Source organism: Juglans regia, chromosome 2, assembly GCF_001411555.2.
Source record: "Juglans regia cultivar Chandler chromosome 2, Walnut 2.0, whole genome shotgun sequence".
Lineage (NCBI taxonomy): Eukaryota > Viridiplantae > Streptophyta > Magnoliopsida > Fagales > Juglandaceae > Juglans > Juglans regia.
In genome coordinates this window covers 9,175,434-9,247,035 of record NC_049902.1, presented here as the reverse complement: position 1 = coordinate 9,247,035, position 71,602 = coordinate 9,175,434, and the positions used below count along the sequence as shown (strand labels likewise).

Sequence of the window (71,602 nt, the reverse complement as noted above, 5' to 3'; positions counted from 1 at the left end):
AAACTTTATGAAAGAACAATCTGAGTAGGTTTGATGGCTTTATTAAGATGAAAAATGTGAACTCAATTTATTATATAAGGAGGTCTTTAGTTTATTTTCTTGTTTTTATTATTTAAATTAGTATTGTGACGTGACAAGAGAAATATAGAACTCAAAAGAAAGAGTGTGATTTGGCTTCTTGGTCACTCCACTCTGGGGTCTCACACTCACTCCATCAGCCCCGAGCCAGCCATAACATCTCTTGCCTAATCATTCCACTACCCGTCGCCCCGTGACTCCACCACCCCTCCCAAGTGATTTCAGAATTCCTCATTCTCCATATCTCCCCCTTGGCATCTAACCCTTTGATTGCTCAGACTTGTATTTAGGTATAACATTTTCCTTGGGCTAGGTCCTATTATATCTAACAACATGCCCATTTGCCACCAAGGTTTAGATCGGTCTACTTTCTCTAAGCCTATTCAACTAAGTTCCCACTTATCCTAGCTAGGGATATGGATGAGAAGGAATTGAGAAACTCTATTTAATCAACCACCTACACAAGTGATTGTGCTAAGGCCCCAAACCACAACAGTGTAGTCCCCTACTTGAACTATATGCAAACTATAATTTTAGGTGATCACCAACTTGGCTGATCAAGGAATATGGTCTAAACCAATTGTCATTAACTATTCCTAATTACGTTGTGCTATCTAAGTTGTCCGGCCCGTATTAATTGCACCCAATTTTCATTAATTGCGAGCCTTGCTTGTCATGTGCCTCATCATTTCCTGGTTTCTGGGTCACTCCACTACTCTAGGGTCCTACGTACACTTATTCCCTCGCCTAGTTTGTTTTCCCCCACAACATCTAACCCTTTTATTGCTCGAACTTGCATCTACGGTCTAACCTTTGCCTTTGGTCAGGTCCTATATCCAACTATATTTTTTCATTTGCCACCAAACTCTAGATCACTCTACTTCCTCCTATCCAACTAAGTTTTCACTTATCTTAAGTAAGGATCTAGATAAGAGAAAACTGAGAAAATTTAGTAAGTTTTCACTTATCTTAACCAAGGATCTGGATATATAAGAAGAAACTAAGAAAATTTAGTTCAATCACCACACGAATGATTGTGTTAAGGCCTCAAACCACAACAATGTAGTCCCCCCAATTGAACTACATGCAACCTGTTGTTAAGGTGATCCCAACTTGATTGGGTCAAGCAACATGGCCGAAACTAATTTACTTAGTACATCTTTATATTGTTTTATTCTACGCATATCATGCACTATATCTTCAATAGTGTGGTTTTGTCACTTTTGTTGGGTACCTGACCTCCTTGTTTCTTGACTTATGTTATTGCATCATTTATTAAAAAATAAATAAACAAATAAAAATGTTAAAAAAAACTATCTAATGTTAGTTGACCCTCTCAGTCAATCACTCTCTCTCTAAAAATAGTAACTGCATCATTTTCTATGGAGTTTGGAACACATGATTGGTATCTCTTTCACTTTGAATTGTATGGTTTTGGATATTCTATAATCATATATGAGGTATTTTCTTCTTCTTTCTTTTTTATAATCTAATTTTTTTTTTTTAGGAATTGAATTATATATATATATATATATATAAATATGAAGCTTCAAGGAGGAGAATTTGTAGAGGGCTTTCTCTTTGTATTGCCTCTGTCAATTGTGTACAGTGCTTATCATCAAGACTATCCAATAATTATCAGTATTGAGTGTTGATGCACATGCATCAGTGGATTTGGAACTTGGTTTATTAGTATGTACAACTCTATTAAGAATGTTGATGTCGTGTTTCGTATACTCTTGGGTCAGGTTCTAACAACTCAAGTCTTCACAATGGGCCCTACAAAGAGAATAATGTATGTAGCTTTGAGAGGGCAGCTTAGGGGCCAGAGAGCCTCCGATGTCAAAGTCAGTAAGTGTTCTTGGAGTGTAGTAAATAAGTAGGAAAATCTAGGGATCAGAGAGAGTTTCCTCATACCTAGGATCAGTTATTTATACTATCAGTTTGAAAAGTAGATCATCCCTGTCACTATGAGGTTCAGAGTCCTCGTACTGTCATTTTGTCATTAATGTGGCATGGCTCTACGACGACATCATTAATATGACGTGCCATCTATGCGGCAGAGCCATTAAATGTGGCACAGTTTTCCAACCTTCTCATCTCGGTCTGCCTTTCCCGTAGTCCATTCGTGCTTTCCTTGTCAGTAGATCGACGATCCTCCACATGTCACAGCTATTGTGTGGGCAGGCACTCGATGACTGTACATTATCCAAGGGACCTCAAATCAATGAGCCCTGACGAGTCTCATCATCTACTGCACCATCCCTCCCGTAGGCTATGCACAAGGAATTCTCCAAGTGGGGCGGATTTGTGACCTTTCATCTTGGCTGGGCTTGGCTGGGCTTCCTGAGCCTTGGGGGGAAAAATTCTCTAACAATTACCCCGTTAATTCTCATCGGAAGAGTACGGTGAGAATTTTATCATGACTTACCTTACCCTCTTCCCAAGGTCGGGTATTGTATTTAGGTTTTCTGTAGTCCGAGAAGCTCCTGTGGGCCAGCTACTTCTAACAGCGTCTCCTCGTAATGAACTCATTTTTTCATCACATCTTTTCAAACTCATTAATGAAGAGGTGTCAGGCAACTCTTCGCGTTGATGTCGCTACATGAACCGCATTTCTGGAAACCGAAGTGGCATGTACCCTGGTTGTGACGACTTACAGAAGTTCGACCTTCACCTTCCTTTATAAAACGTGGGAGTGGGCCCTACCTTGCTCTCATTGCTTTACGATTGTCCTACCATTCTTGTTCTTTCAATTCTTCTTCTTTCCAACCAGTCTCTCTATTACTTCGCATTATGGCAATGATGGCTTCTGGAAAATCCGTTCAACCCAGCGCATCTGCCGACATTGGGCCAGTGTTTTTGGGAAGTGGGTGGCACTCATCCACTGATAAGTCCACATTGGCCTCCTTAGCTTTCACCTATCAAGTGCCAGAATCAGTCGCCTTTGAAAGTTCCGAGTCCTGACGAGGGTGTTGTTGACTTAGAGGGACATTCCGACAAGGTAGCCCTATACCCTTCTATGTTTTTGTGCGGCTTGAGATTGCCATTTCCTTGCCCCATCCGCAACCTTCTGGACCACCTAGGCTTGGCCCTTTCTCACTTGCATCCGAACGCCTGGCGGTTATTGATCTGTTGCAGCATTATTTGGCGACGAGCTTTGCTGGAATCCTACCCGAATGATGTGGACCTTACTGGCCACAAGTTTCTTCTTTCCAACAAAGTGCTTTGCCTCAAAGGGAATGTGTGCAGCTTCAAGGCATCTCATGCCTTAGTTACCTTGGAACAGCGGTATCGCAAGGTAAAAGACTAGTCCCCCAAGTTTTTCTTTGTCTCAGGCTGTGGTTGGGAGTTTCTGGTGGGTCAGGTGAACCGCCGAGAGTATCCCATACGGAAAAACTGGGGAACGGTTACGGAGGATAAGGCCATGTGTCTGATAGCCACCCTTTACGAATCAATGCGCCTGGTGATCATGCGAGAATGGGTGCAGCAACACCTTGATAGTGCTCATTCTGAGGCCCTTCTTTCCGAGGAAAGTCTGGAAGGTTCTCTGCCTCCCCTGGGGCACCTTTCCTCTAGTGACAGGCCGCTGGTTGTGCAACCACAAATTGCTTCGCTTCGAACGTGCTCCACGGACCTTCCTACTTTGGATAAAAGGAAGAAACTTCGTCGGGAAGGAGTTCCAGCCGAGGGCCGACCTCTTCCCAGGGGTCGGGACCCTTTGATGCAGGAAATGGCTACTTTAGAAGCTAGCCATTCGATTACGGAGGCGGCCCCTGCACTAGTCGTAACGGGCGAGCAAGCAGGCAGTTCCCCCGTGGTGCCCCTTTCTGCAATGATTGGCGAGCTGCCTAGAGTTGAGGTTGAGATGGGCAGCCTTCTCGAAAGTATTTTTAGGTCTTCTCCTCCTGGTGGGGCAACAGTCTTCTTCTCGGATCTCTCCCCTTTCTTCATCTAGTTCAGCCACCTGGGGTCACTCTCTTAAGGCAGCTGACGAGAGGGGAAAGCTTCCTCCAGCCACCCTCCGGATGTGGAAGGCATAGGAGGTCAACCTCCTCCAATTGTTGTGGTTCTTGGGAGCCCCACGTGCTCCATTGCAGATTCTTCAGTTCAAGCTGATGATGGCTCGGGGATCCAGGTCGTCGATCCTTTTGCTCAAGTCAAACCTCTCACAGCTGGCGATTCTCCTCTGAATGCTACAACCGGCCCCTTCCTAAGGCGCGTGAGTGAGGACCCGACTACTCCTTCTAAGGTTCCTAGGGAGTTCTCTGAATTTCTCAATCTTGCGAAGACCTTCCCTTCCTTGTCTCAGCTGGCCATGGAAGGGAGCCAAGAGGAAACCTTTCACTGAGTGGTCGAATGCCTATCGTCCTTCTTCCGTGTGGTTTGCTTGCTCCTTTCTTGTCTTCTTCTATTTCATCGTCCTTCCTCCCTTCTTAGCATTGATTTCATGTCATCAGGGCGCTTCTCAACTTGAGACCTTCATCGTGGGTGATCAGGAGGCAGCTGCTCAGAAGGGTTTGGACCGCGCTTGCAGCGACAAGGAAGAGAAGGAATAGCTTAAGTCCAAACTTGAGAAGATGAGGCTCGACTTGTCAAGCGAGCGCAAGAGGTTGAAAAAGTCAAAGCACCGTCTTCAAAAGCACAAGCAGAGGTGGGAGGAAGAAAAGATCCAACTGGAGCAAGTCAATCAAGGTCTCCAGGCCGACCTCTCCCGAGAGCTGATGGAAAAGAGGCAGTTGCAGGAAGAAATTGACCGGTTGGGGCAACTACAGATGAGTCTCTAGGATGTCAACCTCTCCTTACACAAGCAGCTAAGGTGGTGCCAGACACTTTGTGATAAAGCGTGGGGACAAGGGATCAACGAGGGCTGCAAATTGATGTGGTTATTTCTTCTTCAGAGTCCGAAGTTGTATTCACGGTCTTTCACCAAGTATCTTCAGCAACTTGCGCCAAGTTATATCCCCACTAGCGATGCATCCTTTAAATCCAACCGCGACCCAGGGACAAAGGAGATGCCAACCGCTTTTGTACCCTTGCTAGCGTTAGTGGATTCGGCCAACTTTGTTCCAGCTGTCGTCGAGTTGGGCGACCCTGCTTCTGCGGCTATTGAGACCAGTGCTCCTGGCGCTAAAACATAGGCGTTTCATGTGCCTGGTTGTATCACACCCCCCCCCCCTTCTTTTTAAAAAAAAATGTATTCGCACTTTTCTTTTCAGCGGCTTGTACATAGAAACATATTGGATAATGCACATATCTTTGCTCGTCACGCCTTTGCCTCTTTTTCCCTTTCTTCCTTGTTGTTGTGTGGCCATCATGGGTAAAGGGGTCCACAGTGCCCAGGCCTATCCCGCTAGCCGATCACACTGGGCTCGTTTACCATCTACAGATAGTAATTCCTGGAATGCGGCTATTGTTGCGGTCGTCATTCTGGTGGTTATGCTTGTCGAACCTTTGTTTTTCCTCCTCCTACGTCGCTGGCGTCTTTTGTTTCATTAGTGAAGATTCCGCTAATGGAGGTTTAGTCGTTCACGTGGCCAAAGGCCAGTCCGCATTTTCCCTCGAACGGGACAAGGCAACCTTCTAAGCCTACCTTCCTTTTTCGCTTCACAGAGGGGGGCAAGTTGTTGATGGAATTCCCACTAAGTGAAGTTGATTTTACTAATTGAAACCAATTGATTTTCACCCCACAGAAGATAATTGCGTTAGTGAAATAAAATTCATACAAGTTTTTAGGGAAACAAACCAGAGTGTTTAGCGGCTGACACAAGTTGTTAGGTTGACTTCCGGGACAGTCCGCCTTTTGGCTATTTGGTGTCCCCAAGCCGGATAGCTAGGAGCATTGGCATTGGCTTCATCAAAAGCCTAGCCAAATGTAAAATATAATGAATTTCATCAAAAGAGAGCTGCATTGGATTAGCCAAAGAGATAAGTCTGAAACTTTGAACTACAGTAAATGGATATGTTTCTTCAAATTTGAAGGGTTATTGGTCACTCATCAAATTTATTTTGTATTCACTTTTAATCTCCAATGGTCTTTTTTATTCATATTTAATCTCCAACCCTCTTGTAATAATAATGTAAGAATCAAATTAAATTATTAATTAACATATGATTAGTGTAATTGTAAAATATAAAAAAAATATATTATTATTAAAAAAATAATATTATATTATTATTTTGATGAATTTAATAGCTAATCCAATGTGATGTTATGGATAATGAAGTTTTAGATATATGGAAAACATGTACTTTTCATCAAAATTTGAAGATGAATTTGATGAGCTCAATGCTAGTGCTCTTAGATAATAGGAGTAAAACCCTTTATAGTATGCTTACCCCACCAATTCTTTCTGGACGAGTCTAGGAGGAATTCTTCTTATGCCCTTTCCGGCCGATCGCACACCGGGTGACAGTTCCTATTTACATACGTGGTGATACTGTGCCAGATACATTTCCACATTAAATGGTATCCCTTTGATTTTTGTGTTACGGTTCCGTTCTTTACTAGTTTTATATCCACTTGTTATATCAATAGATACGCACTATAGCAGTTCCAATAATCGAGAGATTCTGGTTCTTTGGCGAAGGGACATGTGGCGTCCGGTGGTGACTTGTGGAGTCATGACGTTTGAGCAGGTCAAGTGCCCCCCCACCTATATAAGGACCTTTTTCCCAATTAGAATCTTCACCCTACCTACGTCTGTCTTTCTTTTCTTCCGAAGTTCTTTGGTTCATCTTTCTACCCCCCGTTGCTCTGATGTATTCTTCACATCCTAGTGGGCGGCATATCCTCTGGTGGCACTCAAGCCACTGACCGTTGTGGCGGTCCTTGTGTTTGAAGGTGGAGCCACCTATCTTTTGTTAGTGGGGTCCCGGATCTTTCGTTCTCGTTCTTGCCCTTTTGCTTATTGTGCTTCATCGTTCTCTCCCTTTTGCTTACGAAGTTCCACTTCAAAGGCTTCTCTGCAACCGAACTCGTTGCCTAGTTGTTCGCAGTGAAGAAGTACTTTTGTTGCAGTGGTTAATGGCTTGGTCGCCGTGGTGGCCACCTCTCTCTTCGATTTTGCTTCTCTTGATACCAAGATCTCTTCGATTCGGTCGAAATCCTTTGCTCCGTAAACCATTCCAATATGTTCCCATTCTTGGCGCTGCCTTCGCCACTATTTACAATACGAGCGGCTGCAATTTACCATCAGGTTTCTTTGCGCCCGAGAGCATCTTTCCACTAGAACACTTCTCCTCCTTGGAGCCCATAAGATGGCATGCGGCCATACGATGTAAGTTGTCTTTTGTGTTCCGCTTACTTTCTCAGGAATTATCAACACGTCGTAATGGCAATGGTCTTCGACCCATTTGGCACCCATAAGGTTGACTCCATCGGACTTGGTTGCCATGGTGCAGTTTTATGATAATGTGGTCGTCGCTCATGGCCGCTAAGTCGGTCTCGTTAAGGTTCACGGTCTTGGATCCTTCTAAGGACTTTTCTTCCATACATGTATGCATGGAGTAGATGGTACTGCAGGCGGTTTAGTGGAATGTATCAACTTCCCAGCGTGGATTATTCTTTGTAGTTTAGTGGTTTCACGCGGCTTTACGACTCAACTTTTTCCTTATAATTCGACGTCATGATGTAATTTGCCTTTTGTATTGTGGCACATTTAATAAAATGATTTTGTGCATTCGATTGTGTATTTTCTGCATAATGTTTCTAGCTTTCCCTGCAGTATCATTTTTGTGTTTTATTTACTGTACTGTTTCTGTATTTTTCTTGTCGCGCTGTTTTCGCATTTTCCTTGTTATATTTCTTCTCGCACTTCCAGCCACTTTTTTCCTTTTTTTTTTTTTTTGTAATCCTGCTTAAGTAATAAAGTAAGTTTTGTATCCGGTTGTACCTTCTCTATATTTTCCTTGCTTACTAAAGCTTTGTGCAGCTTCTTTTCTTGGCACTTTAATTCTTTTTTGTAGAGCTTTATTTCATTGGGTAGTCGTAAGACTTAGGCCCGCACTCCATTGGGAAGGGATCAGACTACCTCAAGCTAGTCTGCCCCTTTTTTATCCCCCATTGAGGTAATTTCTTAGGGCTGCTAGTGGGGTAGTCTGCTCTTTCACCGTGATAGGAGTCGGGGTAAGTTTTTCTAGTCACCTCGTTGGCGGAGCCCGCTCTCCTTTGCGGGAGGGACAAGGTCCCCCTTAAACCGGTCTTTCCTTTCTTGGCCCCACAGGGAGGTAAGTTGTTCGAGTAGTCTGTTACTAGACCTGTTCCCGCTCATTGGTATCACAGGGAATTTGAGCCAGGCTGGCGTTAGACTAGACTCACTCTTCATTCGTAGTGGAGGTCGAGGTAAGTTTTCAGGCCGCCATGAGGGCACAGCCCGCTCTCTTCTGTGAGAGGGATAAGGCCACCTTTGGGTTGACCTTTCCCTATAATATCTCGCAGGGAGGTAAGTTTTTCGGGCAGTTTTTACTGTACCCACTCCTGCCTATTGAAACTTACGTAAAAGGTAAAATTTCTGATGCCAGGTAGCTGAGGACTAACCTACACTCCGTTGCAAGAGGAATAAGGCAACCTTAAGGCCTACATTTCCCTATACACCCCTGCGGAGAGGTAACTTCGCATTGCAGTTGGCTGACCGCTCTTCGCCATTATAGGAGTTGGGGTAATTTATTCGGAAGGGTTGTGTGCCGATCTTATTCTCCTCTGCGAGAGGGATAAGGCCACCATTGGACTAACCTTTCCCTATAGTATTCCGCGGGGAGGTAAGTTTTCAAGCAGTTTGTTACTGGACCAGCTCCCGCTCGTTGATATTACATGAAAGATAGGTGTTGGGTTAGGCTAGTGCTGATCCCACTCTTCCTTGCGACGGAGGTCAGGGTAATGTATTCGGGAGGCTCATATGTCGGTCCCACTCTCTTCTGCGGGAGGGATAAGGCCACTTTTGAGCTGACATTTCCCTATAGTATCCCACTAGGAGGTAAGTTTTTGGGCAGTTTGTTACTGAACTCGCACCCGCCTGTTGAAGTCCTCAAGGAAGGTAAGTTTTATATTCTGGCCACCATCAACTGACCCACTCTCCATCGTGGGAGGAATAAGGCAACACTTTGGCTTGTCTTTCCCAATGGTGCCCCGCAAGAAAGTAAGTTGTTGATGACCTTGTCGCCGTGTGTGTTGTTGGCCGTGTTTCCCCCATCTTTTTTTTTTTGGTGTTGTGCTTGTAATGCAAAGGCGCGAAGTAGATGTTTTGTGTTGCCCTGAAAAGTTATCTTATTAAGTAAAAAGGAATGTACAAGTTCAGTGCAGAGACGTTACAAAATTTAAAGGGCCTGGATTCTAGTTCTAGGGAAGTGGTAGCTCGTCCTCTTCGCCACAGCCTCGCGCCATCCCTTCCCTCCTAAAAACTAAGCAAGGCGGATTGCAAGTAGGGGCCTGCCATTGTCTTTCGAGCAGTGCCCGGCCTATTTTGTCCCCTCAGCGCAGCCCGAAGCAAGCTCTTCATCTTTTTGCCTCAGCTCCTGCACATAGCGTTCTCTTGCTGACACTTGCTCCCCCCAGATTTCTCTTACTCCCCGGGGAGTTGGGAACTTCATTTTGAGTTGGTAGGTTGACGTGATGGCCCTTAAGCAGTTGAGGGTGGGCCTTCCTATGATGGCATTGTATGCTGACGGAGTTTTTACCACCAGGAAGTCGACCATAGTAGGGGTCGTGTAGGGACTGCTTCCCACCAGGACCGACAATGTGATGGTCCCTACTAGCCAAATGATATTTCCGGAGAAGCCTTTCAATGGTATGGGGGCGAGTAGCAGCCGGGAGGCTTCAATACTCATCTTGACGAAAGCTTCCCAAAACAGTACGTCCGTGGAGCTCCCGTTGTCGATGAGGATTCTGCTGGTGGTGAAGTTGGTGATGTGCATGGTGACCACCAGGGCATCATTGTGGGGGTACAGGAACCCTTCTTCATCGACCTCCGTGAATGAGATCACCAAAGTGGGGTCACCCGTTCGTTGCTTAGTGGGGTGATACTCGACTCCAAACACCTCATAGTATCGGGCCCCCTGACATGCACCTTTCGTCCCGACGAGGTGATGCCCCCACTCACGAACCCTCCCGATTATGATTCGAATCTCCCCTGGAGGGGGCTACTGCCTTGGTGGCAATCGAGGCGGATATGGTGGTGCCCCTATCTCCAACCTTCGAGGGTTGTTTTATTGTCGGTGCCGGTCATCCCGATCTCGGGTCCTTTCCCTCGATCTTCTGCTCGAGTCCTGTGCTCTTCTCTTGACCGAGGAATGGTGGCATCTTTGTTGCTCCAAATACTCCTTCCTTCCTACTAGGGAACGGCAGTTCTTGATGTTGTGCGAGGTGGACCGATGGTATGTGCAGTATCGGCACATTGCTCCCCGATCATCCTCCCCTTGAATGGTGAATGTGGGCTGGTTGTATCACGACTCAGGCCCTTCCATCGAGACTTCCTCCCGTCGTTTCTCCTGGGAGTCTCTTTCCCCTTTCTCATTGGGTTCGACCTTAAGTAGGGTTTTCCCCTTCCTTTCCGCGTGCTCTATCTCCTTTCTTCATGAGTCGGTTAACGCTCGGAGAATGTCTTCCGCTTTAATGAAGTTGTCAGCCTGGTTCATGAATTCTCACAGTGTCACGAGAATTCGCCTAGCCGGTTCTACCATAAATTGGGAGCGCAGCCTGACGCCTCCTAAGAGTGCTGCCAAGGTGATCTTTTCGTCTTGATCATTGGTGGTCATCACTCCTTATTGAATCGGGCCAAGTAGGATTTCAGGCTCTCGTCCTCCATTTGTTTGATAGTGAGGAGGTATGCGGTCGAGCACTACCTCCTCCGACTGGACATGAATTGGGTTAGCAACAACTGGCTAACTCGATGAAGCTGTCTGCCGACTTAGGTGCTAGTGAACCAAACCACGCACTCGCTGGCCCCTTCAGGGTCAGCGGGAATGCCCTACGAGCAATTTCCCCCGAGAAGCCATGCAGCGTCATGTGAGCCCTGAAGGTTTCCATGTGCTCGAGAGGGTCCCTTCTCCCATCATACGTCTCGATGTTGGGGATTCTGAACTTTGGTGGCAAAGGGAATGTCATTACCTCTTCAATATAGGGTAGACCTATGTTAGTGAGCAGTTGGTCCACCATTGATGACGTACCCACCTTCCTTGATATCTCCTCGTATTTCCCTTTGAGGTTGCGAAGCTCGTCCTACATGTATTTTTGCTCATCTTCTTTCTTGTGCCCCACTTGCGTATTTCGGGACCCCATTTGCTCAGTGTCACTGTTCTCCCGCCTTCTTGATCATTTTGGGGTTTCTTGAGTTCCACATTCTCCTTGCGAAGTGTTTCCACCTAGCCGGTTAGTTTTGTCACCCACTCTTCCATCTCTTTTTGCCTTGCTCCCATGGCATCCCCCACGTTTCTTCTGAGTTATTCGGAACTGGTTGTCGCAAGCATGAGAATGGCATACAAGATCTATTACGATCCCACAGACGGCGCTATTGTTGATGTCATGTTTCGCACACCCTTGGGCCAGGTTCCAACAACTCAGGTCTTCATAATGAGCCCTGCAAAGAGAAGAATCTATGCAGCTTTCAGAGGGTAGCCTAAGGGCTGAGGAGCCTCCGATGCCAAAATCAGTAAGTGTTCTTGGAGTGTAGTAAATAAGTAAGAAACTCTAGGGATCAGATAGAGTTTCCTCATACTTTGGATCATCTATTTATACTATCAATTCGAAGAGCAAATCATGCCTGTCACTATGAGGTCCGGAGTCCTCATACTGTTCATTTTGTCAGAATTTTTAAATGCGGCATGGTTCTATGACGGTCTCATTAATGTGGCGTGGCTCTGTGACAATGTCATTAATGTGGCGTGCTGTCCGGGTGGCAGAGTCATTAAATGCGGCGTGGTTCTCCAACCTTCTCCTCCCGGTCTGCCTTTCCCCTAGTCCGTTCGTGCTTTCCTTGTCAGTAGATTAACGATCCTCCGCATGTCACGCCTGTTGTGTGGGAGGGCACTCGATGACTGGACATTATCCAAGGGACCTTAGATCAATGAGCCCCAACGAGTCTCATCCTCTGCTGCACCATTCACCCCACAAGCTATGCACAAGGAATTCTCTTAGTGGGCCGGATTTGTGACCTTTTGTCCTGGATCTGGCTTGACTGGGCTTCCTGGGCTTTTGGGGTGGCCTTAAGGGGGGTGGGCATGGCCCCTCCAAAAAAATTTACAATCCTCATATTGTTCTTTAAAATTTTTGAAAATTTCAATATACCTAAAAATGTCTTTCTTCAATTTTTTCCTGTAGTTCCAAAATTTTGTAAAATTTTTATATATTATTTATTTTCAAGGATGTGGCCTCACCAAAATTAAATTAAAATTAAGATTAGGAGAAATAATAAACATTTTAATATGGATCTCCAAGTTTTTTTTGTTATACAATATTAGATTTCTTAATATGGAATCTAAAGTTAAAATACAAGAAAAATCATTTAAGATTGATGATTTACATGAAAAATAGTTGAGAGGTTTTATCCTGATCTAGACTTCATTGAGTAAAAAAACAATGTTTAAGGTCTCAATTATAGCATTATATGCTTAATGTAACATGAAAATATTTAGATTTTGCATGAAACTTGATAAACTAACTTACATAGTAGAATGAAATATGACCTTTTAAAATATCACTTGATAGTTTTATGAACAAAATAAATTCTAAATATTTCATTATAAAAATAATAATGGATTAATATTATTCCATAAAACATTATCGTCAGAAATTTGAAACAAATATTAAGTTGTGTTTTTTAGAATTTTATTTCTATGTCTATGTAACAAATTATTGAGATCTAATTTTATATATAGTTATATTTTTATGATTTTTTTAGTTTTTATTTTATTTTATATAAATGTGTAACACAATAAAAACGTTGGCACCCCCTTATAAAAGTTCCTGATTCTGCCACTGCTTACAAAGAAAGTTTTTTTTTTACTAATAATATTGTTGTTTTTGTTTTTGTTTTTGCATCAACATAAGTGGGTTAATTGTGCAATCATGTAAACAATTACAACCCTATTACATGAAATTGAACCTCGAAATTATGTTTCTAGAGTGGTTTGAATCCAATAGAATAGTTTTGCCTAATAAACTTCTTCGAGAAACAAAAATGCCAGCTTGTTGCACAGGCTGGGAATTCTGAACATCGTTTAATTTTGGCAACTTTGTAGTAATCAGCAAGATGTTGAGAATTAAGATTTTGAGTGTGCATCGTCGATTGAGTGTTATGTATATAAATTTTATATTATACTTTGATAAAATTCAAGCTAGAGCTAGGGCAAATGACTCTCAGATGAATCAAGACAACTATATATGTGTAGGACGCATTGAGAAAATATATTTACAACCGTGAATTGTGCAACCGTCGCGTAATCGCTTTGATAAAAGTGAATACAACATGGGTCCCACATGAAAAAAAAATTAATTTTTTAATAGTAGATCCTACTCTTTTTTAAAGTAATTACGTGACGTTTACGCACTTTATATTTGTATGTAAAATTATTCAGGACGCATTAATGCTCGCATGCTAGCTAGCTAGCTGATGCAAAGAGCAATATAAACAATGAATTAATATGATATTGAAGCTTTGTATGTGTTTCCATTATTGTTGGTTGAGCCATAAAGACCAAATGAAGGGAGTGGAGGAAAAAGTAATCTGAAACAAAAGGCCGACTGCTGCAAGGCAAGGCGTACGTGGGGGACCATGCATGCATGCACGTTTTCGATATGAGCCCTAAGGGTGGCCATAAAAATGGTTCTGGTAGGAGTCGATGGTGACATGCATTGACTTGCCGATATACCATACCAGTACTCTTCACGCCATGCATAAAGAAAAAAATAAATTAATTTTTTTGAAGTACATACTTAATTCCATAAAGAAAATAAAAAAATTAATTTAATAATTTTGCTCATGACCACGTTTAACTTCATAGTTTCGATCGCCCCCTAGATCAGGTTGTACGTACGTTTATAAGTGGAGAAACAGGCGGAGAAAATGATGAAAAAGATAGCGCCCAATGTCGAGTGAAATAGAAAGCAAGGGGATAGAAAGGGATATATGGAAGTCCAAAAAGCAAGACATTCAATGACGTCATGAAGCAAGACGGATGAGAGTTGAGATTTTAGAGTAATGTATCGTGCATTTATAGTGTGCGCAAGTATTATATAATTATTTTAAAAAATAATAAGATTTATTATTAAAAGTTTAATTTTTTTTTATGTAGATTTCGTATTTATTTTTTTTTTTAAATAATTGTACGACGCTTACACACTCACGACTACAACTATCATTTTTCGAGATTTTAAAAGGCCTTGACGCAACTCTTTGGAAAATTAAGGTTGAGTTTGGGGAGCGAAGTATTTTTAAATATTCTATAAATAATAGTAAAAAAATAATGAAAAAATATTAAATAGTAATAAAAAGTATGTGAAAAATAATAATAAATAATAGTGAAGTATTCTGAGAATACCTGAGGTCAAACCCGTTTAGATAGTCAGATGAGATGAGATACTTTTAGATAAATTGAATAAAATATTGTTAAAATATTATTTTTTAATATTATTATTGTTTTAAAATTTAAAAATTTGAATTGTTTATTATATTTTATGTGAGAGTTTGCGAAAATTGTAATGATTATATAAGATAAAATAATTTTATTTTGTGTAACCAAACCAGAGAAACTAGTATTTTAGAACCCAAAAGAGAAAATCATTTCAACCAAGCGTGTATTAAGATTTATCAATTTGTGCCATGATATATAGCATGAGAGGAGGGTTCCTGTTTAAGGGGAGGTTACAAAATAGGATAGGAGATGTTAAAAAAGTGTATAAGTTCCTAGCTTAATTACATATAATTACAATTTGAGATCTAACATTATTTAGGTTTCAAAAAATAACAATTATCTTCATATTATTTTTCATAGTAACTCATAAAAGTAAATCATAGTCATTGAACTAATAATATTTTCATTTTAAACTATTATTAAAAGGATTAATAATACTTTTTACCCATTAGAATTTTTTTGGATAAAAACGTCTTTTTATTTTCTAAGATCGATATTGCAACTCTAAATTTGAAAAGAATAATAATATTATATTTAAATTAAAAACATAATAATATTATGTTTAAAAACAATCTTTTATTATTATAAGGCATTGCTTAAAAAAACAATTGTCTTCATATTATTTCTCATAATAATGAATCATACTGAATAACAATTTTTAAATTAATATTATTTTTATTTGTAAAAAAAATATATTTTTTTAAATTTCAAATTAATCGTTTATTCTTACATTTTATGATTCCAATAACAATTATATCCATATAGTTTTCTAAAACAATTAAAAACAATATTATTTTATTTTTTCATTTATAAGAAAATTATTATTATTATTTTCTACATGTTTAAATGGTCTAATTATAACGAGTGGAGTAATGCATGTCATATTATGATTTAAATATAATGAGTTCTAAACTTTTTATTTGTTATGTGTTCAATAATTTTACATTTTCTGTTTCTTTCATTTTTTTTTAAGTATAATTATAATTATTTGTAAAATTTATTGCAAATATTTATAAATTATGACTACCTTTATTTTTATCATACTTATTGTTCTAAATGATGTGTATCTAAAAATTTATATTTACCATATTAAAAATTCAGTACCACTTTCAATATGGAACTCCTGCCTTTTTTTTTGAAGTAAACATGTATAATTTCATTTTATCTAGTATCAAGAAATACAAAGTTTATCTTGTAGTACAAGTGTAAAGATCTCAGATGGACCATTCTCAATCCATATTGCCTCCTCCTTAATTTCCATTGCTATTTTTGCTAGCTAGTGCACCACTTTATTGTTTTCCCTGTAAGTATGTTGTAGCTTCCAATATGTTCTACTACTAAAGATTCTTCAATCCTCTATTGGTTGACCATACCACACCCAGACCTCTTTTTTACTATTTACAGCTTTTATCACTACCAAAGCATCACCTTCAAAAACTATATTTTTCATGTTCAGTTCTATGCATAATTCCACAGCTCTCCATAGTGCATGAAATTCAGCAAGTATCAGATGATTGACATTCATTTTACTCATGCATAAGGCTACTAAAACCTCACTCTCTCCATCCCTTAGGACAATACCAGCACCCATCTTCAAGTTGCTGGAGTCAAAAGAAGTGTCCCAGTTTACTTTTACCATTTCCTCTCCTGGCCTCTTCCACTTTTCTACACTTCGGCTAGTCCCTATAGCACTGTGATTGCTAATCAGGTCCTTCTGTGCCCTTTGAAACTCTTCCAAAATTTTCAAAGTTGCTCTTATAGTTCTATTTGGACTAGAAAACTTATCTTCAAGGACAAACTTATTTCTTCTCAACCAGATATTTCTCATGATAGCAGCCACTTTCTCTAGTTCCTCTTGATTTAACTTATGCACTAACAGTTTCCAGAGATGAAAAAAGTCCATCTCGTTGCTTGGCCATTTTTTGATAGGACTAACAAGTTTTGCCCACACATTTGTAGAAGCTGCACAACTCCAAAGTGAATGAGTTACTAACTCCACTTTACAAATAGGACATAGGGGTGTTTCAACAATTTTCCTCTTTAACAAATTCTCCTTTGTAGGTAAACAATTGTTTGTTGCTTTTCACAAAAAGTTTTTTACTACAGCAGGTACATTTAACTTCCAGATTTCCTTCCATATGATGCATTCACTGTTTGTGCTAGAGGGTTCACCTTTTACCTTTCTCTTTAAACTCATCTTCAGATGATATGCACTCTTCACTGAGAAATTGCATGATTTTGTATAACCTCATATCTGCTTATCACTAAGTCCCAATCTACTAAGAGTGATGATTTTTACTATGTCTACTTCGTTTTCTCCCAGCACTGCCTTTAACATATCTTCCCTCCACTCACCCTTATCAGCATCAATGACATCCTCCACCCTTGAGCTTCTATTGAGAGTGTTAACTGGAGCTTGTATTTTTCGACAGGAAGAAGAGGACAACACTCATTTGTTCTCCCAAAACTTTATACTTCTACCATTTCCAATTCTCCACATTAGTCCCTCTCTCAACAAATTCAAAGAGCCCCACAAACTTCTCCACATCATAGATGAACAATAACCCAGTTTTGCATTCAACAAGTCCTGATTCTTGAAATACTTTTCCTTTAACAAGACTGTAGATAAAGAATTGGCGTTAGTCAAAAACCTTAAGCATTGCTTTGCAAGCATATCTTTATTAAAGCTATCTATATCTCTAAATCTCATTTCTCCAGCTTCTTTTGAGTTCCTATCTTCTCCCAACTCTTCCATTGGATTTTCTTTTCAAAGGAGCAGATGAAGAAGTAGAAATTGGATCTAGCTTTCAGCAATATTTCCTTCCCAGACTGAGATAAAAACTGGTTTTTCCAATTACTCAATCGCTGCCAAACCCTCTCTTTTATCTTTCTAAAAGTGTTATACTTGGATCTTCCAACCATGGATGGCAGACCCAAGTATTTTTCACAAGAACCACTCAATCTAGCCCCAGCTATTTCCAATTTCTACTTCTTCATCTGCTCCTTTGAATTACCACTGAAAAATATTATAGACTTCTATTTGTTAAGACATTAACTGGAGGCACTTTCATAAAGTTCCAAGGCCTCTTTGACATGTGTCCAATCCTCCAAGGTGGCTCTACCAAAAAGAATGCAATCATCTGTAAACATTAGATGGTTAATCCTTGTCCCACCTCTAGCCACATTTACACCTATGATTTCCCCTTTACTTTCTGCCAAATTAAGAAGGTTGCTCAAACCTTCTGCACATAATAGGAATAAGTAAGGGGACAGAGAGTCACTCTACCTTAAACCCCTTGAAAGAAAAAATTTCTCACCTGGCCTACCATTCACCATAACTGAATAAGATACAGTAGATACACAGTTCATAATAAGACTAATCTTTTTTTTTTTTAATTTTATTTTATTTTTATCAAAATCCATCTTTCTCATCACTGCTTCCAAGTAACTCCACTCCACAAGCTTTTGACATGTCAAGTTTTAAGGCCATATTCCCTATCTTCTTTTTTTGCCTATTTTTCATCGAGTGTAGCAACTCAAAAGCCACCAATATATTGTTAGTAATCAGTCTCCTCGGAATAAAGGCACTCTGCTGCTAAGAAATTATATCTGGAAGAATTCTCTTTAATTTATTTGCTAGGACTTTAGCTATTATCTTATAGATCACGTTGCACAAGCTAATTGGCCTACATTCATTCACAAATTCAAGGGACTTAACTTTGGGTATTAAAGCAGCGTAGGCTCCTGCCTAGTTGTTATAAAAAGCACCAAACACAAGATTGAAGAAGAAAAAGAAGAGGAGAGGAAGAAGAAGAAGACTTGTCAAAGATGGGTGAGCTAAGCCAATTTTGTTTCCTCATTATTCCAGCGTGGGCCTGTCTTCTAAGACTTCGTTTGTTTTTATAGATGATATGAAATGAGTTGAGATTAAAGTTAAAAGTTGAATAAAATATTATTAGAATATATTTTTTTAATATTATTTTTATTTAAGAATTTAAAAATATTGAATTGTTTATATTATTTTGTATGAAAATTTAAAAAAAATTTATAATAATAAGATAAGATAAGATAATATAAATCTCAATACCAACATAAATTATATTAATTTACATAACAAAAGAGTTGGTTATTTTATTGTGCATGAACAGTACTCTACTGTTTTAGACTGCTCATCTTGCATGCTATTCCTATTATTGGTTGTTGGTTACTTTTATTCATCATGCTTCATATTTTGCACAAGTTTTAAAAGAATTTTCTTTTAGTCCATTTCTCCTCGATTAATTATTCGAAATGAAAGGTATAAATAATTTGACATAAACTGTGAAATTATTTAAGAACTCAACAAAATCGTTATAATTGATAGGCATAAGGTCTAATTCAATTGTTTTCTTCTTTAACATATAATTAAAAAATAAAAAATCCTTTCATATTTCACACTAAGTCCGTTTGGCAAAATAATTATTCTCAAATATTCTTAAATATTTTTAGATATTTCCTTCTCAAACATAAAATATTTTTTAATTTCAATTTTCAACTTTTTCTTTTGATCATTATAATTTTTTTAAATTCTCAAACAAAATATAGAAAATAATACTACTTTTTTCAAATTTCAAAATAAAGATAATATTAAAAATTGTATTCAAATAATTTTTTAATTTTATAATATTTTTATTCAACTTTTTCCCTCCCAATTCTCAAAATTTAATAAAATATCTTAATTCAAATCATTTCACTATAATTTATAGATATACCGAGATATTCTAAGTAGAGAAAATATACTTACAACCGTGAATTGTATAACCGTCGCGTAATCGTTTTGAAAAAAATGAATAAAACATGAGACTCATATGAAAAAAATTAATTTTTTAATAGTAGACCCTACTCTTTTTCAAAACCATTACGCAGCGGTTACGCACTTCACGGTTGTATATAGAATTACTCTTCTAAGTATCCATGTATCTAAAAAATAGTGCTTTTCATAAATTCATATTTTAAACTCTTTTTCTTTGATTATTTATTTAACTAATAAATTTAATAAATTATTTAAAATAAAATAGTGATACATATACTTAACTTTTACTTATAATTTTATTTATCAGACTTATTTTATTAATTTTTTAAAATTTTAATTTCAATATTTTAGCATATCAATAAAAATTTTGGGAAGTAGTTTTTTAGAAATTTTTTTAAACTACATTTAGCAATTTTCTTAAAAATATATTCAGAGAAGGAAGACGACAAAACTAGATTACAGTAGAGTAGCAATGCTATGATTCTATGATGTGGGTAGGGACTGCGGAGACTTTCATACTTGCTCAAGAAGTTAAACTACTGTTCATGTTAGTTCACCGTCTCGCTCACTCAATCACCATCTCCCTCTAAAAATAGTAACCACATCATCTTCCATGGACTTTGGGACGCACTGATGTGAGTGATATATCTCTCTTTCACTTTGAGTCCTGTCTGCTTCAGCCCCACATTACAATACCGCTATATCTACAGTACATTGGTAAAGTAAACCCCTCTCTCTCTCCCCTCCCCCCCCCGGTCATATCATTTATTATCTGACGGGTGTTCTTGCTTTTTGTATTTGTTCTTTGTTTCTCTGATTAAGTCCTTCATTTGAGAATTTTTACCTGTTTCTTGATTGGATTCACGTGGTTTCAGACATTTTTGTACTGTTCAGTTACGTGGGTTTGGAATTTTTTATAAAGGGTTCTTTTTTTCAATCCAATTGGCTTATCAGGAATTGAGATTCCCATGATATGAAGCTTCAAGGAGGAGAATTTGTGAGGTCTTTCTCTTTGTATATATGGGTTGGCTCTGTCGGTTTTGAACAGTTCTTTTCCGATTATCCAATGGTTACCAGTATCTAGTACTTACGCATTAGTGGATTTGGAGGTTAAAATTCAACTTGGTTTCTGGGCTGAAATGTACTAAGAAAATTATTTACTTTTTTTGGTTGTTGTAACTTGTTGTGCATGAACTGTAGTGGGTTTGTGTGATCTCTTAAACTGTGACCCAGTTGCTTGATATGGAGCCATGGAATTATGTTGGTGAAGGGAAGGGGCTTGAGCCCGATGGAATAGTTTTGCCTAGTAATTCGCCCTCGAGAAACAAGAAAACTTGGTTGGGTTTGGAATTCAGAACGCCATGTAGTTATGGCAACCAGTTAGTCTCTGGTCAACAAGAAGCTGTTGAGAATCAAGGTTTTGAGGAATTGGGTTTTCGAGAGATAATTGATAAACAGTTAGCCTACGATTCGTTTGGCGAAGTTCTGAGCCGTCACGTTGGGGGTGGAAGAGTTGTTAATCCAATCACGGCCATGTCAAATGCAATTGCAGAAGATGACTCCACTTCTAAGCTCTCAAGCTCTGTGGTGGATTCAAACAGTCGGGATTCGTCCTTCTTTGATTTGAAGCTTGGACGGCTTCCTGATCACAGAGATGCCTGTAATTCTAAATTTTCAAAAGGAATTCCGATCTTATCTTCTTCAGAGTCATCTGTACCTCCAGCGAAAAGAACACGGACATCATCAGGGTTACATTCGCGGACTGCTTTCTGCCAAGTTTATGGTTGTAACAAGGATCTCAGCTCTTTTAAAGACTACAACAAGAAGCATAAAGTTTGTGAGGTCCACTCCAAGACTTCCAAAGTCATAGTGAATGGCATGGAACAGAGGTTTTGCCAACAGTGCAGCAGGTCAGTTATGTTTTATTAAGCCTTCACTTCAAATCCCCAACATGTAGGTACGCCCAAAGAAATTTTTTTTTTCTTTAATTTTCATGTCCTTTCGGCAGTCAGAAGGAGCCATTGAAGAACTTAAAGTTTGTTCAACTGTATGTTGTTCCTTGCTTCTGAGTACAGGATTCCTTAAAATTGGATTCCCTCGCATTGCCTTTCACCATCTTGTATTTCGTGTCATCTATTATCATCTAGTATTTCTTCTTTATTTTGCATGAGAAGATATTAATTTGTCTATCGTATGCTCTCTGGTCCCAATAGCCATTGTTTTAAGTTACTGTGTCCTAAACTTGAGATTTTATGGAATAGATCTGTCTCTTTTTCTCATGTTGATCACTTGTAATTTTTAACGCAGGACATGATTTTGGAGAAGTTAAACCAACATTTTTGAACATTTTAATTCTGTAAGCCATTACCTTGACTCATTTCTCGTGTAGTAATTCTTTTGCTGCTATGATATGCACACCATCCAGGTTTCATTTGTTGGCTGAATTTGATGATTGTAAGCGTAGCTGCCGTAAACGCCTTGCAGGCCATAATGAGAGACGCAGAAAGCCTCAAGTGGGTAGTCAATTCCGCCGGGATGGGAGATTGCTTCAATCATATGATGGTATTAAACTCTTCCTCCACCTCCTCCCCCACCCCACAAATAAATTCTCTATACTTTGGTGCTTAATTGGTCCCAAACCATAAGTTATTAACATGGATTTACCACTCCTTTAGTCTTCTTCAGGGATGTTTTTTGTTGTCCACCATATGACTGAATTTCCTGTGCTTAATTAGAAAACTTGAGAGTACTCTTTGGTTTCTAATTTAAGGTCTTTGACTGCTTCCATTGTATATAATTACTGTAGTGGAGTGCAGGATTTCATGATCTTTTGTTCTGTAATTCCTGATATGTTTTTGTACATAGGTTGAATCTATATGCACGATTGTTTGTTCAAACATTGTTGTTTGTTTCTGATTTTACTAGTCTCTTTAGATTAGTAATATAACTTGACAAAATTTGTTAGTGTCTGTAGATTATTAATATCAGTTATTTGAATTATGTTGTACTCACAAAGGGAAAACTTAATGTGGAAGAGTAAGCTCCTAAACCTGCCAAAAACTTGAATGGAATCGAAGCTTCTTGGCAGCTCCTTCTCTTAACCTCAAAATTGATTGACAGGTTGTTGTTTCACTTAGCGGTGTAATTCTGACCCTGTTGGGTTGGAATACAGCCCTTCCAACATCCGGCCCAATAGATTTCGGAGTTGAAAATTTTCAGTCTGATTCTACCTGAAACCCACCAAATTCCAAGCAGGAACGACTTCTAAAGTTTGGTGTGAAAGATCAGAAATTGCCATCAATGACAACCTTTTGTCTTCCAAACATCACAAATAGGACTAAAATTTAATTGGCACAAAACTTTCAAGATAGTTCCACACAAATCACAAACAGGCTGTGTTAAAAAACTTCCAATCTGCAAGGGTTTGAGATCAGTGCATCACACCACTCCCTAGCTGCTAGATCTAACCGCCAGACTCCCTGCAGCATTGAGATGTCTCTCCCTTCTCTCTCCATGTCGTTCATAGATCACTCACACTTAAAAACTGTTGACTCTACTGCCTTCACACTTGCCATGCGGATGGAAATGCCAAGTTCAACTATGGTGGTAGTGATGCCTTAGATTTTGTGGATGGTGTGAAAAAGTAGATGTTAGATCCTTTATTGGGTCTATATTAGGTAGAATTGGGTTAAATAAACAACTATAGGGAGCCCTAATATTGATTGGTCTTTTTGGGGAATTGCACATATGTGGTTAGTGCATTCTCTAGCGTGACAAATGCTTTGAAGTCACCTAGCTGCATCATGTTGACAAGGACATGAACTGTTAAGATAAGGGTCGTCATACCCTGATTTGTGTAAATTGTGAAGACCTTGCATGGTAAGTGTTATTCACATCTTAGGTGTATACCAGGTGGAACTAGGTGAGACAAGCAATTACAAGGGAATCCTAACAATAAATTATCATTTTAAGATATTGTGCATATAGACTACCATGTCATCAAATCGTAATATATTTATCTACAATTTCATTGATTGTCTCTTCAAATGACTTGAACATCCTCAAATGGCATCTGGGTGTTGCTAACTCAATTAATGATGTATCAAATTTACCTAATATCATCTGCATTGGAATCTAAAGATATGTGCCCTTATGCATCATCTGTACTTAGCCATTATCTGTCTAATGTGCCCTGTGCACCACACGGACCAAATGTTCCTGTGCTAGGTGTGCTAGGCATGTGCAACTAATCAGAAAAACTCACTACACATGCCATAAGCAGGTGTGTACTCCCATGCACGACTAGCCATGCTCGCCCCCAACAGTTTGACAAACCTCGTGCTAGGCTTGTATCCAATTTGACCCATTTCCTACTCAGCCCCACCATTCCAGTTGACCATGTCGTCTCAACCTATTTCACACAATCCGACCTTTACAAACAATCCAACCTGACATGCGTGCTTGGATTGACTCGAACCAATCAGATTTTAAAATAAATGCATATCCTTTTGACACAAACATATGTAGAATTACACCACCACAGTCTGACGTCCAAATTCGGAAGATGTTAAGAGGACTAAACTCTCTTTACTTCACCATTGCTTCACATGGCACACCTACTGTCTTACAGGTCATTTCTTATATAACTGGTCTTATAATACACAACATATAAAATCATAAAGATTTATCCTTTGAATTTTATAGGACGTGGATATAGGCCTCTTCACTATTTACATGCCTTTTATTTTAGATCTTTTCAAATTCCATTTAAACTTACTTTTTATTTTATATCTTGTCGATTCTCTTAAAGCTCAGCTATTCATTATGCTTATTATATGTTAAGACTCCAAGTAACTGCATTAAATGGTCATCAGGCACTTTAATACAATAATTGGGGTATTGCCTATGTAAAAAGAAAGCTCCAATAATTGGAGCATCTGTACTGTTCCAAACAATTTCCAGACCCCTGTAAGCTCTAGAATCTAGAGAACGCCTTCTGTTCTTAAATTTTTCTGGCTGTTGATTTTGGTTCCTTTCAATTGCTCATGAGAATGTCTTGTTTCTTACTGTAAATTTATTTCTTGTGAAGACTGATTCTTGAGGCGTAGTAACTTTGGGTGTCCAGGTATTCTGAGAATACCTTACTACTATTCATTATTTTATTATTACTTTTCACTTACTTTTTACTACTATTCACTACTATTCAATATTCTATCATTACTTTTTCACTACTATTCACAGAATATCTCAGAATACCTCAGCACCCAAAGTTACAGTTTGACTCTTGTATTCTTAGAATTATGTTTATAGTGTTTAACTCTCTGAAGGCCTTGTAGGTGGCAACAGATTTCAGGGAAGTTCTATATCAACGACTTCCTTTATTTGCCCAGAGATTCTCCCTAGTGACCTCTTGCATCCTGAGAAATATGGGACCAGTGACCAGTGCAGGCATCTAAAAGCTAAAGATAGGACTGACTATGGGCCTCTGTCAACAAATGAGCATCTGCATTCAAAATTCCCCCTCCCTTGGGCTATTGAAAAGCAGTCCCCCACTTTTCATGAAAATACTGCAACCGGAAATATTTTTTCAGCAAATATAAGTCAATATACACATGATATAGGAGGCCCAACTTCTAGTTCACATTCTCTTCTCCAGAACACATCATTCGGAAGTGAAGAATTCAATTTTTCTGATGCAGCATCAACCGCTCAAGGATTATCGAGAATTTTAGACTCCGGTTGTGCTCTCTCTCTTCTGTCATCTCATTCACAGAACTCTTCAAGCCATTTGAATGGGATTCCCATGGCTTGTCCACTGATCATGCCAAGTTGCAATCCCCATGACAGCATGGGTCAAGTTTCTCAGAGATTCATAGGAATAAGTTCACAGCCTTCCTCAGGTGGAGTGTTGAATAAGTTCCCTTCGTCTGAAATTAATTCTGCAGAAGAGAATTGCCTTTGTCCAATAACGCCATCTGATGGTAGTGGTGCTGTCAACTTTGGAATAGCAGATGGGAATTTTCAAGGGTCTGTTATTTTGAATTCCAACGATCGCCATTCCTGTGAAAATAGCCCTACCATTGACTTGCTTCAGCTGTCATCACAGCTCCAGCGAGTAGAGCATCAGAGGCAGTCCATGCAAATGAAACAGCAGGAAAATGATGCTTTCTTCTGCCTCCGAATCACATAAACTCCTCAGCAAACAAGGTATATAAATATCTTCCTTGGAAATTTAATTTCGGTGCTTCTATATGACCTAGCAACTTAAGGGTTTCCTTAGAAATATACTTTAAAAGATTTTCATTGTTCACTCAAAATTGTATATCCTTACATTGATAGAAGGGGCTTCTTGACCTACCACATTAAACCTTAATACATCTAACTAATGAAAGTCGTAACACTTTTTTTTTTTTTTTGTGAGAATGAAAGTCGTAACACTGATTTAAGCTTAACCGTGATAAACATAAAAATAAGCAAATAATCCAAACTGTAAAAAGAATGATTATATTGGTTCAAGAAGATGGCTTTACTTTCAGGTATGTTAAGATATAAAATAAATAATAAAATCTATCTCTTCTCATCAGTTTAAACTTTTGGGACAAGTGGTAATTTTTAGGGGTGAAAAAAAAAACCGGTGAACCAGATCGAACCGGACCGAACTAGTTGGTTTGGTATCGGTTTCATTTTTCTCAAAACCTGTTGAAAGCAGTCCAGTTCCGGTTTTCTTTTTTCTAAAATTGGACCAGACCGGTTCATATATATATATTAATTTTTTATATGATTTTTAATATTATATATAATTATATGTAGAGTAATTTTATATTATATGTTAAATTGCTAATTAATATAACATTAAATTTTAAAATCATACTATTCATGTGTAATAGTAATCTAATAACATAAAATTAATTTAACATAAAATTTTAATCTTAAACATGAACATTTGATTATTTGTTATTAATATAAACTATATATATATATTAAGGATAAATACATTTTATAGCATAATAAATTATAATATATATTCTTTTTAATAAATATATTTTTATACATTTGATCATATACACTTATATAAAAAGTGTATGTAACAATCATATTATCGCTAATATATATATAACCAAGCATATTATCACTAACATATATAATCAAATATATAATTAAGTTAGACACTAACATATTATCACCAGCATATTATCACTAACAGTACTATATCACTATATGATAATATTATATATATATATATATATATATACTAATACTAATACTATTAGTAATCCACTATATATAAATAACTATATAAATTACTATAGTACTAATACTTATACTATATCACTATAGTATAGTTATACTAATTATATAATCCACTAATACTATACTAAAATCGAAAAAATCGGACCGGAACCAGTAAAACCGGAAGTACCGGTTTAGAAGTGTAACCGGTGCGGTATCGGTTTTTCAAATCTCAAAACTAGTGTATACCAGTTCGGTTATAAAATGTCCAAAACCGGATCGAACCGGGCCGGTTACACTCCTAGTGATTTTACATAGTATCAGAGTAGAGATCCTTAGTTTGAACTCTGACTCTACACTTTATTCTATTTAATTAAATATTCAACGTGTTGGACCACCCATTGAGGGAGACTAATCTAGCCCACGCGTGAGGGAGAGGGTTAAGATATAAAATAAATAATAAAATCTATCTCTTCCTATCAGTTTAAGCTTTTAGGATTAGCGGTGATTTCACAAGGTGTATCCATGCTGCCGATGAAATTATACCACATAGGAAGGAAGCCACTATGTCACTTCCAAACTGTATTTGTTAAACTATATCGTGTTGCTTTTAGATTTATGAGAATCACAAAGTATCCCATAGTTTTGTTGTGCTTTTCTTTCAGATAATACCAACTTGTGATATAACCCCATCAGAATGATGATTATGTATAATACCAAGCGAAGGGTTTTAGTATTCAATTGAAAAAACAGATCTCACTGTAACGCAATGGGAACTGCACTAGTCAGAAATTTCACCAGTCTACAACAAGGGAAGTGAAGGTTTAAAGACTAAACTCGTTTGCCTCTGGACAATACATTCTATTGGCAACAGACTAGTGAAAAGATAAGCGTTGAGGCGACGATAGCTCGTCGCAGAGTCGTTGTTCTGTTTGTAAACATCATTATTAATGTTGCTAATTTATAAGTCATGACTATGAGACAATTTCTTTCTGCATTCACATAATCTCTCAGCCATTGAAGGTAGTTTGCATCCTTCATCGATATCGTGCTTGAAAGCACATTAGTCAACCACATTAATAAAAGATAACGAAGATGTTAGAAGATGATGCTCTCGAATTCACAAATGAATGGTATTTGTTTGGTTTGAAGGTTTCAAAGGCAATAACACTAATTTGAATAAAAACTATTATTTTTATTTTTCTTTAAAGAACCTTAACTAGATTATGAAAACCTCTTATAACTCTTCAAAGATGATAACAAGTTTAAAATAGTAGGAAATTTAAGAAAAAAAATCCCACTTTCTTATTTGTAGATTCAAGACCTGAGCTTAGTTCAGTTGAAAAATATTCAACCATTTATTATAAGCCAGATGTTCGGTTTTGTAAACTTCTTTCAAACAATATTCTTAAAAGATGAATGTTATATTTCAGTTATTATTTACCTTCACATTTCCCACATCATAGTTTTTTCTTATTTTTTTTTTTTTTTTAGGGTGTTGGATGTGGGATAGTGAATAGTGACTGATGAGAATAATTTTTCTTCTTAAAAACAAGTAGATAAATAAGAAGGAAACCAAAAAGAAAACAAAATTTTATATTAATATATTAACGTTTCCATGCACTGTTCAAAAAATGTCGTTGTAGTATAGTGGTAAGTATTCCCGCCTGTCACGCGGGTGACCCGGGTTCGATCCCCGGCAACGGCGTTTCTTTTGTTAACCTTTTATTTTTTTTCCTTTTATCTGTTTCTTTTGTTAACCTTTTATTTTTTTTTCCTTTTATCTGATGGTTTAGGACACTTCTCAGTGGTTTCCTTCAAGAGGTGTTCAAAGTATCCATAACATTTAATTTAGCTCTTTGCCATTGCATTAATGGGTTTTAAATTTAAATCGATAGTACTTGACATCCTCGTCCTGTTGGTAACCTTGTTTCTGGTATCGGACATCGATTTATTCGAAATCTTTGACCTTTCCATTCAGTTCCTGTCATGGACTCCAAATGATATCTGCAAAAGCCAAAACATACCTATTTAATATTTCCACACCCGGCCTCAATGATCTGAGTACTCAAATGGATTAGCTTTATACTTTCACTTGTGTGTTTGTGTGTGTGACCCTCCGACACCAACATGGCTATAACGAGCAAGTTATCTGCATCAAAGGTTTGTCTTAATTGTTGTCGCTCGCTCATTCCTCTTATCCATGACAGAGAGAGATTTTGGGTAAGAGACAGATAAATTTGTGAACAGTAATGAAATAGTTTGAGTTAAGATATTTTATTAGATTTTGTGAAAGGATATAGAAAAAGTTAAATAAAAATATTATAAAGTTAAAATATTATTAAAATATTATTTTTGTTTTGTGGATTTGAAAAGTTGAATTATTTTTTATGTTTTATTTGAAAGTTTGAAGAAGTTGTAATAATTGGATAATGATTACATGAAAAAGTTAAAGATTTGAAACTGAAAAGTGTTTGTGTTTGAGTGATGTTTGGGAAGAAAATGAGATGAGTCGAAACAATCTATATTTAATTATGTGAGTAAAGCTATTGAATATATGTTTATAGCAAATTAAAAGCCAAATGTCTAACAATATTGTTTGTTCTAACAACTTTTAACTAAGCAGGAGTACTGTTAAATATGTGCTTGGATTCTGGAGGCTATGAAGCCAACTTCTACTGAACTCAAGTGGCTTTTAAACCCCTTTCTTTTTCTTTCTCAAATTTGATTCAATGATGAAAATTGAAAAAGCTGTCAACCATGCATGTGATCCTAAGTTTGGATATAAAGATGGTTTCAACTCATTTCATCTAATCATTATAATTTTATCAAATTTACACATAAAATACAATAAACAATTTAATTTTTTTAAAATTTTAAAATAATAATAATATTAAAAAATAATATTCTAACAATATTTTATTTAACTTTTAATTTTAATTTTAACTCGTTTCATCTCAACTTACTATCAAAATCTCAATTCATTTTTTTTGTTTTCTTTTGGGTGAGGGTGAGGGAGGTAGTTTTGAGATACTTATGCATGCAGATGACAAGGCTTGAAAGAAGCAAAACCCACAAAAACTGTTTTGTCTGCATATATTTATTCATATATTTATGCAACTTTGGGCTCTCCATCATGGGCATCTTTCAAATAGTGTTTTTTTCTATTGATAATTACTCTTTTGTCCTCTCTTTTTGGCATTGTGCTTTACTTTCAAATGTTGCAATTCAATAATACTGTTGATGTATAACCCTTACAAAATATAGTATTCTTCTTCTTCACTTGTCAAGTTTAATAGTTATATATTCCTCGATCGAAAGAAAAAAGAAAACACAGTTGCATCCAGTTCACGTTGCATCCCAAGTGTACATTTTATTCCTGTAAACAACCCAAAAGAAAGAGAGAGACATCTGGCATCCAACTGTATCTGCCGGACGAGGCTTGTAAATAATGTCTCTCTAACCTACTACAGTTTTGATCTGACAAAAACAAAGAAGAAAACAAGGAAGAGAAAGCTAGAAACAGCCTAACATGGAGGTTGGGGAGCACATGGTGACGTGCACTTGAAAACACTAGACATGACTTGTGCTTATCATCAATGCATGACAAGAAAACACTTGGAGAGATTTTTTTAAAAAAGAAAACACTTGGAAAAGTCTGTCATTGTCGATGAAATTACTGTCAAATTCTATTCAATATTTGTTTATTTAAAATGTCATACAAAAGTGGTATAACACTCCTATCGATCTACAATATAAAAGCGAGTTTAGGGACTAGGGTGTAGGAACTCGTGATAATTTGGATCAAAATGCCCCTCTATAGATCCCATGTTAGAGTGAAAATTCCCCTGCTATATATCCGAACATACTAAAATACTCTTACAACAGGATCAAATTAGATAAGAACACCCTCGGTGGTGTCTTCCATATGAGAACCATCAAGATCAAACCCATGGTGCTATTGTCAATATTGTTGTCATTATATGAACCAAGGTCAATACAATCAAACCAAACCAAACCAACAACAGCGTCGTGGATCTCTAGTGCGGAATCCTACAACAATGCAGCGCCGTGTGTCAATATCAATTTACTGATAGATCCACAACACCTCCATGGGTCTAAGTCTACCCAACGATAGACCACGAATAGACCCACGACACCTCCGTTGGTCTAGATCGACCAAGGGATGGACCATGGCGCTGCCATACGGCCAAATCGACCATGGCACGAGCCACAATAGAGATGGATGACCGTGTCAACTTGATCGGATATGAACTTAATTGGACATTGATACAATTTACATGCTTGAGAGTCGAGCTCCCATGTAATCCAAGTAATTTGATTGGGCATGGTTCCTGAGCATGTAATGCGAACAAAATGCTCGCTTCACTCGTGCAAGATGTTCTTGGGCAACGAGCATTTTTACTTTTGTGAGCTTGTACAATTTAAGCGAGCTCCCACGACCTTCAGGAAACATGACCGAGCATATAACTCGATGACTTTTACTTGAACTAAGTAAAGTGCTCTCCCTAGGTGCGAAATCACTTCATTTATTTGCTTGAATGCTCACCTCTGAAAGGAGCATGTTTTGGGGGCAAGTTCAATTTTGGGTCGGTTTGGCTCGAGCAATTTTGCTCACCCCAACTACGAGCACTTTTGCTCAGTTTGGCCGAGCAATCTTTACTCGACATCCCGTGCGGCATAAGAGGGCAATAGGCACTTTTGATCAACGTCGTCTTTGTCCTACCCAAGCACCTAGGCCTTGACCAATCGGGCAATCATTGTTCTCTACATGGTGTTGCTATAACTAGAGTTTGAGCACTCCATGCTCTTCGAACGTGCGAGCTATCTCCTCGGGGTCGGTATGTTGTTCCTCACTCCAAGGTTCATACCCTCTTTATTGTCCCCTGGCTGAGCAATGATGCTCACCCCTGGGTGCAAGCACTCTTTCTTCACCTGCAGTGCAAGTTGTTATTGCTTGCCCAGAAGTGCATTACCTACCTCCTTGGGGTTCGAGATATGTCTTTGATTGAGAACCCTAAGAGAAGCATTATTGATTGCCTAGGAAAGGAGCACTTCTCTTGCCCCAATGTGTCGACCACTTGTTGCTCGTCTCCAGGGCGACCACTTATTGCTCGCCCAAAGTTGTGAGCGTTCTTTGCTTGTCCCTAGAATAAGCATTTGACTCACTGAGTGGTGAGCTATTGACACTCGCCCTAGGGTAGGGGTGGGCAGTGGGGCCCCACCCCCGATCGCTCAGCCTGACCCGCATGGAATACCCCATGCGGGGGCGAGGGGTGGATTGACCCCAGCGGGGCCCTGCCCCTGCCCCCGTCCCCGTCCCGCACTCTTCCCATTTTTAATGTAAAAATTTTTAATTTTTAATATTTATATAAGTAATTTATATAAATATATTGTATATAAATATATACAATTTGTTAAGAACTTGAATTTAACTTCAAGTTAATGGACCAACCATTATATAGGAGACCAAGGCAATACAATAGTGATAGTTAAGCAATGTGGGACTTAATGTTAAGTCCCACATTACTTAACTATCACTGTTGTATTGCCTTGGCCTCCTATATAATAGTTGGCCTAGGAGGCCAAGACAATTCAAAATATAATTCTAATGAGTCTGTATTTTTTTAATGTATATAAATTTTAATTTATACTTTAAATTCTATTATAATTTGAGTCTAAAAAATATTTTTAGACTAAAAAAAAAATTTTAGACAATGGGTTGAGCGGGGGGCGGGGAGGGGTGCGGTTTCTACCCCACCCCACGGTAGCGGGGCGGGGTATGAAACCCCTCCACCCGCATGGTGCGAGGCGGGGGGTGGGGAGGGGGTGCCCCCTCCCCGCACCATGCAGGTAGCACCCCTACCCTAGGGTTAGAGCACGTTACTGGGTATGAGATTATGTTGCTTACCTCTGGAGTGCAAGATGTTGTTACACGCTTCCATGGTGCGAAAATTGTTGTCGCCCATGTGGATGGCAAGCACTTTCTTAGGGTGAGAGCTCTTCTACTCGCCCTCCAATGTTGGCACAATCTTTGCTTGCTCCATTTTTCCCTCCCTAGAGTGACAGGAAATTCCACTCGCCCTGGAGGTCAAGATGTCTTTGCTCGGCCCATGGGTACGAGCACTCTTTGCTCATTCTAGTGTGTGAGCACTCTTTGTTGTTACAAGTTGCCCTTCGCATGTAATGCGAGCAATGTGCTCAATAGGAGTACTACTCGCCCCTTACGGGATGGGGCGGGGCCACCCCTCCCCTGCCCCCCTCCCTTGCCCACCGCTCGCCGGGGTGCAGGGTGAAACCCCCATCCATCCGCCCCTACAGAGCCTTCGGCCCTACTCAATTTTTTGGGCCCTAAATGGCCTAGAATATCTTTTTAGGTCACTTTGGGTTCATAATTTAACTAAAATAAACAAATATATTTAAAAATTGAAGAATATATATATAGATATAACTATTGACTATATACTAAATTTTAATTATTAACTAATTAAGTAATAATCATCACTAAAGCACTAACTATTACGAATTACAATTTGTAATTATACAAATTAAGACTCTAAGAGAACTAATAAACTATTACAATATTACAAAATCCTCTAAAAATATTAAATATTACAAATTGTACTATTAACTATTGTAGCAACATTACACTTGATTGTAAATTAATAATTATAACTCATAACTTTTCAATTTGATTAATTTGGGATGGCGTTGTGGCGGTGAGTTCACTGAGTGGTAAGTTGTGTCGACTGCTGTGAGACTGAAAATCAAGATCATAAAAATTAATAAGCTATAAAATCTGAAATATTAATAAGTTAAAAATAAAACAAATTAGAATTTTAAAGTTATAAAATGAAACAAAAAATTAAAAAATTAAAATACAAATTATTAAAAGTACCAACCAAGATGAGATTGGGAATTTGGGATTGGGCAATTGGAATTTGAGACGAAGATGAGGTAAATGAGCATAGATCGGTCATTAGGATTCGACATATGTATATTGAAAATATAAAAGCTAAAAAACATACAAGCAAAATAATCAGATACTAAAATATGATATAAAATTATAAATGCAAAAAATAAATAAGGAACAAATTGTGCAAACCATGGCAATGGTAGGTCCAATACAAAGTCATACTGCATCGGAGGTAGCAGTAGACGCCATCTCATGTATCACTAGAATCTGCTGGCATATTCATGAACTCAAGCAAACAAGAAATTTGAAATTATAGCAAACATAGCAACATGCCAAACAATTAACATCCAAGCATTAACATATATATTGGAAATTTAGAAGTTGGAAGATCAAACATCAATGATCAAAAATCAAACATGAAAAAAAATTAAATAACCAAATTAAAAACATCAAATATAAAAAAAATGAAATACCCAAATTAAAAATATCAAACATAAAAAAAACTGAAAATGTCTTAGTTGGATTCAATTGATGAAAATGAATGTCATTATTGGACGCTATTGGACATTATCAAAATAAAAATAAAAAGTATTTAAAAAATAAAAAATCATTAGAGAAATATATTCTGATAAATTGATAATAACATTTTTCATTTATAAAATATATATAATTTTCATTTAAAAATTTTAGAGCCTCGGAAATGTTTGATGTTTCCCACATTGTACGGTGAATTGAACCCCTAAATTAATTTTGGGTTTTGACTCACCCTAAAATAATTTAGGGGTTTCAAATATTTATGGTTTCGATTCACCCTAAAATGTGGGAAACATCAAACATTTCCGAGGCTCTAAAATTTTTAAATGAAAATTATATATATTTTATAAATGAAAAATGTTATTATCAATTTAGGGTGAGTCAAAACCCTAAATTAATTTAGGGGTTTCAATAAATTATTTTAGAGTGAATCGAAATTTAGGGGTTTCAATCTTTGAAACCCCTAAATTATTTTAGGGTATTTTGAAAAAAATAAACCACGAAGTCATCAGTCACAGACAAATTCACACACGACTACACAAGTACACATTGTTCATCAATCATTCAAATCACATGCACAATCAAGTCTCCACAACACACAATTCACAAAATCACATCCTTCATTTCCGATTAAACCCCATCCCTCCTCCAATCTCCATTCTATAAAATAAAGATCACAAAAAATTAAAGTAGATTTAGGATTTCTTACATTCGGCGACGGAAATGAAAATGGAGTCACGGAAGGCTATGGTGACGGCGACGGCGACGAAGATGCAGATTGCAGAACATAAGCGACCGAGCAGTGTGTGTGTGTGAGAGAGAGAGAGAGAGAGAGAGAGAGAGAGAGTCTGGGTAGGGTAATCTCATCGGAGGGGGGGGATCTAAACAAAAAATGAAACGATGTCGTTTTTCCATTGACGAAATGACGTTGTTTTGTTATTTGTATATTTAAAAAAAGAAAAAATCCAGGCATGAAACGACATCGTTTCGTCGTTTCATACCTGAGTTATATATATATACTTCTATATATATATATATATATATATATATATATATATATAAACGGGGCGGGGGGGGGGGGGATGGGCGGGCGGTTTTCCTCCTCCCCCTTGGGAGTCGTGACGGCCGGGGACATCGGGGGCGTCCCATTAAACGGGGGTGCGGGCAGGTGGGGCAGCTGGGGCCCACTGCCCACCCCTAGTGCTCTGCCCCGCGTTTGAGATGTTGTTGCTTAGTTGTGGTGGTAAGCACTTTTGAGTGGCTCGGATAATTTTTCTTAGCCAGGGGTGCAAGCACTTCTTCAGCCGTTTCACTCACCCTGTGAGGACTTTTGATCAAACCAAGCAAAGTGCTCGCCCCTTAATGGTTTTGAACTTTGTTCCCCTTCAATGTAGTACCCGGTACACTATTCATGCTCATTCTGTTTCGTACCAAATTTCGGCCCACTCCGACCCATTTCGGCCAATTCTGGATTACATTCCATTCCAAATTGTTTTAATTGCAATTTTGAAATTTTTTTAGTTTGGATGACATTTTTGTAAATTTCAAATTTAAAATGGCATTCAGATCTAAAAGAGATTTATATAATTTTTTTTTTTTTTGTAACTTTAAATATGTCTTCTCATGTTATATATCAATTTGTAAAATTATTTTTATAAAATCTCTTTATAGCTGTAGCATTCTATTAGATAATACTACCTTGTGAAAAGCCATTTACCATGATCTTAATTGGAACTCCTTTGCAAAGGAAACTTCAGGCAATATATTGATTCATAGTAAGATGTTAGGTTTTGTCACCTCCACAATTAAAAATCCAATCCACAAAATAATTAACATAAACCAACCAAATTTGTAGCTAAACATTTCCGAAGATTATAATCTCAATTCCTCTCAAATAAATAACTGATTCAATCAGTAATAATACAAAATCCATAATCTTTTATTGTTCTAAGGTCATATTCTGATATGCTGAATAGAAGTATCCTCTGCCCAGCTAAATAAATACTATCTGGAATGCGAAAAGCTTGAATAAGATAGAAGCCTAGGGTAATCAAAAGGGATGACAGTCTCAATCAAAAATCTATTTTGCAGGACCATTAGTTGCATCAGCAGATAGTCCTCCAGACGAGTTCTGCTCATCCCATGCTTCAATCCATGTGACCATGGCATCAGCCAGCTTGTTAAAGTATTCATCCACCTTACCAAGTTTAGCCTTGACTTGCTTGGAGATTTCAATGTAGCATTTCTGCACGGTGGTGCAATCCTTTGAAAGGGTAACAGATTGGAAGAATGGAATCAGCTCTTCTTGCCAGTAGATTCCTTTGTATTCCTTCTTAAGGTTCACAAAAGGGTTGCTTGCTTTGCTGTGCCAAATATAAGGTAGACCAGTCTTGACTCCATATCCTAAATGATCGCATATAACCTACACATCATTAAATCAACTTGTTTTGAGCAGCTGAGCATAAGGAAGAGTGAAGCTCCAATGACAAAGAAGAACATTCAAAAAGCATAATATATGAACAAGAATGGAATCAATGAAGATAGAGGCAATATTAATAAAAGGTACATAGATACCTTCATGCACCAGCCAGCCCACATATCATCGTAGCGACCGATTGGCTGGCCATCACCCATGAGTCCGAAGTACATAGCAGGGCCAATCAACTCGCGATTGAATGCCAGATTCATACCACACATGGGGAATAGGGTTCCCTTTGGTATTGTCATGACTGCATCCACATACCTAACAAAGAAAGGCTTCAGATAAAGAGTTCTGTGAACAGGCAACACATATTTCTTAATGCGCAAAGGATCTTTTATACCTCGTGTTTCTCTCAAGTGGCTTGACAAGCTGGGTTGGAGCATCATAATCTGGGATGTTAAGCCAGAGACCGTGTGAAACAGCTGTTGGGGCACCTTCACGGAGACTAAATGGATATCCGCGGACAAAATCGGCACCTTCTCTGTATGGGTCATACAGGGTGTTGAAGAAAAATGGCGTTGATGGAGTCAGAAGGTTCTTTATGTGCTGCTCAAGTGCATTAATGTCCTTGCCAGATGGGTTTTTAGCAACCTGAAATCATACAGAATTTAAGCTCGAGAACCAAGTGATGTCGAATGAAACTGGAAAACACTAGAATCATAATAACCTAGAGTAATAAAAAAACAACGTAGCTTCTAGGATAACGAGGAACAAATCTAAAACACACTGTGATTGTAAATCCAAGGATAACATGCAACAAAGATCTCAATAGGTAATGCCTACTGGAAAGATTCAAAATTTGAGCCCCAAGTAGCCAGAAAAATGTTGCATCAAGTAAAAAACGGGTTGATATAAAGTAGATCTGGAGGCAGTTAGAAGACAAAGAAACACTATCTCAAATTCGCTACATCTCATTCACGGTTCAACTTAAATCAAACAATCTAAAATGATTAAATTAGAAAGTAATTCTAATAAAAAGAAACGAATCTATGAAAAAAATAATAGATAGTAAGGAACAAACGATCTAGAAAGGTATTTGCACGAAACATAACTAGTAGAATTTCATTAACAATCTAGAACTCTTTTTAACAAACAGATCCGTACATACTCGCATCGCCCGTCAATATCACTATTAGAAAATACGAAACAATAAAGGCCGCTTTGATCCTGTCACAAGATATTTCATCATAGGAATGTAATCAAAATCAAAATACAACAAAAAGTAAATCTCATTTCAGACTGTGGCAGATTCAGTTTATAGTCCACCCCATAGCGGATCCGTAACCCCCAATCAAAATAAATATCAATTATATCTTGTACCTCATGTAATTAAGGCAGGAGAAACATCACCACCAAACCGAAACCGAGCAAACACTCAAATTATTATCAAAACCCATAACCAATCCACTAGTCAAATCATAATCCAACTTTTCAGAACAGGGCTAAAACCCAAAAAACAAAAATTCAACCAATATATTCAGAAGAAGATCCAAACTTCCTATCCCTAATATCCGAAACCCACATCCAAAACACTCCCAAAAGAAAAAATCATCACAGAAATTAAAATTCGAAGGAAAAAAGAAAAAGAAAAACCTAAACAAATACTTACAAAGCAATCATCATCGATGGTATAGATGTACTTCTTCTTGGAGACCATGTAACCGAAGCAACGGCAGGCGGAGTCCTTGAAAGAAATGCATGATGCTTTGGGACCCAGGATCTTGTTGATATCGTTGCGGTTGTAGAGCTCGTAGTCGAAGCCTTCGGGGACCTTGATGGTCTTCGACGGGTCACCGTCCTGGACTATGATCAGGTGGTACTGCTCGAAGAACGGCCTCCACATCTCGAGGAAGTCCAGGTTCCGAATCGTGGGGATCACGATGTCGAGCTCATCCTTCAGTAGAGGCGTCGGAGAGACCTTCGATCCAGCAGCCATCGTCAAAGGGAGGAGAATTGAAATGGGGAGAGAGAGAGAGAGAGAGAGAGAGAGAGAGAGAGGTTTGAAAATTGAAAGACAATGGTATTGCATTTACAGTTTAAATAAGGAAAATTTGAGAGCCTGTGGTGCGTGCGTTTCACGTGCTCTTTGTGTGGAAACTGAAGAAAAATCCGTTAAAGCAGCAGAGGAGTGAAAACTTTTACTGTTAATAAAGAATTTCAGATATGTGTAAAATAATGTAAATAATCGTAAAAAAACAGTTAATAGTAATAAAAAAATGGTGAATAATTTTGAATTAATAATAAATTATTTATAAATAATAGTGAAGAAATATGATACCGAGCACAGCCTTAAAAAGGCTAAAGCAGGTTTGGATTAATATGAGAATTTTGTGTTTTATTTTAAAGTTTAAAATATTATGTTTTAATATTATTATTGTTTTGAAATTTAAAAAATGTGTATTGGGATTTAAAAAAATTAAATTATTTATTATATTTTATATGAGAATTTGAAAAATATATAATGATAAGATGAGATGAGATGAAAATTTTATATTTTATCTTATGTCCCAAACCTGTCAGAGACCTTTTGGGTCTATTCAAATTAAATTTATAATAAAAAACATATTTATATTTTGATTAGTGTTCAAATTTTATTTTTATAAAAGTTTTCTGATCTCAAATATTTTTTTATTTATTTTCTGTAATTTGTTTGTCATGGCACAAATACTATTTTGATTAGTTTCCTAATAAAATTTTCTCAAAAATAAAGGTTTATCACATTAATTAATATCTTAATTTTTATATTTCAAAATAAGCAATATATTCATACACAATCTATACAAATCATAATTAATTTTAAGCTCTATTCCATATTTTAATTTCTATAGAATCTTCATTAATAAAGAAGATTGTCAATATATAAATTTATTGCCAAAAATAGGATATAAATTTATATTTGCAAATGATGAAGAGAATATCCGGATGATTTTGCTCAACTCAGAAGGTCATTGCTCTTTTTCAAATAAAGAATAACAAAAAATCTACACAACTTCTTACTATTTACATAATCTCCACACAACACATTTTTTTTAATTTTTATTATTTTTTTCTTTTATCAAATATTTAATATATGAATAATGAATAGAAAAATTGAATTAGTTTAAAAAGAATAAATACAAAAAAAAAATTTAAAAATTTTAAAATTTTAAAAAAATATGGTATGTGGAGGATAGGAGGTTGAGTAGTATTTTTCAAATAATAATGAAGTGAAAATAGAATGAAAATAAGATGTAAAAGTACTGGAAAAAATCTACACAACCTCTCATCCTCCACACACCATATATTTTTTAAATTTTATTATTTTTTTCTTTCATCAAATTTTTAATATATGAATAATGAATAGAAAAATAAAATTATTTTAAAAAGAATAAACTCAAAAAAAAATTTAAAAAAAATATTAAAAAATATAAAGATTTAAAAAAAAATAGTGTGAAAGTTGAAGAGATTGTATAGCATTACTCAAAAGTACTGTGCGTTCGTCCAAGAGGCAATACTATAGGACACGGGATCACGGCGTGAATTGAGGAGATGGGGAGAGCGCGACGTACGTGTGGTGTGGTGTGGTGATGGTGAGGCTCGTGACTCTCGTCTTTGTGTGGAGGTGTGGGGGGGCGACCCCTTCAAAGTCGCTGCCTGCCTCAGATTTATGGACCTAGCTAGCTGGCCCGGCCCCAACCCAATTTATTTATTTTTATATGATTTCTTCATGGGTCCCACCGGTTCCGCGTTTCCCACCGACACCCGACTGTAGTTTCTTACCGTTGGACTAGGCGTGTTGACTAGATCCAGCTCCGTTTCGTCCGCCTGTTGAATCCATTTGTCGGTCATTGTTCAATCAGACTTTTACGAGTATTAAGGAAACAAAGTTCTTCACTGGCAGTAAATAGAAACTCTAAGGTCTGGTTGGTTACCAAATTTGTCGTTCCTGATAAGTACCATATACTTAGATATAGTCGCAACAACTTTTTTTTTTTAAAATGTGAAGTTTTTTATTAAAAATTTATTTATTTATTTATTTTATGTGAATTTTTTATTTATTTATTTTTTTTAAATTTATATTACGTTTACACATTCTACGCTTAAAAATATCATTTATATTTTCGATTTAACAATCCCAATGATATTCTGGATTTACAATTTATAGGCAGGCTGAATTTTATCTAGTTTGTTTTTAAAAGTAAAATGAGATGGGATGAGATGAATTAAGATTAAAGTTAAAAAGTAAGATAAAATATTGTTAGAATATATTTTTTAATATTATTTTTATTTTAAAATTTGAAAAAATTGAATTGTTTATTTTATTTTATGTAAAAATTTGAAAAAATTTTAATAATAAAATAAAAATTATTTAAAATTTTAAATTTTAATCTTGAAAGCAAATCAGGTTGAATAATGAAAATGCATTAAACATAAGTTATAACCACTATTGTTTTCACTAATAATCATTGATTGATATGAAAATTTTTATACAATGTTTTACCTCAAATCAATGATGTTCATCAAAAGTTGTAGCAATTAAGGTACGGGCCAGAATAGATGTGAACAGTGCATGAACATTTGCTGTTTTTTGGGCTCCATTTTTCTTCTTCCTTGAACTTACTTACCCCACGCATTTATCACTTTCTTTTTGCATTTATGACTTTCCCTTTCATTTTAAATGGGGGACAAGTATAGAGGAAAATGTTAGTTTGTATTGTGAGATGAGATGAGATAAGATGATTTTAAATGAAAATAAAATAAAATATTATTTTTTAATATTATTATTATTTTAAAATTTAAAAAATTTAAATTTTTTATTATATTTTGTGTGAAAATTTTAAAAAATTATAATGATGAAGTGAGATGAGATCATATTATTTCTGTATCTAAACGGAACACTTGACTAAGTTCGCTTCTTTTTGCATAGAAAGAAGGAGAAATCAACGCGTGAGGAACATTGTTTGTGCAAGAAACCTATATGGGAAAGAAAAGCATATTGGTGAATGTGAGTTGGATTTCAACTTATCATGTACCTAATTCATCAGCCGTGGTCGTCTTCTCTTTAGGCCAATGAGATATTGAGCGCAATATAAGAAAGGGAAGATCTGTGGAAATAACCTAAACCCACATGTGCCCGTGCTTGTTTCCAAAATTGAATCGAACCAAACTAGCACCATTCCATTGACCAGTTTATTTGAAATCAAGACCATCGATCCGGTTGTTTCCTATGTCTTTTATCAAACAAATATCTGATCCTCTTTATTCAACACTACTACACACACCATTTTGCAGCCATCACATCCAACACTATTTATTTACACATTATGAATAATATTGGATTATTTAAATACATTTTTTGAACAAAAAAAACATGTTATAGTTTACACAAAACTAAACTATTTTATCTCACGTAATCATTATAATTTTTCTAAACTCTCACATAAAAATAATAAACAACTTAACTTTTTCAAATTTCAAAATAAAAATAATATTCTAATAATATTTTATTTAATTTTTAATAAAATATTTTATTTTATCTGAACTGCGTAACTAAATGGGACCTATGGATCAAGTTGTCGGGTTGAATTGATACGCTTTTTCCCGACATTAGATGAACGAAGTAAGGTACCAAAAAAACTACATGAACTAAAGATTGCCAAGACACTTATTTTTATGAGAAAAGATATTTGCAACTGTGAATTGTGTGACTGCCGCTTAATCATATTGAAAAAAGTGAATAAAATATGAGATTCACATAAAAAAAATATTTTTTTAATAATAAATCTTATTTTTTTTCAAAACGATTACGCGAAATTTATATACTTTATGATTATACGTAGAATTACTTATTTTTTATTAGAGGAACATGATTAAGGATTTTAGTGAGGGAGATTTTAACATCCTAGATTTGGTTAAGTTCTACACTGAGTGGATGAGTTACGTCCAATGGAGGGCCTAGTAGACCCACATAAAGAATGGGCTGAGCCCACTGACATGAAGGCCCATCGACTAGAGGTTAGAGCAGAGGCTCACGAATCAGTAATTAGAAGCCAGAGCCATTGCGCGCCAACACAACATTCAAATCCCATCATCATTAATCGAGAATTAATGACATAACGGGCTTCTCGGTGTGATCTCTGCCCACGATACTCACCCAGGGTATCAATGAGTAATGCTAATCGTCATCTCAATTTTTATCATCCTCTCATCATCTTATTATCTGTCAATAGATGATTAAAAATTATTTATTATATTTTACTTATAAACCTATGATTTAATACCAAATCATAGGATGTTAGAAAGATAATAGAAGTTAGGATGATAAATAGATTTTTTTTTCCCTTAAATTATTATATACTGACTGGTATCGAAAGTGTCCTTAGACACATCCAATCCCATCTACTTTCTGATTGCAGGTTACCGAAAATCATTGTTAGTGTTACGAAACATGTCCACAACATCCAACATTAGATCTTAACTAGGTCAAATTGAGTTTTGTAATGATTTCCTTGAGCTCCAATCATAATATTTACTAGTCACGCTTATGTAATTAGCACTCAGAATAATTACAAATGATTATTTATGTGTTTTCATTGATTATCCCTCGTGACCATGAAACTTTAGTATTTCCTCATCTCACTGGCCACTGGCCAGCCCCAATTTACTTGAATTCATATATACTATGAAGCTTTGGGTTGTACTGACATCTTACCCCTAAAACACAGCATTTTGAAGTTATTAAACTAGAAGAAAGAAAATGAGCGAAGGTAAATTTTTTAGTAAATTGAATACGAAATATATTTAATTTATAAAAAAAAAAAATTATATAGAGATGAGAGTTAATCGAAAATGAAAATATTTTCTAAATTATGGAAAGTAATATTTTTTATGTTGGGGAACCTCTCTAAGGTAGGATCCGAAGGACCCACTCTTGCAGAGTAAATCCTGGTCTTGTGTACTTCACCCTCGAAAGCTTCCCTACACGGAACTGGTTAAATCGCTGGCTTTTCATCGGGGGGTGTGATCCAAAGAATTGTTTGTACCTATGAGATATTGAACCTTGGACCTTGAAGGGAGTGATACCTTAAGGCATTCACCACTTGGGATTATGAGAATAATCATATGAGTCTGACATAAACATGCTGATTGAAGCATTTGTCTTGTGATAAGATCGAGTGGCCCCGATAATTAAGACATGCAGTTGCATATCAGCCACTTTCTTTCTGTATATGTATTAGGTAAATGGTAAGAAAAATCTATCAGATGGAGACAGACAATTAACTTGTCCTAGAACCTCCCATTATGAGAAACTAGAAGGTCCAATTCCTTCCCCCCCTCAGTATATCCAATAAATAATATATATTCCTGAAACCAAAATCCCATGAAGTGGAAAAAGAAAAAAAAAATGGTAATTGCATGCTGCAGCCCGCATGGTTTTTGTGAGCCATGTAAAAAAAAATGAATAAAAAAGAACTTCTCTAAGCAAGGAAAAATTAAATTAAATAAAATTACAGTGTGCAGAAATCTCTGCTCAAAACCTGATCTCTCAATGCAAAGAGATTTCATATGACCAACAGTTGAAACTATTGAGATGGTGGACAATTTCAGATGAAGTAACTGCATTATAAATTAGCATGTTTCAGAAACTCTGATTCCATATGAAACTAAATTCCTGGGCAGCTTGTGTTTCTATTCACCATGATCATCAATACAGCAGATGGTAACCTAATACCAGATTGGCTGTCATCTTTTAGCAAAATATTATTGGGTTATCAATTAATATGAATGCAAAGAAATTAAACTTGGGTTGATCATTCATGCATCTCTGATAACCTGTGTGACAGATAACTGACCCATGAGCTGTTGTGTTCAAATGTCTCAGAAATCTCTCTCTCTAAATAGATAGGCTGTGTCTGCATTTGAGTGAAAAGGGGAATCCAAAAGATATAAGATGGGATGAAATAATCATATGTACGTACCTAACAACCAGTAGGTGAGACATCTTGAGGCACTCACTTTCAATTAGAATCTTGTTTTACCCTTTTAAAACATGGGCACCACAAGATACTTTGTGGGTTATCCTGAGGAATCTTGTGATCGGAGACCTTGATTCAGACCATGGAATTCAGCAAACATGCCTACCGTCTGGCTCAGGATACTCGTTATGAGGCCAAAGATCATTACCAAAGATGGCAATGCTACTTTGTCCCAGAGCTGAAGTTCAGACTCTTGGCTGCTTTGTTTGTCTTGATGTTCTCCCATGCAGGTAAATTCTTGCTGACATTCCAAAGTTGAAAAAAATACACCTCCTTTTCTTTTAATGGCGTCATTTACATATATATATATATATATATATATATATATATATTCCAAATAATAAAAGATAAAGAGTGGCAACCGGAGCTAACCTCTCTTATTAGGCATGACCATAGTAGCTCCTTAGCTACTAAGAACTGGACAGAAAGGGCCTAGATAGAAGGAAGTCGTGGTCCCTCAAGTTGGATAATCTGAATCATAGCCTAGACTTTAACCCTACTGAGGAATTCAATAAATTTTTGAGACCCTAAGACATAGTACATACTTATCCACATGGAAGTAAGCCAAGGAACATTGAGCCTCCATACTCGGCGTATGACCTGATTTGTATATTTGTTGCATTTATGCTTCTGTTTCTGTCATTGTAGCGGCATATGATCCGTTGGATCCTACTGGAAATATAACAATCAAATGGGATATAATGTCTTGGACGACAGATGGTTATGTGGTGAGTATATCCCGTCAACTTGATAATTATTTTCTTCATTAAATAGAAGTCCCTACGATTGCTGATCCCAGTGCTACTCGAAGTACAACTTTCCTGGGGAATTTTTCTCTTTTTCCTGTAAAACTTGCTTAAAATGCAGGTGCAGAATAAATTTCTGAATTTTAACATCCGGCTGATTTATCCAACTTTTACCAAAACAGTCCCACTTTTTCCTAGAAAAAGAAGAGATATCAAAGTAGTAATTCGCACAAAAACAATTCAGTTTAAGCCAGCATGAGAATTAATTACTCCTGTAGCAGATACATAGTAATAGATTGAAGAGGAGACAAAAAAAAAAGCTCATTTCCTTTTCACATATATGCCAAAACCAGAGAGAGCTGAAAAGAGAGAATGAAATCAATACAAGAAGAAAGACTCAAGAAGACAAATCTTCTTTTTTCGGCCATAATTATTATCATCATATGTTATTATCTTAAAAAGAAAAAAATTATACCAGGCTACGGTGACAATAAACAACTTTCAACTGTATCGAGGCATCGCCAGTCCCGGGTGGATTCTAGGATGGAATTGGGCAAAGAAAGAGATAATCTGGTCGATGGTAGGGGCTCAAGCCACAGAGCAAGGAGACTGCTCCAAGTTCAAAGGAATTGTACCCCACTGCTGTAAGAGGAATCCCAAAATTTCTGACTTCCTCCCCGGAGTTCCTTACAATCAACAGTTCTCAAATTGTTGCAAAGGAGGTGTGTTGGCATCATGGGGACAGGATCCCACAACTTCAGTCTCTGCCTTCCAGGTGAGTGTGGGACTTGCTGGTACATCTAACAAAACAGTGAAGCTGCCAAAGAACTTCACTTTGCTTGGTCCTGGACCAGGCTACACTTGTGGCCCTGCCAAGAAGGTGCCATCGACACTCTTCCTCACGGCTGATCGGAGGCGGAGAACTCAAGCACTTAGTGAGTTTGTTTGTATCTATTTACCTATGGAGGTTAATTTTCTGGGACAATTTCCTGATTTTGTTTTGTAATGATCTCTTTGTATGCAGTGACATGGAATGTGACATGCACATATTCTCAGTTCCTTGCCTATAAGAATCCCAGCTGTTGTGTTTCCTTTTCATCCTTCTACAATAACACAATCACCCCATGTCCATCTTGTGCTTGTGGTTGTCAGAACAAGAAAAATTGTATCATGTAAGGTCCCCCATCACTTGATCATCATGCATACATAGCCACGAGCAATGCTACTCTTCATCATAAATCCTATCATCCCTGTTCACACATGATGGTGTGTCACACTTTCATTATTGAATTCTGGAAATACAGGAGCGACTCAAAACTACTACACCAGGCAGGGATAAACACTCCTAAGAAGGATAATACACCATTGCTGCAGTGCACGCATCATATGTGCCCTATACGTGTGCACTGGCATGTGAAGCTCAACTACAAGGATTATTGGCGCGTGAAGATTTCCATCACTAACTTTAATTACCGCTTGAACTACACTCAGTGGACTCTCGTGGCGCAGCATCCCAATCTCAACAATGTCACCCAAGTCTTCAGCTTTGAGTACAAGCCTCTTCTCCCCTATGAATCCATAAGTGAGTCTGCTTACAACCATAAAAGAAAAATATAATCCTTGTTTAGTTTTAGGGTATTTGGAGTTCAAGAAATTATATAAAAATCCACTTTTGTGCAGATGACACTGGAATGTTCTACGGCATGAAGTTTTATAATGACCTGCTAATGGAAGCTGGGCCACTAGGAAATGTCCAGTCTGAAGTGCTGCTGCAGAAAGATAAGAACACATTTACATTCAAGCACGGATGGGCATTTCCTCGGAAAGTTTACTTTAATGGCGATGAATGCATGCTTCCCCCACCTGACTCGTATCCATTTCTCTCAAACTCTGCTTTTGCAAATCCAATTGCAATTTCGACGGTGGCAGCCTCTGTTTTCTTGCTAGGGTTGTCTTTGTGGTGATCACACTCCTATAGGGGATATATATAGACACACTCGTGAAATTTTGAAAGGCGGATGAAGCAAGATGGTTGTGACTTGTGTGGCTGGACCATCACTGTGAAGAGGTACATACACCATATATATCAGTACAAGAAGATATGCTTTGAAGTGCAATAATGAAGTAGATTGTTTAGATTGGATGAAAACTTCAGCTGGAACTCCCTGCAAAACTGTCCCATGATTTTTGAGTTGTGACAATGGTTCACCATTCTAACTGCTGTTTCCTTTTCTTCCAAGTAGCATAAAATTTGATCGTGTTTGGAAGTCGGTAATGAATGTTGAAATACCTCCGAGATAAAACTCAAAGTATATATATATATATATATATATATATATATATATATATACGTATATGTATATGTATATGTATTATACATCATCTGTCATATCTATGTCATTTTCCTTATTGTATTGAGAACATATTTTTACAATACAAGAGCTAAATCTACACAAAAATGGCAGCAAAATGTATTCCCCAATACATAAAACAAGTAACAGAGCGGAATTTTGCAGTGGCGATGCAATAATACATCTGAACCCAACCCCACTATGCCTAAACTTGTAGCACTAACACATCCAACCCCATCAGCATGACTACCATAAGCTTTGCTTCGATCCAAACCATATGACAAATTCTAGATTGTTCTAGAACAACATATAGTCTTTTTTAGTTTGCCCCAGGCGTAACTCACTGTGCAAAAGCCAATAAGAATACCAACAAAGACAAGATGGTAAAGGCTGGATAAAGTAAAGAGACAATAGGCCGAGAACCAGCATTTGGCAACCATGGGTATGCATCTGGAGGCGGCATGACACAGTTATCACCATTGAAATAAATCCTCCGAGGGAAAGCCCATCCTTTTTCAAAAGTAAAAGTTGATTTGTCCTTGCGGAAAAGAAGCTCTGATTGCACATTCCCGAGAGGGCCAGCTTGCATAAGCAGATCATTGTAAAACTTGACTCCCCACAACATGGCAGTATCGTCTGCAAAACCAAAAGCCATATTCTCAAAGAAACATTAGTAATAGTTTATAAAATGATGAAGTTGCTACTTTACAACTAAATTTGGCAAAGTTATAACTTACTTAAGCCTGCATAAGGAGTTAAGGACTTGTAATTAAAGCTGAAAATCTTGGTAAGATTATCAAAGTTCGGGTGTTGCACAACAAGATTCCATTGTGTGTAGTTCATTCTATAATTGAAATTTGTGATTGTGACCTTCACCCTCCAATACTCCTTATAATTTAGCTTCACATGCCAATGGACTCGGATAGGACACATATGGCTGGTGCACCGAACCAGAGGTGTGTTACTCAATTTTCCTGGACCTGATACTGCTGAGGCTAAATACGGAGATTCTGGACTGTATGCATCACCAAAAAGAAAATATATATATCTCAACAAGTTGAGCAAAACAAAGAGATAGAACAAGGACACAGAGAGAGAGAGAGAGAGAGCAGTTTGAGATATCCAACAAAAAGATAAAAATGAGAGACTTACTTTACGCAGCTCCCAGGTTCTGTTACATTGTCTTGACAGCCACAGGTGCACATGGGGCAATTCACTATTGTCTCATTATAAAAGGAGGAGAGAGAAACACAACAAGTAGGTGTCTTCTGAGCGAGGAATTGTGAATATGTACAAGTAATATTCCAGGTCACTGCCACGAGAGATGAGCAAGGTAAGGTAAACCTTGATTAATTTTTTGCCGTACTCAGAATTTTTAATCCACAACAAACAACTGATATAATTGTAATTGTATCTTAACTCAACTTTTGGTCAATTGGTGTTACCTGATATTCCTCCACCACAAGTGAGGGCTATTTATAAAATTAGAGGGTACTGTCCTCTTTGATTAAAAAGAAAACTTTTGGTCAGTTGGTGAAGTTGGTGGCACTTCCCTCCATCAATAGGGGTGGTAGGTGCCCTTATGTGGGTTTCAATCCACCACAGCCAGGGGGAATCATGCCCCCAAAAAAATGCCTAGAATTAAAAAAATAATAATAATAATAATAATAATAATAATAATAATAATAATAATAATACCACATTTACGTATAGGCTTAAGATGGGATATCATGGTACGGGCTTGCTTACAACAATCCAGAAAGAGATGCTGCGCTTATACACCTAATAAACATTACCGAACCCTTTAACTGCTAACTTACTCAAAGCTTGAGTGACTCTCCGTTTATCCGCTGTCACAAATTTACTTGGCCTCACAATCTTTGCAGGCCCGCAAGTATATCCAGGTCCAGGAGCTTTCAGAGTGAAGTTCTTAGGTAATCTGACAGTCTTGTTAGTTGTTCCAGCAGCACCCACACTGACCTGGAACGAACTTGCTGCATTGGATGGGTCCTGGACCCATGAGTTTATCACTCCCCCTTTGCAGCAATTAGCAATCTGCAGGTTGTATGGAGTTCCTGGCAATAAATCCACAACCGTAGGATCCTTCTTACAGCAATGTGGAATGTTCCCCTTAAATCTTGAACAATCCCCTTGCTCTGTTGTTTGGCCTCCCATCATGCCCCAAATTACTTCTTTTTTCGCCCATGTCCACCCCAATGTCCATCCTGGTACTTGAATATGGCGATATTGCTGGAAGTTATATATTGTGACAACAGCCTGCCCAAGCCAAAGAGAGATATTGTTATAATGTGCCAAAACATCCAGTAAATCCCATACTGAAGAGAAGTAACAGAAAATACTACGATCATATAATGACATGCAGATAAGAAAATTAGTAAATTGCAGTTGGAACTTTATATAGTCTTTGGGATGGGGGGGCGCTCAAGCCCATTGCCTCGTAGTGGTTCTCTCATAAAGAAGGGGGGAGGGGTAACTAGAGTGTGGGAGCACCATTGGGTATATTCGGTCCTCCCATGAATACTGTGGTAACTCTTTTGACTGTGGCAATACCATTGGGTGTATTCTGTTTACGAGAGTACATTGCATATGGTTTGTGAGAGTTTAGAGTTTTTGAACGTGTTTGTAATAAAGGTTTGATGTGTTACGTACATGTGTTTAATTTAATGTTGATAATGTGCTTCAGCTGGCCCTAAAAGCTAACAAAACAGTATCTGTGATGACAAATATAACTCTATGAAGGAAACTTAAAAGTCTTAAATATGTAAATTTTTTAGAAAGACTTCATTGAAATGAATATGATTGCTTGGAGCACTACCACGAATATATATATATGTATATGTATGTATGTATGTATGTATGTATTTATGTATGTATATGGATAAGAACAGAACTATTACGAATATAAGTAAACCAAAAGTATCACAATTATTGAACACTTGCTACTACTTACAACATAGCCATCAGGTGTCCAGCTCATTACATCCCATTTGATTGTGATATTTCCAGTTGGATCAAGTGCATCATAGGCTTCTGCAGAAACATCAAGGGGATAAAACCTTAAAACTTGAATTCTTTGGCCTACCCACAAAATAACTTTAATATTTAGACCAAATCAATTCCTTTCCATGAATTATACCAAAATAAATTCATAAATTCAATTCATGTGGATCATTACATTTCTCTGTCGTTCTTTATGAGATACCACCATAGCATTAAAGATGAAATTGACTTCTGCTTTTTTCCCCTCCAGAAATTTAGGACAGATGGATTTCCTAGCCCAGTTATTTGGCCAAATACATGAGAACTGCTGCTCTTCTTGGGGTGAACTAAATTTCAACTCCATGAAGCAGGAAGTCTAGGTTTTTAAGGTCCTCACTCCACCCAGAACACAATAAAAATGGAAGGAGAAGAACTAAATACTACAGTCCTACATCTCATATTGCAAACCTAGGGTATTTAGCTTACAACTGCTTGGAGAAATCTTTCTCATTCCTAGATTATATTGGAAACAGGAACTCAATTTATCAACTTCGCTCTCTCAGCCTCTACACTGACTACAGTAACCCAACTAAAAAGAATTGAATTTCAAACCTTTTTTTTTTCCGAAAAGAAAAATTGTCGAAATTTAAAATTATCCTAATATGCCACTAAAGCATTCATAAAAAGGAGAAGAGGGAGAAATATAATGCATACATACATATATAAGACTAATCGAGAATCAGACAACCTCGATTACTTAATAGCAAAGATAACATTTCCTTTTTCTTTTTTTTATCACCAGTCAACTAATTCCTGGAAAATGGAGCACATCTCCGGCAGCTAACCAATACCCAGAAACAGAAAACAAGAATAAAAGCTTCCAAGACACTAAATTGGTAATTATGGGCAAGAAAGACAGCATCTTGGTGGCACCCACCTGTAGAACTAAAACGGGAACAAGAAAGCAACAACACAAGCAGAACAGCAAAGCTGCTGAGCTCTGCCATGGATTCAAAGGCTGATGAGGAGAGAGACCTCATTTCTTGGCACAGATGTTGGAATTGAATGTGATGCTTAAGCTCTGGCTTAGCTTTCAAGATCAGCTCAGGGAACGGAGAGAGCGAGAGACGTTGAAGCGAAAGGCTGAACTAGTCTGTTTTCAATGGGAAGAAGGGAGATCGTGGGTAAACAGTGGACTTCTTTATAAAGTCTTTGGAATCACTATTTTGGTAATGCGGCAAAAGCATTGTTGTTAACTTGTTAGTCACTTGCATGCAATATCATATTACAACTATACCCTTGTGCGTTTAACTGAAAGAAATAGTTTACATTGAAAAATTAGGGGTGCATTGTGGGACAATTCTGATCCACCTGTCGAGAATTAGATGGATAATCCCAAATATTCTTTTATTTTTTTCTAAGCAAGCAAGTTTATTTTATTAGAAAAGATGATATAAGAAGAGGGGATGTAATTCTCCAACAAACATCCCATAACAATAACAACAATACAAAGTGGTGGATAAAAAAAAAAAAAAAGATTTTTACGAATAATTTCTTGGTCATCACTCATGTTCTACAATGAGAACGCCGTCTTAAAAGACGGAAATAAGTTGTTCGTAAAAAGTTACGAACAATAGAACCACTATTGGTACAATGAGAGTGGGGGGTGCACTGTTGCTTGTTATCTTGAAATAATTTTTAGAGAGATCTTCAAATCCTTCTTCGAGATCATGATTTAAGAAAAACGATAACATAGTGAAAAATCTGACATCGAGTGGATTGACCTGCTGATCATTTGCATTTCCGTGCTTCTTTGATGGCACATGGCAACCACGTACCGATGGGATGGAAACTAAGCTTCGTTTGGTTACTAAATATCTCTCAACTCATCATTATAACTTTTTCAAATTTTAACATAAAATATAATAAACAATTCAACTTTTTCAAATTTTAAAATAATAATAATATTAAAAAATAATATTCTAACAATATTTTATCATCTCAACTCAACTCACTTCAACATTCAAACGCAACCTAAGTGGCCCCGATCTGAAAGATGTAAGCGAGACAAAGCTATAGGATAATCCCAAATATTCACTTCAAAACTTCTTAAACTTTTTTTTTTTTCAAATATAAAAATACGTGAGATGTCAGCTTACATGCTGCCCCAAGTCTTCTACTAATTAAAATTAGGAAAACAAATTGCTAATATTATTATTATTTGACCAATCATTTGGGGCCCCCCGTTCACGCCAAGTTTGGGACCATTCTCATTCAATTATTTATTTATTGTATTTTTTTTAAGCATTTTTTTCATGTATGGACCAATTCTACCGAAAAACATATTAATATGTTTTATTAATTATAAAAGAAGAAACATCTTTCATTTCCTTTGCCTCAAAAGAGTATCCAAACGGGTCTCAGTCTAATTCAACAATTTTATCAAATTTCTACATAAAATATTATAAATAATTTAATTTATTTAAATATTAAAATAATAATGATATTAAAAAATAATATTATAATAATATTTTATTTAACTTTTAAATTTTATTTAAAATCATCTCATCTCATCTCACTATTCAAACACATGACCGAATGGTTTTTTTGTCTATCACCTAAATGAACACGCTTTATCTGTATAAAGTCACTTTCATTTTGCATGCTTAAAATTTTATTTTTATATACTCAACAAAGTTGACAAACTCGCCATATTTTAACAGATTGTACTCAAATAACCCAGGCTCTTTTACTTGACACCAAACTTTTGACCCTAAAGTAGTTATTTTTTAATGATAAATTCAGCATCTGAAAAGATTAGATGACATTATTTTAATTTTTGTGAATGCCATGGTTGTTGTCATGAATCTTTTAATGAATTGTGTTGGATTTTTTATTTTTTATTTTATACTTTGACTGTTCTTGCCATTGCCTTGCCTGAATTGGCTCTGTGGTTAGGACGTAGTAAGGGTGAGAGGCACCCCTAGCTGTCTCTACTATCTCCAAAAACTAAGAAAAATGATAATTATAATCGTGAGTATTCAAATATCGTGTAATTATTTTAAAAAAATAAATAAATACAAGACTCATAAAAAAAAATTAATTTTTTAATAATATATCCTACTCTTTTTCAAAACAACTACACGGTACTTGAATACTCCACGATTGTATGTAGAATTACACATAAAATAATTTGTAGTTTGTTTTCATTTTTGTGATCATAAAAGTCAAAAATTCATTTTTCCTCATGAAATTACATCATCAACTATTTCACTATATTATTATTATTAAATTATTTATAATTTGTCATTAAGTCAAACTAGTAGAAAAAGACTATTTCCAATTACATCTCTAGTGTATTCTATGAAGTATGAAACTTTGCTCTTATAAGTACAACATCCATTATCTTCTTATATTATTATTAAATAAAAATTATTCTTATAAAATTGGGTCATCTACTCACCAATTTTATTATTATAAAAAATAAGTAAATAAAATTTGTAATTTGGTATACATATTAATACACATAACACACTATTGTGAAAACCTTCATCGTTATCTATAATAAAAAGTACTGAGATTTTAACTTTTGTTATAGCATCAGTGGGTATCCCTGCAAGTGCTAAAGTAAGGTTGGAGTTTTTCTCTCGAGGGTTCCCCATAGTACCACTATGACCTTTATGTTATGTATGCCATATCTCTGGGCCAAACATCACCCGTCACATTTTTGCCACTTTGGTCACGTAAATTTACAATCTGTGAACTCTAATATAAAAAAGTTTCCAATCAAACACATTATTTTCAACGTACCCAAATAACCACTTCTAATCAAACTCGACACAGATTTGAGAGATTCCTTTATGGTACAATGCATTTTCCTTATACCAAATTTGAGAGACAGAAATTCAATATTGACCAACAACGCCTAAGGTTATGGGTCTCATGTGTAAGAAGATTTTGAGTTGAAATGAATTTAATAATATGAGAGTTAGGTTTCTAGATGTTAGATTCAACTTAAAATTAAATTAAACTCAACTTAGCTTAACTGAGTTTGGGAACTAACATAGCCTCAAACTAAAGAACCCACAACTAATTTCACACAATCGATTGCTTTCCAATCCAAATGGTAACAAAAATCAAAACCCAACCGCAATGCAACTTAAGCCACCCAAATTTTCAGAAGTCGAAAATCATCAAGGACTAATTTTCCCTTGTTTTCACAAGAAACGCTTCATCTGATTTACTTTGGTTAATTGGTTCGAAGTAGCGGGAGAGAGGGATACCACTAAATCAGTTGGCTCAGCTCTGAATTTTGAGACTCTGACACGGATCTTGGTCCCCTCTTGATTTCGAAAAGGTGAAAATGGACACAAACCCAAATAATGGTTGTAATATATCAAAGCTGAAAAATACATCAACATTGGAATACAAATTTGAAAAAACTTGCTACTTAAAAAAAAATAAAAAAATGGAAGATTTTGACCCAGTAACAGAGTTACCAAACAAAAATAGAAGAGAACATAATTAAAGGAGACAATATTAAACAGCCATGTTCATAAAAGAGAGGAGGAGAATAAGGTGTCGTGAATGAAATAAAAAAAAAAACATTCAATACAAATGATAGAATAATGTTTTACACCTTGACCCAATTGAAGTTAAACTCGTTTCCAAACTAGAAAAATAGTCTTGAGGTGTATAAAGACATGAATAACTTCATTGTCTGATGATTTATCAAAAAGATTTCATAAAGATGAATTTCTCAAGTCTCAACTTTTTTCTTAATTTTTAGCGGTAGATAGTATAAAATGAATACTATCTACAAGATATTTTAAAATAAAAATATTTTAAAAAGTATATATAATATTTTTAATTAAATACCTTATAAAATTTCCATGCATGAGGCAGATTTGCAACTATTGATTGCAGTGCATAAACTCGCTAACAGTTAGCAATATCCAAAGAAATGTAGGGCAAACCTTAATCTTCCCGAGCAATATTCCCTGGTACAAGACATAACAATACTGACAAAGTTGTCCACAAATTTCCCTTTTATGTACAAATATAGATGGTAAAGCAAGAAGAACATACATGATTGTTGGTACATGTATCAATTTTTATGCTGATTAGCAGCCTCCTTTGCACCAAGAAAGTAGAGGTCAGAACGTGCTTCATAATAACATGGAGTATTCATCTCGCATTCTTATATCAGAAACATTCAGAAGGCAACCAGGTTTTAGCCCCCACAGTTTACTTACAATAGCCTCCTACTTCATGGAGTGCCTTATTCTTCCAACGATATTAGCCATTTCAATGAAGCAGTGTATCGTCAATTTTCCTCTAAGCAGTCAATCCCAACAATGGGTTGGCTGCATTCTTCGTACTCTAAGAAGAGATTTGCAGGTGTCCAAAAATGAAACTATCAAAATCTACGCCTGTAAATTCCTCTCTTTTGCAAAATACGCTCTCACAAATGCAAGTTTCCTTTACTGTCAGCACCAGAAGAACCAAAAGCATGGCATCAACAATTGTTTTACAGGTTAAAAACTCTTTCGTTTAGATAATGACAAAGGATTCTTAATGATCTCTCTCTCTCTCTCTCCTCCCTTTAAACCAACAACTCCATGAAGCACTTCATATTTTTCACCTCCTCTTTGGATTCTGAATGCCTTTGTGGTTTGAAGAGCTTCCACAGACCAACTGGATGTCGGCTTTTAACTTCCACATCACCAGACAATCTGCCATACATTTTCTCACACTCTGGATATGGCCTGACATAGAGATTGTAAAATCTAAGCCTACTTGGCTTTATCAAATCTCTCAATCCCACCTCAAAATGAAGCCCACCATTTGCTCTCAAATACTTGATCACATTGTATCGAGGAACAATCTGTTTTTCAAAGTTTACACCCAAATAATTGGGAACATCAACCAAGCAACCAATATTGAATTTCATCCTATTCACCAAAAACTCAATCTTCTTCTCAATATCCTCTATCCCATATAAAATCAGCCTTGGCTCTTTCCACAACACTTTAAAAGCTTCTCTACGAGTCAACCCATGTTTGCATAAGCAGTCAATTTTCAGTTTCACATCAAACCCAGCTCTAAATGCTCCTTCAGTAAAAATCTTCCGCTCAATTGGTTCCCGACATTTCAAAGTCTTCAGCAGCTCCAAACACCTCGAAAGTTCCCCCAATTCCATACTGAGAATTCTCGGTTCCCTAACAATCTCTTTCCTAACCAAATTCTCACTAAACCCCAAATCTCTAAACTCAAAAAGCAAAGGCTTCAACCTATCTTCGACCCCAAATCTTAATACACTTGGAAACAAACAAAAAAGACGATCAATTTCATTCCTTGAAAGCCCAAGTCCCATAAAAAATAAAATTCTATCACGAGTTTCCCTCTCATTCATCATAATTATTCTAGGAAAGCCTTCTAAAACTCTACTCACAGTATCATCAGAAAACCCTAAACTCCTCAAAATCTTCACACTCCTAGCAAACCCATCTGGGTCTAACTGGAATCTCCTAGCAAGTTCCAACACATTACGAATGATCAATGGGGAAGCACTCAAGAAGTCCAATCCTAGGAAATCCATTTCCCATTTCTTGAGAAACTCAAACTCCAAGACCCCAGGACAGTCGGATATCAATGAAACCAAAGACTTCTGAGGAATTTTCAGTTTTGTTAGAATACGCAGAGACTGATCAAGCTCGTGCAAGTTGGATTTCTCTACAAATTTGTTTTTGTTTAGGAAATTGTGGAGTTGAGATGCTGGGAAGCCATATCTTTGGAGGAGATTGGCGAGGGAAATCTGTTTCCTGTAGTAAGATGGCTGGGAAAATCTGGAAGGAATTGGGTTTGAGGAATCAACGGTGGTTGAAAAGGACTGGATTTTTTGTGTTGGGAAAATTAGTGATCGTTTGGAAATTGATGTGAGGCGATTGAGCATGCTTCTAGATATAACCTTCATGGCCACTTGCGGATGAGCTGGTTTTTAAGCCAGTAGTCTTTAAAGTACTTCCTCATAAATTGAGACTCAGCAATGCTCCATAAGTTCATAACATAAAAACAGCAACATTAGCTATAAAAAAGCCATCAACTATGCCATCACCTGTGAGTCCTCGGAACCACGATCTCCTGGTAACAGGAGAAGAAAACTTCATTGACATAGAAGAACTTACATAATAGTCAAGTCAAAAATTATATAAGAGGAGAAGCGAGCCTACCCAGTGATGAATTACAATAATGCAACCCACCCAATTTTTATACAAGAGAATTGATATCATTGAAGACAAATCTACTATCAATGTGTAAGATCTTAAAATGAGTAATCTTTCTAAAGAACAGACTGTAAGTGAGGAAAAAAAAAGGTCAGCACACTGAAGTACCCCAAGAAATCAAGTAATGTAACACTGAAACGTCATATTTTAGGGGCACAAAAGATTGGGAAAATCCTGTTCCTCTAAACGTGAACATCGACCCATTTATCGACTGAAAACTATGCCCAATGTTTCATTTCTTCATTTTTTTTTTCATTTTCAAAAAGAGAAAAAACCTATGAAACAACTTTAAAATAGTCTTGATATCACAAATCGATTTTAATATAATACCAATTTCAGATAGAAAAAGAGTTTTCACATCTAGTAAACTAGCAATTCGATTGCGAAGCCAAGACACTGATATTTTCAAATTGAGAAATTAGCCTTTGTAATATATATTATCAAAACTCAAATTCTGTAACATACGAACCCAAATAGGACTCAAAATCTATTATTTTATTTTATCTTCAAAACAGGTTAACAGATCAGATTAAACAGAGTTTATATCTCATTAGGTTGCTTCCCTTATCAGCATTTCCTTGTAGTTATCCCTTAGGTTCCAGTTTAAATAAGATCCCTATATCGAAACCAACTCCCAACTCCCAACTCCAAACTCTATCCAATCTCCAGAAGACTCACGTGATTCCCTTCCCCTTATCTATAAAAACCCCACGAGACCTCAAAATTAAACACACAAAAAAAATCAGGAAAGAACTCACAATCGCGGAGGCTTTGTAATTTTAGCCCAGCCACCGTCGGCCACCACAAGGACGTCGGAGCACCACCACGGTGCCCAGAAACTGCCGGTCAGCCCAACTCCGTCGAACCCCCCACTATCTGGTAAGCCCACAGCCGTCTGCCACCCTTCTCTCTCTCTCTAGTGTTTCTCGGCTTGTCAGTTGCTCTCTCTATCTCTCTCACTCTCTCTCTCGTGTCGCACGTTGCTCTTCCTTGCTGACTGCTCAGTCTCAGAACCCGTCGCATGACCCTTCCTTCTCCAGCAAATGATTCTTTCATGCCTTTTATTTCTTTTACTTTACTGAAAAGCTCATGCAAGTTTTAGTTATTTACACAAATGCTCTTCAACCCACTGTCCAGTGCCCATAGCCTAGCCGTAAAATGCCTCTTGAAGAACTTTCTGAGTTAATTAGGGTTCGTATTTTTTTTTAAGATAAGATGAGATGAGATGAGATGAGATTAAAATTAAAAAATTAAAAAAATATTATTAGAATATATTTTTTAATATTATTTTTATTTTAAGATTTAAAAAAGTTGAATTGTTTATTTTATTTTATATTAAAAATTAAAAAAATTATAATAATTAGATGAAATAAAATAAAATAAAATAAGATAAAATATTTTTTCAAAACAAATTAGGCCTAAAATTTTTTTCTAGGCAGATTGTCAGATTTTTGTTTTTAACCATGTGGGCTGATTTCCGTATGTGGGTCGCGCTTGAGGTTAATCAGAAATGTACTTCTAAGTTGGGCTTGAGTTTAATATTAGGGTGCGTTTAGATGTTAAATTGAATTGAGTTGAATTGAATTGAATTGAGATGATAAAATATTATTAGAATATTATTATTTATTATTATTATTATTTTAAAATTTAAAAAAGTTAAATTATTTATTATATTTTATGTTAAAATTTTAAAAAATTATAATAATGAGTTGAGATGATTTTAAGTTCCAAACAAACTTAAGACTATTTGCCTGTGGTCCGAGTCTTAAGTATTAGAAATTTACATAGTAATTTCTTACGTTTGAGAATTTCCATCCGATTTCTTAAAAGGGATTTATTCCTATAATTTGAGAAACATTTTAGAGATTTAATTAAAATCTCCCCTAAATCTAAATCTCTAATTTATGAAAAAAGTTTAGGAGATGAATAGTATTTCTACAAATATAGAGAATTACTATTCATTCTTTAAATAATTTTTATCAATACTTTATTTTAATAAATGAAATAAAATTTTCTATTAATCATTTACACTTTCTATCATACTCATATTTGTTATAGTTTTAAATAATAATTTTAAAAATAATTTAAATAATTAAGAAAATATTAAAAAAAATAATTTTAAAAATATTATCATACCTACAAAAAAATAATTTAACTTTTTGTTTAAAATATTCACTAAAGTAATAGTTCAAAACATAAGAAAAATATTGAGTAGTAAGTTTGTAAATATAAGTGAGAGAAAAAAGTAACAAAGAAAAAATAGAAAAATATTATTTTAATATAATAAAAAAATGATAGGAAATGAAATGTATGAGATTTTTAAAAGATGAGTAAAATTTAAAGAAAAATTTAAAGAAATGTGATTTTTAGCTAAATTATAGAAAATTTTAAAGGAAGTCGAGTGAGAATGCTCTTAATGAGTATAAATTTTACAAATCATATTATAGCAGCAATTTTATAAAGGGTTAAATTTTAGATTTAAAACGAGTGAACGTGATTAAACCTTCTATATTAAATTAAGAGTTACTCGGCATATCTAATAGATTTATATTAATCATATTTTACGCAATTAAATTATAATTTTAAAGTTAAGATGTGATACTGGTACTTTAACAATTATATATTACTACTATCTATTAAATGAGCTAAGAGGTAAGTAGGATGATCATAATTGCATGTGTACTATAAATATTATAATTATGTATGAAAATATGATGGTTACCTACGCTATACTACGACTCAAGTGTGGTTCACCATAAGTTAAATGAAACATGGATTTAAGCGTAGTTTACCATATGTAATAAGTGAAAGACAAAATGAACCAGTCATGTATAATATTGTTAGGAAACACATATAGTCAGTCACTTATGAATTCACGTTACATGCTGCCATGATTATGCATGATTCCACTCATGATGATGATGAATTGATATGCTATGTGAATCTTTAATGATATATGTATGTTATGAAGAGTCTTTCAAAAATTAAATCTATGCTAAGTCAAGTTATGTTTATGGTATGATGTGCTATTTACTATGTATTCGACTCATTTTTATTTGTTTATCTATTTTCTTCTATGTTTAACTATCACAAATGATGATTGTGAGGACGCAGAGCTGGAGAGCCAGAAATAGATCTAGTGCAAAGACTTAGAAAAGGAATAAGTGTTTTTTACATAAGAAATTAATTTAGTTTATGTTTTTATTTTACGTTTTCAGTTTCATGATTCAAACACAGTTATGTTCAATTTAGTTGACGTTTTTCTATAAATGAGGTATTTTTCATGATTTCAAATCTCTTCACCTAACATCATGTTATGAATGTTTGTAACGTTCCTAACCTACAGGAATGGGTGTTACAAATTAGTATCAGAGCTAGGTTGAGAGAGTCTGTAGACTTTTTAAGGAAAGAATTCTAGGATAGGAAATACCTAGGATGACTCCTGGCCACCTCAAAGTTCAAGATAAGTTTTTTACTATTATGTTTCATGCTTATTGTCATGTTCTTGATTGATTGCATGATTGATGGAATAGTTGTACTACTATTTGCTCATTTGCATGAATTATATTATTTAGAATGGCAGCGACAACTAGAAGAAACGTGCACCTTGATGGGTCTGTAGAACCAGAACTGAATGAGCGTGAGATTTTGGCTACTACTATGACCAAACTTCTCCATTATCTTGCCGACGGTCAAAGCATAGGAGCCAAGACTCCCACGGCTGGCTGCACCCTAAAGCAGTTTAAAAAGCAGCATCCTTCGACTTTTGACGGCAAGGTAGAAGCACTTGATGTGGAAAGCTAGATCAAAAGAATGGAGAAGATTTTCAGAGCTATTTTCTGTACTGATGAATAAAAAGTGGAGTATGCCACTTATGTGTTGGCAGATGAGGCGGATGAGTGGTGGACCTCTACATGGGAACTACTGCAGCTCGAATTGAGCAAGGGGGTACCCATCACTTGGGATCGCTTCAAGAGGGTGTTTTTGGACCCATCCCCCCCCCCCACCACAAAAAAAAAAAAAAACAACTTTGTAAAGCAAAAGCTAGACAATTTATTGATATAGCACAGGGAAGCATGATGGTGGAGTGCTATGCTACGACGTTTGTGGCATTATCGCGGTTTGTAAGTTATTTAGTTCCGAATGAGGAAAAGAAATGCAAAAAGTTTGAACGGGGCTTACATTCAATAATTCGAAGTCACTTGATACCCTTGAGGATCAGTAACTTCACCGACTTGGTTACACGAACCACTTCGGTAAAAGAAGACATGGGGGCGAAAGCGAAACTATTCAATCAAAGGAAACGCCAACAACCACTACTTGAGCCTAATAGAAACAAGAAGCCTGCTCCCAGCTATCGGCCGCAACCGCCTAAGAGTATTCCAACGAATCCAGTTTGCAAGAATTGCAGAAAAAAGACATCCAGGAAATTGCTTAGTGGGCCAGAATGCTTGCTTTAGATGTGAGCAACCAAACCATATGGCTTGAGACTGCCCAAGAAGGAACGCGCTGGCTTCAGCTACAGAGAGTGGCCAGAGGGCTACCGCACCAGCCAAAGTTTTTGCCTTTATCCCAAGAGACGCTGAGACATCTAATGATGTGGTTACAGGTACCCTTTTATTATTTTCTTGTTATGCTAACGTTTTGTTTGATTTGGGTGCCACACACTCTTTTATAGCACGTGCCTATGCTTGTTTGGATGTAAGAGTACCAAAGAGTCTTGATTGTTCACTATATGTTGCAACACCTACCGGTGAACACATAATTTGCGATACCATACTTAGGAATTGCCCCATAGAAATTAGTGGGAGACACCTCCCATCAGACCTGGTGATGTTTGAGATGTTGAGATTTGATATAATCTTGAGAATGGATTGGTTGTCTCAAAACCATGCCTGTGTTGACTGTTTTAAAAAGAAAGTAGTTTTCAAACCCCCAGGCAAAGAGGAGTTCAGTTTTTGCAAAGAAAGAGGAAATGCCCCACCTCGATTGATCTTGGCTTTGCAAGCGACCAGATTACTAAGACAAAGATGTTCGGGATTCCTAGCTAGTCTAGTAGTGCCACCTGTAGAGGGACCTGGAATTGAAGATATTCCCATTGTCAAGGAATTTTAGGATGTGTTTCTAGAGCATCTTCCAGGATTGCCACCAGATCAAGAGATTAACTTATCGATCAACCTTCTGTTAGGGACGACACCAATATTGAAGGCACCATATCGTATGGCCCCAATAGAGCTAAAGGAGCTTATGGAGCAATTGCAGGAGCTTTTATATAAGGGTTTTATTTGCCCTAATGTGTCGTCACGAGGTGCACTAGTTCTGTTTGTGAAAAAGAATGATGGTTAGATGCGACTCTGCATTGATTATCGAGAACTAAATTGGGTGACAATTAAAAACAAGTACCTACTATCCAGAATTGATGATTTATTTGACCAGTTATAAGGCCAAATTTTCTCCAAGATTGATCTACGTTCAAGTTACCATCAGCTTAAGATCAAGTCTGAAGATATCTCGAAGACAACATTTAGAACACGATACAAACATTATGAGTTTCTTATCATGCCATTCAGGTTGATGAACGCCCCAACAGTTTTTATGGACATGATGAACAAATTTTTCAGGGAGTATATCGATTAGTTTGTTGTTGTCTTCATTGACGATATCCTTATCTATTCCAGAAGCCAAGCTGATCATGAAGGACACTTGAGGACGTTGTTGTAGTTATTGAGAGAACAATAGTTGTTCGCAAAATTCAAGAAGTGTGAGTTTTGGTTGCACCTTTTTGGGGCATGTTGTGTCGAAGGAATGAATTTAAGAAGACCCGGCTAAAATTGAAGCAGTGGTGAAATTGGCCAAGCCAACCAATGTAAATGAAGTAAGAGGTTTCTTAGGTCTTGCAGGATACTACATATGGTTTGTTGAAGGATTCTTTAGCATAGCAGCCTCGATGACTAAGTTGACGAGGAAGAACGAGAAATTCCTGTGGATTGAAGATTGTGAAAGGAGCTTTCAAGAGCTGAAAAAGAGATTAGTGGCAACACCCGTGCTCACTGTTCCATCAGGCAAAACAAGATTTGTTATTTACAGTGATGCTTGATAAGTGTGATTTTTATTACTCTTTTATTTATGAAAAGTGTCAGTTTTCCTTCAATTCTATTGATTTTATTTTAATTCTCGTTCTTGCTTGTCAGCTTAGTCATCGGGGCTACTATGCTAGAGAATCCCTCAATAAACCTCCTGTAGTATATTGCAAGACCTAAGAAGCTTCTTACTTATTTTTCATTGGTTGGCTTGGCCCATTTCACCATTGCTTCGATTTTAGCCGGGTCTACTAAAATTCTTTCCTTCGAGACAACATACCCCAAAAGGGTACAACAAAAACTCACACTTCCTAAATTTTGTGAACAACTGTTGTTCTCTCAATAACTGCAACACAGTCCTCAAGTGTCCTTCATGATCAACTTGGCTTCTGGAATAGATAAGGATATCGTCGATGAAGACAACAACAAACTGATCGATATACTCCCTAAAAACTCTGTTCATCATGTCCATAAAAACTGTTGGGGTGTTTGTTAGCCCGAATGGCATGACAAGAAACTCACAATGTCTATATCATGTTCTAAATGCCGTATTCGAGATATCTTCAGACTTGATCTTAAGCTAATGGTAACCTGAATGTTGATTAATCTTGGAGAAAATTTGGGCCCCCTATAACTGGTCAAATAAATCATCATTTTTTGGTTGTGGGTACTTGTTTTTAATTGTCACCCGGTTCAGTTCTCAATAATCAATGCAGAGTTGCATCGAACCATCATTCCTTCTCACAAATAGAACTGGTTCACCCCATGCCGACACACTAGGGTGAATAAAACCCTTATCCAAAAGCTCCTACAATTGCTCCTTAAGCTCCTTTAACTATACTGGGGCCATACGATATGATGCCTTTAATATAGGTGTCATCCCTAGCAAAAGGTAGATTGAGAAGTCAATCTCTCGATCTAGAGGCAATCCTTGAAGATCCTTTGGAAACACATCCTGAAATTTCCTGACAATGGGAATATCTTCAATTCCAGGTCCCCTGCTGGTGGCACTACTAGACTAGCTAGGAATCTCGAACATCCTTATCTTATTAATTTGGTTGCTTGCAAGGCCTAGATCAATTGAGGTGGGGCATTTCCTCTCTCTACGCAAAAACTAAATTCCTCTTTGTCAGGGGGTTTGAAAACCACTTCCTTTTTAAAATAGTCAACACAGACATGGTTTCGAGTCAACCAGTCGATTCCCAAGATTATATCAAATCCCAACATCTCAAATGTCACCAAGTATGCTGGGAGGTGTCTCCCGCTAATTTCTATGGGGCAATTCCTTAGTATGGTATCGCAGATTATGTGTGCACTGGTAGATGTTGCAACATATAGTGAACAATCAAGACTCTCTGGTACTTTTACATCCAAACAAGCATAGGCACGTACTATAAAAGAGTGTGTGTTACCCGGATCAAGCAAAACGGTAGCATAATGAGAAAATAATAAAAGGGTACCTGTAACCACATCATTAGATGTCTCTGCATCTCCTGGGGTAAAGGCAAAAACTCTGGCTGGTGCGTTAGCCCTCTGGCCACTCTTTGTAGCTGAAGCCGGCGCATTCCTTCTTGGGCAGTCTCTAGCCATATGGTTTGGTTGCCCGTAGCTGAAGCAAGCATTATGGCCACTAAGCAGTTTCCTGGACGCCTTTTCTGCAATTCTTACAAATTGGATTTGTTGGAATAATCTAAGGTGGTTGCAACCGATAGCCGGGGGCAGGCTTCTCGTTTCTATTAGGCTTAGGTAGTGGTTTTCGGCATTTCCTTTGATTGAATAGTTCCACATTCTCCCTCATGTCTTCTTCTATCAAAGTGGTTCGTGTGACCAAGTCGGTGAAGTTATGGATCCTCAGGGGTATCAGGCGACTTCGAATTCTTGGATGTAAGCCCCATTCAAACTTTTTGCATTTCTTTTCCTCATCTGGAACTAGATAACTTGCAAACCACGATAATGCCACAAACGTCGCGGCGTAGCGATCCACTGTCATGCTTCCATATGATATGTTAATAAATTGCCTAGCTTTTGCTTTACAGAGTGCTGGGGAAAACAAATCGGTCCAAAAATGCCCTCTTGAAGCGATCCCAAGTGATGGGTACCCCCTTGCCAAGTTTGAGCTACAGTAGTTCCCATGTAGAGGTCCACCACTCATCCGCCTCATCTGCCAGCACATAAGTGGCATACTTCACTTTCTGTTCATTAGTATAGAAAAGAGCTCTGAAAATCTTCTCCATTCTTTTGAAAATCACATTAATTACGATAAATTATCTTTACTTTTTGCTCAACTAATGGTGGTTAATCATAGAGCTCATAATCACAAATCACCTCTTGGTCTCATTGGGATTCAATAGATCGAACAATAATTAGCTAGAAAATTGTAAACATTACGAACAAGCAATAAACACTCAATCATAAAAATATTGAAAATAAAATAACTTAGAATATAAATTGTGTTCAAGGCTAGACTACATCAAAGGTATAGAAAATAAAATTAGTTTATAATGAAATTGAAAAGAAAAAGAATTGAACTAGTGTTCTTCGTTGGAGTTGGTTGATGAAGGATGCGGCTTTTGCCTCTACTCTCTAGATCCACCACCTTGAAAGAAACTTAAAGAATAAACTCTGCTCTCCTTTCGCACTAAATCTTCTCATTCCTTCAAATCCAAGAAATAAAGAAAAATATATAGAAATAAAATAAAATCAATAGAATTGAAAGAAAATCGACACTTCTCATAAATAAAAGAGTAATCTTACCTTTTCTCATTCTCTTCCTTGGTTTTTCTTTCTCTTTCTCATTGAGGACAATGTATTATTTAAGCTTGGGGGGAAGGGAGTTTATGTTTAAAAAAAAAAAAAATTCTTTGTGCTTGGTTTGCTGAATAAAAAAGCTTATGATAAGAACATGGTTGAAATTGATTAATACTCCTGCCAAGGGATTGGGTTGTGTTTTAATGCTACATGGAAGGATTATTACTTATGCTTATCGACAACTCAAGAGTTACGAGTAGTGCGAGATCTATACAGACTATAAGAGCCTAAAGTATTTCTTCATGCAGAAAGAGTTGAATACAAGATAGCGCAGATGGTGAGAACTTCTGTGGGATTATGACTGCAACATCGCCTACCATCCGGGTAAAGCTAAAGTGACAGATGCCCTAAGCCGGAAATCATCCTCCGATACCCTTGCTACTATGTACACCTCACAAAGGTATATGTTACTGGATATGGAGCATGCAGGGATAGAGATTATTATGGATACATAGAGCCGATTGAGTAGCTTGACTTTGGGTTCATCATTAATAGACTGGATAAAGGCTACCCAAACTAGTGATTCAAATTTAGTGAAGATCAAGGGAGAGTTACATGAAGACAAAAGGCCTGAATTTACAGCATATGAGGATGGCACTCTGAGATTCAAGGGAAGAATATGCGTTCTGAATGTTAAGGTGATTAGAGATGTGATCTTGAGAGAGGCTCATCTCTCACTCTATACGGTTCACCCAGGTAGCACTAAGATGTATAGAGATTTGAAGCAACAGTTTTGGTGGAGTGGTATGAAGTGCGAGATAGCTAGCTACGTGGCTCAGTGTTTAACTTGCCAACAGGTCAAGGCAGAGCATCAGAGGCCTTCCGAGTTAGTACACCCACTCCCTATACCTATTTGGATGTGGGATGAAATTGATATGGATTTTGTGTCGGGATTTCCAAAGGCACCAGGAGGTCAGGATGCAGCTTAGATTTCTAAAAGTAAGGGTATCTATAGGATCTCACTTACACTGGTAAAGTGTTAGGTAATAAGGTTATAGAGTGATCATGGTACTAGGTGGCAGACCTTGAGGCTCTCCAAACACATCTGAAAATTCCCCCAATAGTCTTCTAACAGGTTTTGGAATTTTCTTTGATTCCTGGGATTTTTTGCTTCTATGAATTGTAACCATACACCTCTTTTTTTCCAGCTTATCTTTATAGAGGCCCCCTCTCTTCAATACTGATGGAGGGACATAACCCTTTTAGCAGAACTTCTTTGTCCCCTTGTTTGAAACCCATTGTTAAGTCACCAAAATTTCACAATATTGGTCTCAGTTCTCTCAACCACTGCACCCCTGACACCATATCATAGCCTGCTAAAACTAGCACATGCACTTTAGTAGCACATTCCACACCTTATAACCTAAACTTCAGCTTTGGGCCCCTTCCTTGACTTGAAATTTCTTCTCCATGGCCACCCTAACCTTCACCCTTTCCTCTTCAATTATTGAAATATTTTCCCTACTAACCACTGAAGGGTCTAGAAAATTATGGGTGCTACCCGAGTCTATAAGAACTTGACTCCCCAGCTTATCGTTAATCCTCATTGTTTTAGGATTTTGTGAACCCACCAAAGCATGGAGGGATATTTCTTGTTGGGTGTCATCCTCCCCCACTACTTCATCAAACTGCCTAGTTTCCACAGAATTTCCTTCATCCACTTCTTCAATTAAAAACAACTTGGGGTTAGGATATAAATGGCCAGAATTTCACTTGGAATCAGAGTAGTAGCAGAGACCTTTATCCCTTCTATGTTTCATCCGGGATTGATTAATCTTTTGCACTGGGACTAGGGCTTTTGAGGGACCTTTTGGAACTATAGAGTGGGTAACAAGTTGGTGTTTTGAGAGCCCTTGCTCAGGGAGAGGTAAAATTCCCTTAAAACTTCTTTTGGTCACTCCCAAATGTTCTTTTTGAATTTTTACCAAACTATATTCAGTCAACAAATTTTTAGGTTTAAACATTCTCACAGGTAATCTTACGTCATCCCTCAACCCACTCAAAAGACAGCTGAGCTTATAGGATTCAAATAACCCTCTAAGTCGTTTTAAGAGAGCCTCAAATTTAGACTTGTATTCTTCTACCATCCCAACCTGTTTCAACCTTGTCAAGGCTTCCATAAGGTCATCATATGAACTAGGGCCAAACCTAGTGATTTGGGTAAATCTCTCCCAACTTGCCAAACCTCTTGACTCCTCTAAGTCTTGAAACCATACCAACGCTTGGCTTTCAATGTGGAAGGAAGCAAGCCTCAGTTTATGGTGGGCAAGTGTGTTATAAAATGCAAAGAAATGGTTAGGTTTGTAGAGCCACCAAGTAGGGTCATCCCTATTAAAACTTGGAAAGTCAATACGTACTAACCTTGGAAAGCCAACCATTTCTTGCAGGTTCATTAGACTCCTCCCTTTGAGGGTGTTGGTTTGAAGCTTTCCCATCATATGAGTGTTCGTTTTTCCTTTGTAATTCAGTAGCCAATGCTTCCATTTGCTGCATCATGAAATCTGATTGCCTCTTCAAGGCCAAAAGCTTAGTCTCTGCTATCTTGAATTGGGAATTTGTGGATCTTGTGAGGTTGGCTAAACCCTTCTGCAGCTAGCTCATCCGTGCACCTTCCGCCATGGTCATAGTGTAGAGATCGAAATCTTTGATACCAAATGTAACAATCACTAGAGAAAATATGACAGAAATTGCACACAACTTAGTTAGAGGGTGAGTAGCCTCCAGGAAATGAGAGAGAAGAGAGAAATTCTAGAACTTTGATTCAAATAATTCTTCAGATGCCTCTACAGGAGTCTTGCAATGGATAATAAATGGAACCCCTCTAAAGGTTTTCCACAAAGTAGTAGTTAATCACTGGCCTTACTAGCTACAATACAAAAAAGGGTAAAATAGTATTATCAATTACTACTAATGGCCATGCAAGGCCTTACAGGAAATAAAAGACATACAATTCCAAACAACTAAATAGCCTCATGGCCCATAACCCAATTGACGTCTGCCTTTACTTTCAAACCGAGCCCACTTCATGTCCTGGTCCAAGAATGGTCCAATGCGTGTGACAGGGTGGTGCAAAATTGGTAGATCTGGTCGGTTTCTACTAGGTTGAGGCCAACACTAGATCTGTCACTAAAGTCTTTTGGTAAGCTCCAGCTGCTGCTCATGGTGGTGACTACCGCCAATAGATAGTCGGTGGTGGTTGCCGCCCCGAACAATGTTGGATTAGTTTTTTTTTTGTGATGTTGTGACAGTCACTCAGGGTGGCAGTGGCGGCTCCACCCTAAGTGACAGTTGGATTGGTGTTTAATGATTTTCTTAAAATAGTTAGCTTTAAGTTTTTGGAATTTCAAGATTTATTTTTTAGGTTAGGTTTCGATAGTGTGTTGAGATGAGATGAAAGTTGAATAAAATATTGTTAAAATATTATTTATTATTATTATTATTGTTTTAGAATTTGAAAAAGTTGAACTGTTTATTGTATTTTGTATGAAAATTTATGAAAATTATAATTATAAGATGAGATGGTTGAGAGCCATTCTCAATCCAAATCGAGCCTTACAGTTTTTGATTAATTAAAAAAAAAAACCAATCTGGTGTAGTTGAGCTTATTGTAAAATTCATAAGATGTAGAAGTGGCACATCAAGATTAGAGGGTGTAAAACCTCCCTAATCCTTATAGCAGCACCTCAAAAAGGCTAATTTAGTTAATGAACCATATCGAATGGACAATCGAAAGGGATTTGTTATTTTATGCTTGATTTTTTTATGAATAAAAAATAATTTTTATAATTAATTTTCATTAAAAAATTCAAAAAAGTACAAAAATAATTTCAAAAAAATGAAATTACCATTCGATCGAGAATGTCAGTCCTAGCAGCACTATCTCTCATTCCATAGCCTAGGTGAACCCTTGATATAAAACACACAATAATAAGAACTTAAATACAAAATGTCTTTCAAAATCAAATGTTTAAAAAATTCTTCCAAACAAAAATAAAATAAACATTGGCAAAATTCCTCTTAACTCAGACAAATCCACTTATGTCACCTGGCATTTATCTTACATTTATCCTATAATTTTGTCATATTCCATCTATTAAAATTGTTACAACCATCAAAATCATCTAAAAAAAGAAAAATAGTGGAGATAAACGGGTGAATCCACTAACTCATTAAACAGCGAACCTATGTAGTAATGTGTAAACATGAGCCAGTTGTAGAAAGTAAAAACAACCATTTCTAAAAAATAGCAGTGATATTTTCATTAGCATTTGATTACAATAATAATATAGACAAATGACCTTAAGCACAAGCGTACTGAAACAACATCAGAAACATAGGTCATATTTACTCCCGTGGCAGGATTGTGCATATGTCTGGTTAGCCAAGTAGAACATAAATCACCTTATCATCAAAGTGAGAGCACTCAAAACTAAGGCCACTATTTTATCATGTAGTAGGGCCAAAGCAGAGACCACTATTATATCCCGTGGTATGGTAAAAAATAAAGGTCACTATTTTATCCCTTGACAGGGCCATAATAGAGGCCACTATTAAAACCTGTTGCAAGGCCCTTAACCAAAGCAAAATAGAATCTTATGTCTTGGGATTTTCATATACAATGTTGTAATAGAAATGAAC

At 36.7% G+C, this 71,602-nt stretch overlaps 6 protein-coding genes and 1 non-coding gene across 10 annotated transcripts; 3 read left to right on the top strand and 4 right to left on the bottom strand.

Annotated features, from left to right (window-relative positions):
• Positions 1-16,051: 16,051 nt before the first annotated feature.
• LOC108994177 lies at positions 16,052-16,606 on the bottom strand. The gene has a single exon (XM_018969296.2). The coding sequence runs from the start codon at positions 16,604-16,606 to the stop codon at positions 16,052-16,054; it is 555 nt and encodes a 184-aa protein (XP_018824841.2).
• A 3,425-nt stretch (positions 16,607-20,031) lies between these two features.
• On the top strand, positions 20,032-27,722 carry LOC108994158 (squamosa promoter-binding-like protein 6). 4 transcript variants are annotated; one of them, XM_018969273.2, is made up of 5 exons: positions 20,032-20,212; positions 20,450-21,405; positions 21,921-22,057; positions 24,832-25,702; positions 27,391-27,722. In XM_018969273.2, exons 2-4 carry the CDS (start codon positions 20,738-20,740, stop codon positions 25,683-25,685), a joined length of 1,659 nt encoding a protein of 552 aa, XP_018824818.2. In that variant the 5' UTR covers positions 20,032-20,212; positions 20,450-20,737; the 3' UTR covers positions 25,686-25,702; positions 27,391-27,722. The 4 variants fall into 4 exon arrangements, with proteins under 4 accessions (XP_018824818.2, XP_018824816.2, XP_018824817.2 ...); XM_018969271.2 differs by having other exon boundaries at positions 24,823-25,702; XM_018969272.2 differs by having other exon boundaries at positions 20,032-20,217; positions 24,823-25,702.
• Positions 27,723-28,361: 639 nt separating this feature from the next.
• TRNAD-GUC lies at positions 28,362-28,433 on the top strand. The gene has a single exon. It is a non-coding gene; the product is annotated as a tRNA-Asp (tRNA).
• A 7,568-nt stretch (positions 28,434-36,001) lies between these two features.
• Positions 36,002-38,696, bottom strand: LOC108994209 (probable UDP-arabinopyranose mutase 1). Its single transcript, XM_018969336.2, has 4 exons — positions 38,288-38,696; positions 37,019-37,269; positions 36,771-36,939; positions 36,002-36,618 (listed from the first exon to the last, which is right to left on the bottom strand). The coding sequence occupies exons 1-4, from the start codon at positions 38,612-38,614 to the stop codon at positions 36,277-36,279; spliced, it is 1,089 nt and encodes a 362-aa protein (XP_018824881.1). The 5' UTR covers positions 38,615-38,696; the 3' UTR covers positions 36,002-36,276.
• Positions 38,697-44,756: 6,060 nt separating this feature from the next.
• Positions 44,757-47,743, top strand: LOC108994203 (COBRA-like protein 4). Its single transcript, XM_018969326.2, has 6 exons — positions 44,757-44,923; positions 45,342-45,421; positions 45,918-46,374; positions 46,464-46,611; positions 46,744-47,021; positions 47,120-47,743. The coding sequence occupies exons 1-6, from the start codon at positions 44,776-44,778 to the stop codon at positions 47,401-47,403; spliced, it is 1,395 nt and encodes a 464-aa protein (XP_018824871.2). The 5' UTR covers positions 44,757-44,775; the 3' UTR covers positions 47,404-47,743.
• Positions 47,744-47,823: 80 nt separating this feature from the next.
• On the bottom strand, positions 47,824-52,021 carry LOC108994204 (protein COBRA-like). The gene is made up of 6 exons (XM_018969327.2): positions 51,728-52,021; positions 50,762-50,841; positions 49,611-50,067; positions 48,943-49,102; positions 48,528-48,805; positions 47,824-48,426 (listed from the first exon to the last, which is right to left on the bottom strand). Exons 1-6 carry the CDS (start codon positions 51,828-51,830, stop codon positions 48,131-48,133), a joined length of 1,374 nt encoding a protein of 457 aa, XP_018824872.1. The 5' UTR covers positions 51,831-52,021; the 3' UTR covers positions 47,824-48,130.
• Positions 52,022-55,689: 3,668 nt separating this feature from the next.
• Positions 55,690-59,124, bottom strand: LOC108994205 (transcription termination factor MTERF15, mitochondrial). The gene is made up of 2 exons (XM_018969329.2): positions 58,835-59,124; positions 55,690-57,933 (listed from the first exon to the last, which is right to left on the bottom strand). The coding sequence occupies exon 2, from the start codon at positions 57,764-57,766 to the stop codon at positions 56,396-56,398; it is 1,371 nt and encodes a 456-aa protein (XP_018824874.2). The 5' UTR covers positions 57,767-57,933; positions 58,835-59,124; the 3' UTR covers positions 55,690-56,395.
• Positions 59,125-71,602: the final 12,478 nt, after the last annotated feature.

Excerpts from the sequence above, each read along its gene's own strand:
- LOC108994205 (XM_018969329.2), bottom strand. The coding sequence starts at position 57,766 with ATGAAGGTTATATCTAGAAGCATGCTCAATCGCCTCACATCAATTTCC.
- LOC108994177 (XM_018969296.2), bottom strand. The coding sequence starts at position 16,606 with ATGGACTTTTTTCATCTCTGGAAACTGTTAGTGCATAAGTTAAATCAA.
- LOC108994204 (XM_018969327.2), bottom strand. The coding sequence starts at position 51,830 with ATGAGGTCTCTCTCCTCATCAGCCTTTGAATCCATGGCAGAGCTCAGC. Across the intron at positions 49,103-49,610 it reads GAGAGTCACTCAAGCTTTGA|TGACCTGGAATATTACTTGT; the intron begins GTAAGTTAGCAG and ends CTCTCGTGGCAG. Across the intron at positions 48,806-48,942 it reads GAACCTGGGAGCTGCGTAAA|TCCAGAATCTCCGTATTTAG; the intron begins GTAAGTCTCTCA and ends TGATGCATACAG.
- LOC108994203 (XM_018969326.2), top strand. The coding sequence starts at position 44,776 with ATGGAATTCAGCAAACATGCCTACCGTCTGGCTCAGGATACTCGTTAT. Across the intron at positions 44,924-45,341 it reads CTTGATGTTCTCCCATGCAG|CGGCATATGATCCGTTGGAT; the intron begins GTAAATTCTTGC and ends CTGTCATTGTAG. Across the intron at positions 46,375-46,463 it reads GCGGAGAACTCAAGCACTTA|TGACATGGAATGTGACATGC; the intron begins GTGAGTTTGTTT and ends CTTTGTATGCAG.
- LOC108994158 (XM_018969271.2), top strand. The coding sequence starts at position 20,738 with ATGGAGCCATGGAATTATGTTGGTGAAGGGAAGGGGCTTGAGCCCGAT. Across the intron at positions 21,406-21,920 it reads TTTTGCCAACAGTGCAGCAG|GTTTCATTTGTTGGCTGAAT; the intron begins GTCAGTTATGTT and ends CACACCATCCAG. Across the intron at positions 22,058-24,822 it reads ATTGCTTCAATCATATGATG|GCCTTGTAGGTGGCAACAGA; the intron begins GTATTAAACTCT and ends AACTCTCTGAAG.
- LOC108994209 (XM_018969336.2), bottom strand. The coding sequence starts at position 38,614 with ATGGCTGCTGGATCGAAGGTCTCTCCGACGCCTCTACTGAAGGATGAG. Across the intron at positions 37,270-38,287 it reads CCATCGATGATGATTGCTTT|GTTGCTAAAAACCCATCTGG; the intron begins GTAAGTATTTGT and ends GTATGATTTCAG. Across the intron at positions 36,619-36,770 it reads GGGCTGGCTGGTGCATGAAG|GTTATATGCGATCATTTAGG; the intron begins GTATCTATGTAC and ends AATGATGTGTAG.